Source organism: Triticum urartu, chromosome 7A, assembly GCF_056163025.1.
Source record: "Triticum urartu cultivar PI428250 chromosome 7A, HENAU_Tu73, whole genome shotgun sequence".
In the NCBI taxonomy this organism is placed as follows: domain Eukaryota; kingdom Viridiplantae; phylum Streptophyta; class Magnoliopsida; order Poales; family Poaceae; genus Triticum; species Triticum urartu.
Window position 1 is genome coordinate 571,403,593 of NC_141879.1, and position 72,089 is coordinate 571,475,681.

The following is a 72,089-nucleotide window of genomic DNA, read 5'->3' on the forward strand; positions in this document are numbered from 1 at the left end:
TTGAAGTTCTTCACCATTAAGCTCAATTATTCATTGAAGTCTTGTTTCTCACTTGATGATGTAGGGGCTTCACATGAGGCTTTATAGGCACCACTTGATTTGTTGTGAAGTTCCTCTTTATCCTTAAGTGACATCTCATGAGCAACAATTCTTCCAATCACCTCCGTTGGCTTGAGATCTTTGTAATTGGGCATCATTTGGATCAATGTGCACACGGTATCATATTTTCCATCCAAGGCTCTTAGAATCTTCTTGATGATGAATCTGTCGGTCATCTCTTCACTTCCTAAGCCGGCAATCTCATTTGTGATGAGAGCAAGCCTAGAGTACATTTCAGCGACACCTTCACCATCCTTCATCTTGAACTTGTGAAGTTGGCTTTGAAGCACATCCAACTTGGATTCCTTGACAGAGTCGGTACCTTCATGCATATCAATCAAAGTGTCCCAAATTTCCTTCGCATTCTCAAGATGGCTGATTTTGTTGAATTCTTCGGGGCACAATCCATTGAAGAGAATATCACAAGCTTGAGCATTGTATTGCAACATCTTCAAGTCATCCGCGGTAGCTTCACGGTTTGGTTCTCTCCCATCAAAGAAGTCACCTTGCAAACCAACACACACAATAGCCCAAACGGCGGGGTTATGTCCAAGAATATGCATTTTCATTTTATGCTTCCAACTAGCAAAATTAGTACCATCAATGTAGGGACCTCTACGGTGGTAATTTCCCTCGCTAGACGCCATACTCTCCTAGGTTGTGAAACCAAGGCTATGACCACCAAAGCTATGGAGATCAAAGCAAATGGAGACCAAAGCTTTGATACCACTTGTAGGATCGAAAGTATGTCTAGAGGGGGGTGATTAGACTACTTGACCAAATAAAAACTTAACCTTTTCCCAATTTTAGTTCTTGGCAGATTTTAGCTATTTTAGGACAAGTCAAGCAATCATCACACAGTTCAAGCAAGCATGCAAAGAGTATATTGGCAGCGAAAAGTAAAGCATGCAACTTGCAAGAATGTAAAGGGAAGGGTTTGGAGAATTCAAACGCAATTGGAGACACGGATGTTTTTCCCGTGGTTCGGATAGGTGGTGCTATCCTACATCCACATTGATGGAGACTTCAACCCACAAAGGGTAACGGTTGCGCGAGTCCACACAGGGCTCCACCCACAAAGGGTAACGGTTGCGAGAGTCCACACAGGGCTCCACCCACGAAGGGTCCACGAAGAAGCAACCACCCACAAAGGGTCCACGAAGAAGCAACCTTGTCTATCCCACCATGGCCATCGCCCACACAGGACTTGCCTCACTAGCGGTAGATCTTCACGAAGTAGGCGATCTCCTTGCCCTTACAAACTCCTTGGTTCAACTCCACAATCTTGTCGGAGGCTCCCAAGTGACACCTAGCCAATCTAGGAGACACCACTCTCCAAGAAGTAACAAATGGTGTGTAGGTAATGAACTCCTTGCTCTTGTGCTTCAAATGATAGTCTCCCCAACACTCAACTCTCTCTCATAGGATTTGGATTTGGTGGAAAGAAGATTTGAGTGGAAAGCAACTTGGGAAGGCTAGAGATCAAGATTCATATGGTAGGAATGGAATATCTTGGTCTCAACACATGAGTAGGTGGTTCTCTCTCAGAACATACGAGTTGGAATGGTGTATGTGTTCTGATGGCTCTCTCTTCGAATGAAGAGGAGGTGGAGGGGTATATATAGCCTCCACACAAAATCCAACCTTTACACAGTTTTCCAATCTCGGTGGGACCGAATCAACAAACTCGGTCGGACCGAAAATGTAAAGCTAGTGACCGTTAGAGATTTTCGGTGGGACTGACATGCAACTCGGTAGGACCGATATGGTTAGGGTTTGGGCATAACGTAATCTCGGTGAGACCGATTACACAAACTCGGTGAGACCGAATTTGGTAATTAGCTAACCAGAGAGTTGGTCAGGCAACCTCGGTGGGACCGATTTTCTCTTTCAGTGAGACCGAAAAGTTACAAAGGGGAAACACTAAATTTACATTGCAATCTCGGTGGGACCGATTCGCTCTTTCGGTGAGACTGAAAAGTTACGAAAGGGAAACAGAGAGTTTGCAATCCCATCTCGGTGAGACCGAGATCCCTATCGGTAGAACCGAATTGCTAGGGTTTGGCAGTGGCTAATGACAAGTGAAACTCGGTGGCGCCGGATAGGAAGAATCGGTAGGACCGAGTTTGGCTTAGGGTTTAGGTCATATGTGGATATGGGAAAGTAGTTGAGGGTTTTTGGAGCATATCACTAAGCACATGAAGCAAGAGGCTCATTATGCAACACCTCATCCCTCCTTGATAGTATTGGATTTTCCTAAAGACTCAATGTGATCTTGGATCACTAAAATATAAAATGAAGAGTCTTGAGCTTTTGAGCTTGAGCCAATCCTTTTTCCTTAGCATTTTGAGGGTTCCACTTTCACATCCATGCCATGCCAATCATTGAGCTTTCCTGAAATAATCATCTTGGAATAGCATTAGCTCAATGAGCTATATGTTGTTATGAATTACCAAAACCACCTAGGGATAGTTGCACTTTCAGTTTTCTTCTGAAATCTGAATTCCTTTGCCAAGGCAATTGCACCAGTATTGTCACAAAATATTTTCATTGGACCCGATGCACTAGGTATGACACCTAGATCGGATATGAACTCCTTCATCCAGACTCCTTCATTTGCTGCTTCCGAAGCAGCTATGTACTCCGCTTCACATGTAGATCCCGCTACAACGCTTTGTTTAGAACTGCACCAACTGACAGCTCCACCGTTTAATGTAAACACGTATCTGGTTTGCGATTTAGAATCGTCCGGATCAGTGTCAAAGCTTGCATCAACGTAACCTTTTACGATGACCTCTTTGTCACCTCCATATATGAGAAACATATCCTTAGTCCTTTTCAGGTATTTCACGATGTTCTTGACCGCTGTCCAGTGACCCACTCCTGGATTACTTTGGTACCTCCCTGCTAGACTTATAGCAAGGCACACATCAGGTCTGGTACACAGCATTGCATACATGATAGATCCTATGGCTGATGCATAGGGAACATCTTTCATATTCTCTCTATCTTCTGCAGTGGTCGGGCATTGAGTCTTACTCAAGTTCACACCTTGTAACACAGGCAAGAACCCTTTCTTTGCTTGATCCATTTTGAACTTCTTCAAAACTTTGTCAAGGTATGTGGTTTGTGAAAGTCCAATTAAGCGTTTTGATCTATCTCTATAGATCTTAATGCCTAATATGTAAGCAGCTTCACCGAGGTCTTTCATTGAGAAACTCTTATTCAAGTATCCCTTTATGCCATCCAGAAATTCTATATCATTTCCAATTAGTAATATGTCATCTACATATAATATCAGAAATGCTAAAGAGCTCCCACTCACTTTCTTGTAAATACAGGCTTCTCCAAAAGTCTGTATAAAACCAAATGCTTTGATCACACTATCAAAGCGTTTATTGCAACTCCGAGAGGCTTGCACCAGTCCATAAATGGATCGCTGGAGCTTGCATACTTTGTTAGCTCCCTTTGGATCGACAAAACCTTTTGGTTGCATCATATACAACTCTTCTTCCAGAAATCCATTCAGGAATGCAGTTTTGACATCCATCTGCCAAATTTCATAATCATAAAATGCGGCAATTGCTAACATGATTCGGACAGACTTAAGCATCGCTACGGGTGAGAAGGTCTCATCGTAGTCAATCCCTTGAACTTGCCGAAAACCTTTTGCGACAAGTCGAGCTTTGTAGACAGTAATATTACCGTCAGCGTCAGTCTTCTTCTTGAAGATCCATTTATTCTCAATTGCTTGCCGATCATCGGGCAAGTCAACCAAAGTCCATACTTTGTTCTCATACATGGATCCCATCTCAGATTTCATGGCTTCAATCCACTTTGCGGAATCTGGGCTCACCATCGCTTCTTCATAGTTCGTAGGTTCATCATGATCTAGTAGCATGAATTCCAGAACAGGATTACCGTACCACTCTGGTGCGGATCTTACTCTGGTTGATCTACGAGGTTTAGTAGTATCTTGTTCTGAAGTTTCATGATCATCATCATTAGCTTCCTCACTAACTGGTGTAGGTGTCACAGAAACAGTTTTCTGTGATGCACTACTTTCCAATAAGGGAGCAGGTACAGTTACCTCGTCAAGTTCTACTTTCCTCCCACTCACTTCTTTCGAGAGAAACTCCTTCTCCAGAAAGTTTCTGAATTTAGCAACAAAAGTCTTGCCTCCGGATCTGTGATAGAAGGTGTATCCAATAGTTTCCTTTGGATATCCTATGAAGACACATTTCTCCGATTTGGGTTCGAGCTTATCAGGTTGAAGCTTTTTCACATAAGAATCGCAGCCCCAAACTTTCAGAAACGACAACTTTGGTTTCTTGCCAAACCACAGTTCATAAGGCGTCGTCTCAACGGATTTTGATGGTGCCCTATTTAACGTGAATGCGGCCGTCTCTAGAGCGTATCCCCAAAACGATAGCGGTAAATCAGTAAGAGACATCATAGATCGCACCCTATCCAGTAAAGTATGATTACGACGTTCAGACACACCATTACGCTGTGGTGTTCCTGGTGGCGTGAGTTGCGAAACTATTCCACAATTTTTCAAATGTACACCAAACTCGTAACTCAAATATTCTCCTCCACGATCAGATCGTAGAAACTTTATTTTCTTGTTACGATGATTTTCAACTTCACTCTGAAATTCCTTGAACTTTTCAAACGTTTCAGACTTATGTTTCATTAAGTAGATATACCCATATCTGCTTAAATCATCTGTGAAGGTGAGAAAATAACGATATCCGCCACGAGCCTCAATATTCATCGGACCACATACATCTGTATGTATGATTTCCAACAAATCTGTTGCTCTCTCCATAGTACCGGAGAACGGCGTTTTAGTCATCTTGCCCATGAGGCACGGTTCGCAAGTACCAAGTGATTCATAATCAAGTGGTTCCAAAAGTCCATCAGCATGGAGTTTCTTCATGCGCTTTACACCGATATGACCTAAACGGCAGTGCCACAAATAAGTTGCACTATCATTATCAACTCTGCATCTTTTGGCTTCAACATTATGAATATGTGTATTACTACTATCGAGATTTAACAAGAATAGACCACTCTTCAAGGGTGCATGACCATAAAAGATATTACTCATATAAATAGAACAACCATTATTCTCTGATTTAAATGAATAACCATCTCGCATCAAACAAGATCCACATATAATGTTCATGCTTAACGCTGGCACCAAATAACAATTATTTAGGTCTAATATTAATCCCGAAGGTAGATGTAGAGGTAGCGTGCCGACTGCGATCACATCGACTTTGGAACCGTTTCCCACGTGCATCGTCACCTCGTCCTTAGCCAATCTTCGCTTAATCCGTAGTCCCTGTTTCGAGTTGCAAATATTAGCAACATAACCAGTATCAAATACCCAGGTGCTACTGCGAGCATTAGTAAGGTACACATCAATAACATGTATATCACATATACCTTTGTTCACCTTGCCATCCTTCTTATCCGCCAAATACTTGGGGCGGTTCCGCTTCTAGTGACCAGTCTGCTTGCAATAGAAGCACTCAGTTTCAGGCTTAGGTCCAGGTTTGGGTTTCTTCTCTTGATTAGCAACTTGCTTGCCGTTCTTTTTGAAGTTCCCCTTCTTCTTCCCTTTGCCCTTTTTCTTGAAACTAGTGGTCTTGTTGACCATCAACACTTGATGCTCCTTCTTGATTTCTACCTCCGCAGCTTTCAGCATCGCGAAGAGCTCGGGAATAGTCTTATTCATCCCTTGCATATTATAGTTCATCACGAAGCTCTTGTAGCTTGGTGGCAGTGATTGGAGAATTCTGTCAATGACGCAGTCATCTGGAAGATTAACTCCCAACTGAATCAAGTGATTATTATACCCAGACATTTTGAGTATATGCTCACTGACAGAACTGTTCTCCTCCATCTTGCAGCTATAGAACTTATTGGAGACTTCGTATCTCTCAATCCAGGCATTTGCTTGAAATATTAACTTCAACTCCTGGAACATCTCATATGCTCCATGACGTTCAAAACCTCGTTGAAGTCCCGATTCTAAGCCGTAAAGCATGGCACACTGAACTATTGAGTAGTCATCAGCTTTGCTCTGCCAGACGTTCATAACATCCGGCGTTACTCTTGCAGCAGGCCTGGCACCCGGCGGTGCTTTCCAGGACGTAATTCTTCTGTGCAGCAATGAGGATAATCCTCAAGTTACGGACCCAGTCCGTGTAATTGCTACCATCATCTTTCAACTTTGCTTTCTCAAGGAACGCATTAAAATTCAACGGAACAACAGCACGAGCCATCTATCTACAATCAAACATAAACAAGCAAGATACTAATCAGGTACTAAGTATCATGATAAATTTAAGTTCAGTTAATTTACTTAAAGAACTCCCACTTAGATAGACATCCCTCTAATCTTCTAAGTGATTACGTGATCCAAATCAACTAAACCATATCCGATCATCACGTGAGATGGAGTAGTTTCATTGGTGAACATCTTTATGTTGATCATATCTACTATATGATTCACGCTCGACCTGTCGGTCTCCGTGTTCCGAGGCCATATCTGTATATGCTTGGCTCGTCAAGTTTAACCTGAGTATTCCGCGTGTGCAACTGTTTTGCACCCATTGTATTTGAACATAGAGCCTATCACACCCGATCATCACGTGGTGTCTCAGCATGAAGAACTTTCGCAACGGTGCATACTCAGGGAGAACACTACTTGATAATTTAGTGAGAGATCATCTTATAATGCTACCGTCCATCAAAGCAAGATAAGATGCATAAAAGATAAACATCACATGCAATCAATATAAGTGATATGATATGGCCATCATCATCTTGTGCTTGTGATCTCCATCTCCGAAGCACCGTCGTGATCATCATCGTCACCGGCGCGACACCTTGATCTCCATCGTAGCATCGTTGTCGTCTCGCTGAGCTTGTGCTTCCACGACTATCGCTACCGTTTAGTGATAAAGTAAAGCATTACAGCGCGATTGCATTGCATACAATAAAGCGACAACCATATGGCTCCTGCCAGTTGCCGATAACTCGGTTACAAAACATGATCATCTCATACAATAAAATTTAGCATCATGTCTTGACCATATCACATCACAACATGCCCTGCAAAAACAAGTTAGACGTCCTCTACTTTGTTGTTGCAAGTTTTTACGTGGCTGCTACAGGCTTAAGCAAGAACCAATCTTACCTACGCATCAAAACCACAACGATAGTTTGTCAAGTTGGTGCTGTTTTAACCTTCGCAAGGACCGGGCATAGCCACACTCGATTCAACTAAAGTTGGAGAAACTGTCACCCGCAAGCCACCTACGTGCAAAGCACGTCGGGAGAACCGGTCTCGCGTAAGCGTACGCGTAATGTCGGTCCGGGCCGCTTCGTCCAACAATACTGCCGAACCAAAGTATGACATGCTGGTAAGCAGTATGACTTATATCGCCCACAACTCACTTGTGTTCTACTCGTGCATATAACATCAACAAATAAAACCTAGGCTCTGATACCACTGTTGGGTTTCATAGTAATTTCAAAAAAATTCCTACGCACACGCAAGATCATGGTGATGCATAGCAACGAGAGGGGGAGTATGATCTACATACCTAGTAGATCGACAACGGAAGCGTTTGGTTGATGTAGTCGTACATCTTCACGATCCGACCGATCAAGCACCGAAACTACGGCACCTCCGAGTTCTAGCACACGTTCAGCTCGATGACGATCCCCGGACTCCGATCCAGCAAAGTGTCGGGGAAGAGTTCCGTCAGCACGACGGCGTGGTGACGATCTTGACGTACTACTGCTGCAGGGCTTCGCCTAAGCACCGCTACAATATTATTGAGGACTATGGTGGCTGGGGCGCCGCACACGGCTAAGGAATAGATCACATGGATCAACTTGTGTGTCTCTGGGGTGCCCCTGCCTCCATATATAAAGGACTAAAGGGGGGGAGGCAGCCGGCCAAGGAGGGCGCGCCAGGAGAGTCCTACTCCCTCTGGGAGTAGGATTCCCCCCCCCCAATCCTAGTTGGAATAGGATTCGCGGACGGGGGAAAAGAGAGAGAGGGACCCCCTCTCCTTGTCCTATTCGGACCAAGGGAGGGGAGGGGCGCGCGGCCCATGTAGGGCTGCCTCTTCTCTTTTCCACTAAGGCCCATCATGGCCCATTTAGCTCCCGGGGGGGTTCCGGTAACCTCCCGGTACTCCGGTAAAATCCCGATTTCACCCGGAACACTTCCGGTATCCAAACATAGGCTTCCAATATATCAATCTTTATGTCTCGACCATTTCGAGACTCCTCATCATGTCCGTGATCACATCCGGGACTCCGAACAAACTTCGGTACATCAAAATGTATAAACTCATAATATAACTGTCATCGTAACCTTAAGCGTGCGGACCCTACGGGTTCGAGAACAATGTAGACATGACCGAGACATGTCTCCGGTCAATAACCAATAGCGGAACCTGGATGCTCATATTGGCTCCTACATATTCTACGATGATCTTTATCGGTCAGACCGCATAACAACATACGTTGTTCCCTTTGTCATCGGTATGTTACTTGCCCGAGATTCGATCATCGGTATTCCAAATACCTAGTTCAATCTCGTTACCGGCAAGTCTCTTTACTCGTTCTGTAATACATCATCCCGCAACTAACTCATTGGTTGCAGTGCTTGCAAGGCTTAAGTGATGTGCATTACCGAGAGGGCCCAGAGATACCTCTCCGACAATCGGAGTGACAAATCCTAATCTCGAAATACGCCAACCCAACATGTACCTTTGGAGACACCTATAGAGCTCCTTTATAATCACCCAGTTACATTGTGACGTTTGGTAGCACACAAAGTGTTCCTCTGGTAAACGGGAGTTGCATAATCTCATAGTCATAGGAACATGTATAAGTCATGAAGAAAGCAATAGCAACATACTAAACGATCGGGTGCTAAGCTAGTGGAATGGGTCATGTCAATCAGATCATTCACTTAATGATGTGATCCCGTTAATCAAATAACAACTACTTGTTTATGGTTAGGAAACATAACCATCTTTGATTAACGAGCTAGTCAAGTAGAGGCATACTAGTGACACTTTGTTTGTCTATGTATTCACACATGTATTATGTTTCCGGTTAATACAATTCTAGCATGAATAATAAACATTTATCATGATATAAGGAAATAAATAATAGCTTTATTATTGCCTCTAGGGCATATTTCCTTCATAGCCGGACTAGCGAGTTTGCCCATTTAGAACGGCAGTTGGATGCGGCAGACGCCGACATCGAGCTTGTTAACAAAAGGCTTGACGAGGCATAGGGTAAGTGTCATTATCTGATAAACGCCACAATAGGAAGAGCAGTATGATGCCAGCATCTTAAATATGTTGTGACTGTAGATGGAGCTGCCACTGTTGAAGCCTTGCGGGCAGAATTTGCCCGAGCCAAGGAACACGCGAGGTTGGGTAATGCGGCTGCTTTGAAGGCGGCCGAAGAGTTGCAAGCCGAGAAGGCCGCACATGGCGAGAGCCGAGACAAGATGGCCAAGATGGCCAAAGAATTAAAAGCCACCGCCGACCGTTGCCGGGTTCTTGAAAAGGAAAACCAGGTGAATGCATTGGACCTTGAGAAGGCTGCTGCGACGAGAAAAGACCACCGCTCTGCTATGAGGGCAAAGAAGGAGGAGCTGCGGGAAGCCGGGGATATTATAGCTAGGAAATCCTTTATGTTGCAGAGGAGATTCGGAGATCCACGGTATGCCCCTCTGGATCGGCTGTGGAGTTCGGAGGATGTGTATATGGATTTGGCGGCGAGCGCTGCCGATGCGGCCAAGTACTTCCAGGGTCAGACGGACCGTGAAGTAGATCAGCTGTTTTGGAGACAATTCCATTCTCCCGAGCGTCCGCTGTCATTGACTGACCAATTAGCCGAATGGGCCGAACTAAATAGGTTGTCCGGACTCTCCATGAGGTCTGTTGTGGATCAGTTATGGCCGGAAGGGTCAAAACCGAACAGCTATTTCAGCTTGGTGCAGCAGTTACTTGATGTGGTGCCGCGCATTGATGCGATGAAGAGGTCGGCGTGCATAGAGGGCGCACGGATGGCCTTTGCCCGTGTCAAGGCATACTGGGCGGAGATGGATGCTACCAATGTTGCAGCGCGGGATTCGGCCATAGGTCGAAAGGCTGCTGTGCACTATGAAGAAGTTCTTGAGGGTGCCCGTTTGGTAGAGGCCCAGTGCTCAAAAAATATTATGTTTGAGTGATATGTAATCTCATTGTAAGCGAAATGCTTTTATAGAGTTTGATAAGGCTATTTTTATACTTTTGCCTGAAAGTAATATGATGCCTCCTGGGCGGCCGTTTTTGTATACGTGTGTATAACCTGAAAGATTGCAGTCGTCGGCTTCAACCCCCACGCATATAATGCGGAGGTGCTAGCAAAAACACACGTTCACACTTAACCCAACGTCTTGGTCCTATTAAGGAGGTGATAGCGGAGCGAGCGAGGCAACCGGACTATAATGCTTTAACACTTTCACTTAGCCATAGGAGTTTGACAGTGGGGCTACTAGATAGCCCATGGTGGCTCTGCACTCTCCCGATCTCGGGGTGCATACATGCCTGGCCGGAAAACGGCCCTTCATTTAGGCGGAGGAATTCTAGCATTCCCATAGGTCATCGAGTGGTTGACCAGTCTCACGCTATATCATGACAGTCAGTTTTCGGCTTTCTCTACTGAGGTGCTCGTCCGGATGAACCAGGGCACAATCGCAGTAGTTCTCCTGGTGCTACCTTAGCCGGTCAAGCGGAACATAAGGCACCAAAACACAGGAGCCGGGCAAACCCAACATTTGACCAAAGACAATGATTCGGAGCTGATGCATATAGGGCCAAACTCGCAATGCCGAACACTCCCTAGGGTATTCGGTCTTTGTGGTATAAACCGGGCCTAAATAATGGCCTTTGTAAGAAGCCCCTTGTGTCCAGGTACGTGCATTGTTCTGGCGTGGCCACATGCCAAGACGTCAGCATCCTTCACAACGGTGGATATGTATCAACAAGAGACAGTAAAAAAGGTTTACGCAGGGTCTTAATCTAAAAAGAATCCTTTGAACGGGTCCCTGCTGCACGTCTGCACCTGTGTCTCCGTTGTGCTGTATCCTGGATGGGTGTAGCACGATGATCGTCTGTAAAAGAGAGGAAGTTAAGTGAGAAAGTTGTCGTGCAAAAAGGTGGTTTTTAAAGAAACCATGTATAATTGAAGATGATAAGAAATTGCCACTTGTCTGCGTGCGTTGAGCCCCTTGTATTGACAAATAGGGGTGTGGTCACTTATTCGGTGTAAATAGCGGCGCCGGACTCGATCGCTGGTCCGGACGCCTTTAATGTTCGGCTGCCAAGGCAGCCTCACTCTCTTCGGCGCACAGAGAGCGCTTGATATCTCCGTGCACTGTAATGATGCCATGTGGACCGGGCATCTTGAGTGTGAGGGAGGCATAGTGTGGTATTGCATTAAAGCGAGAAAAAGCTTCGTGTCCGAGCAGTGCTTGATAGCCACTTTGAAACGGAGCGATGTGGAAAGTTAAATGCTCGCGACGGAAGTTATCCGGGGAGCCGAATGTAACTTGTAATGAGAGGGAGCCCGTACAATGGGTCCCTGGGCCTGGTGTTACTCCTTTAAAGGTAGTATTGCTATGGCAAATTTGTGTTGGATCTAACCCCATCCCGCGGATTGTATCCTAATATATTAGGTTTAGGCTACTGCCACCGTCCATCAAGACTCGTGTGAAGTGATATCCGGCAATTACTCGGTCTAATACCAGGGCAGCCCATCCTGCGTGTCGGATACTTGCTGAGTAATCGCGATGGTCGAAAGTGATCGTTTGAGACGACCAGTGGCAGGACTTTGCAGTGACAGGCACTTGGGTATATGTTCCTGAGAGTGCCGCGTTGTTTTTTCCCTTGATCACGTGTAACACATTTACTGTTTTGACTTCTGGTGGAAATTTCTTTTGCTCCGCCGCGTCTTGTTTGGGAGGCTCGTCCTCGTCTTCACTTGGTGTATCCTCCCCCTTGTGTACGGCGTTGAGCTTGCCGGACTGCTTGAAGACCCAACATTCTCTGTGGGTATGATTAGCGGGTTTACCAGGCGTACTATGGATCTGACATACTTGGTCCAGAATTTTGTTGAGGCTGGACAGTTCATCCCTGGTGCCTTTAGGGGGCGGCTTTTGACCTGGCCGAGAGCCTTTGAATCCGGCATTTACTGCCGTGCCCTTCATGATGTCTTCTTTAATCCGGCGCTTGTTATTGCTGTTGCGCCGGGATTTCCCGTTTCCATCTCTAACTTCAGATGTACTGGGGTCGCTGGTGCTGCATCTGGCTAGCCAGCTGTCCTCACCCGCGCAAAAGCGGGTCATGAGGTTTGTTAATGCGGCCATCGTTCTCCGCTTATTTTGGCCGAGGTGTCTGGCGAGCCATTCGTCATGGACGCTATGCTTGAAAGCTGCCAAGGCTTCGGCGTCCGGACAGTCGACAATCTGGTTCTTTTTAGTAAGAAACCTGTTCCAAAGCTTTCGGGCTGACTCTCCGGGCTGTTGAGTTATATGACTCAAATCGTCTGCATCCGGAGGTCGAACATAAGTCCCTTGAAAATTTGCCCGAAAGGCGTCTTCTAGCTCTTCCCAACTTCCAATGGAGTTTTCGGGGAGGCCTTTGAGCCAGTGACGAGCTAGCCCTTTGAGCTTGAGGGGTAGATACTTGATGGCGTGGAGATCATCTCCTCGAGCCATATGGATATGAAGGATGTAGTCCTCAATCCAGACCGCAGGGTCTGTTGTTCCGTCATATGCCTCTATGTTTACGGGCTTGAATCCCTCTGGAAATTCATGGTCCAGCACCTCATCGGCGAAACATAGGGGGTGTGCGGCACCCCTGTAGCTGGGTGTACCACGTTGTTCGAGTGTTTGTTGTGTTGCATTGTATGCTGGGGCGCGCTTGCGTGGTCCATAGATGGATCTTGTTGCGCCATCCTTTGGGTGCAGCCCTCGTATGGGTTGCGTATTGTATTGTGAGTGGCGTTGTATGCCGCTCTGTGTTGGTAGAGGGGTTGTCTATCCGACCAGGTGGCTGCTTATTTGGTTGTGGGGGGTCTGAGGCCTCCTCATTGAATTCGGGTAGCAGCTTCCGCTTTGGGTAGCTCTTGGAGGGGCGATTGTCGCCATACCTTGCTGCTGTGTTGAGTATTTTGCTCCATCTAATGTGGAGTGTGTCTTGCGTAGCCTTGAGCCTTTGCTTCTGCTTTTTCAGACTCCTCGCGGTGGCAACAAGCCTTTTAAGGGCAGTCTGCTGCTCCGGGTGTCTGTCCGGCGTTATGTCGTCCGGACCATTATCCTTGATAGGATTTGTTTGTTCGGTTTGATTATCCGGATTACCGTTGTCCGGCAGCGGTTCGCCCTGCTCCAACGCTGGGTCTGCGTGATCGCTATTTCTGTCGAGGCGGGATTTGGGGCGACGCTTGCGTCGCCGCTTTGACTGCTTTTCGAGGGAACAAGCCTTCGGTGCATCCTTCCGCTCCTCGTCGTCATCTTTTGGCGCGTCCACCATGTATACGTCATATGACGAGGTGGCGTTCTAGGGCCCAATAGGCGCTGGTTCTTCCTTGTCTCCTTCATGGGCGTCCATACCGTCGATGTCTTCAGAGTCGAAGTCGAGCATGTCGGTTAAATCGTCGACAGTGGCAACAAAGTGGGTGGTGGGTGGGCTTTGAATTTCTTCATTGTCCGCATCCCAATCTTGCTGACCGTAGTCTGGCCAGGGCTCTCCTGATAAAGAGAGAGACTTTAGTGTCTTCAGAATATCGCCAAAAGGCGAGTGCTGAAAGATGTCCGTGGCAGCAAACTCCATGAACGGCGCCCAATTGGATTTGATTGGTTGGGGCGCGGAGGGTTCGGAGTCCGGAGAGGAGTCCGGATCCTTGGAGTCACGAGTCTCGTGGAGTGCAGGGCTGGTGTTCAGCTCAATCACCATGGGGATCACAGCCCCTGAGGCGGCGTCCAACCGCCCATCCTTGATCGGCGCAGTTGGCTCCGAATTAAGGATCGGAGCCGATGTGGGTGCGGCCTCCAGGGCACTGTTCGGCGGCAGAGCTAGATCATGCTCGTCGGGACAGTGCGGCGCGCTCGGCACTGGCTCGAATCCGTCGAAGATCAAGTCCCCGCGGATGTCAGCCGTGTAGTTTAAACTTCCAAATCTGACCTGACGGCCAGGGGCGTAGCTTTCAATCTGCTCTAGACGGCCAAGTGAATCGGCCCGCAGTGCGAAGCCGTCGAAGACGAAGATCTGTCCGGGGAGGAAGGTCTCACCCTAGACTGCATCGCCATTGATGATCGTTGGAGCCATCGAGCCTGACGGCGACGACACAGAGGAACTCTCAATGAAAGCACCAATGTCGGTGTCAAAACCGGCGGATCTCGGGTAGGGGGTCCCGAACTGTGCGTCAAGGCCGGATGGTAACAGGAGGCAGGGGACACGAAGTTTTACCCAAGTTCGGGCCCTCTCGATGGAGGTAAAACCCTACGTCCTGCTTGATTAATATTGATGGTATGGGTATTACAAGAGTTGATCTACCACGAGATCAGAGTGGCTAAACCCTAGAATCTAGCCTATGGTATGATTGTTGATGTGTATGTTGTCCTACGGACTAAAACCCTCCGGTTTATATAGACACCGGATAGGGTTAGGGTTACATAGAGTCGGTTACAATGGTAGGAGATCTGAATATCCGTATCGCCAAGCTTGCCTTCCACGCCAAGGAAAGTCCCTTCCGGACACGGGACGAAGTCTTCAATCTTGTATCTTCATAGTCCTGGAGTCCGGCTGAAGGTATAGTCCGGCCATCCGGACACCCCCTAATCCAGGACTCCCTCACCCGCTCTCCTTTGGAGGGATTAGGGGCATTCTCTGCTTGCTCTCCGCCGTTGTAGACGGCAAGACCGGCTCGAACCGGGACCATATAGGCCGGGGGGAGAAATCCCTTGGTCTGGAGTGTCACTAGCTCGCTATGCGGGATGGAACATCTCTCCTAATATCCATGCTTAGGGCTGGAAGGGCGAGGGGAGGAGTTGCGATGGCTGGCCATGGTGGAATGGACCTTTGTCGGATGTGCTCTGATGAACACTCGCGGAGGGGAGAGGGTGTGGATTGGATCTAAATCCTCATCCCCTTAAATAGGGAAGCTCATTTACGTGGCTAGGGGTGTGAATGTAAAAACACTCAGACTTTTCATATTCGTTTGACACATGGGGAGCGGCCATTATTGGGCGTAGAAGCCAAGGAGCGCAACATCTACAAGAAACCGGACTTTATTCAAACAGGTACACGGAATTTGGAGGAGAACCCACCTTGCAATGCCGAAGACAATCTGCGCGCCGGACTCATCGTCATTGAAGCCTGGTTCAGGGGCTACTAAGGGAGTCCTGGATTAGGGGGTCTCCGGACGGCCGGACTATATCCTTTGGCCGGACTGTTGGACTGTGAAGATACAAGATTGAAGACTCCGTCCCGTGTCCGGAAGGGACTTTCCTTGGCGTGGAAGGCAAGCTTGGCGATACGGATATGAAGATCTCCTACCATTGTAACTGACTCTATGTAACCCTAACCCCATCCGGTGTCTATATAAACCAGAGGGTTTTAGTCCGTAGGACAACGTACACATCAACAATCATACCATAGGCTAGCTTCTAGGGTTTAGCCTCCTCGATCTCGTGGTAGATCTACTCTTGTACTACCCATATCATCAATATTAATCAAGCAGGACGTAGGGTTTTACCTCCATAAAGAGGGCCCGAACCTGGGTAAAACTTCGTGTCCCTTGCCTCCTGTTACCATCCGGCCTAGACGCACAGTTCGGGACCCCCTACCCGAGATCCGCCAGTTTTGACACCGACACATGCCCTAATGATTGCATCCTCTACCGCGGTGAGTACGAGGATTTGAACGCTTGCCCGGTATGCGGTGCATTGCGCTATAAGATCAGCCGCGATGACCCTGGTGATGTCGAGGGCGAGCGCCCCAGGAAGAAGATTCCTGTCAAGGTGATGTGGTATGCTCCTATAATACCACGGTTGGAACGTTTGTTCCAAAACAAAGAGCATGCCAAGGCGATGCAATGGCACAGAGAAGACCGTAAGAAAGAGGGAAAGTTGAGAGTACCCGCTGACGGGTCGCAGTGGAGAAAAATCGAAAGAAAGTACGGGAAGGAGTTTGAAGATGACGCAAGGAACATATGGTTTGGTCTAAGCGCAGATGGCATTAATCCTTTTGGGGAGCAGAGCAGCAACCATAGCACCTGGCCTGTGACTCTATGTTTGTATAACCTTCCTCCTTGGTTGTGCATGAAGCGGAAGTTCATTATGATGCCAGTGCTCATCCAAGGCCCTAAGCAACCCGGCAACGACATTGATGTGTACCTAAGGCCATTAGTTGAAGAACTCTTACAACTGTGGAATGGAACATGTGTACATGCGTGGGATGAGCACATGGGGGAAGAATTTGACCTAAAGGCGTTGCTGTTCGTGACCATCAATGATTGGCCTGCTCTCAGTAACCTTTCAGGACAGACAAACAAGGGATACCGCGCATGCACGCACTGTTTGGACGATACCGACATTATATATTTGGCTAATTGTAAGAAGAATCTGTACCTGGGACATCGTCGATTTCTTCCGAGCAGGCATCCCGTAAGAAAGAAAGGCAAGCATTTCAAAGGTGAGGCGGATCACCGGACGAAGCCTCGCCACCGTATTGGTGCTGATGTACATGATATGGTCAAGGATTTGAAGGTGGTCTTTGGAAAGGGTCCTGGTGGACAACCTGTTCCGAATGACGCTGACGGACGCGCACCCATGTGGAAGAAGAAATCTATATTTTGGGACCTGCCCTATTGGAAAGACCTAGAGGTCCGCTCCGCAATCGATGTGATACACGTGACGAAGAATCTTTGTGTGACCCTGCTTGGCTTCTTGGGCGTGTATGGGAAGACAAAAGATACACCTGAGGCACGGGAGGACCAGCAACGTATGCACGGAAAAGACAGCATACATCAGGGTCATGCAAGCTACGCTCTTACCAAAGAAGAGAAGGAAATCTTCTTTGAATGCCTGCTTAGTATTAAGGTACCGTCTGGCTTCTCGTCGAATATAAAGGGAATAATAAACATGGCAGAGAAAAAGTTCAAGAACCTAAAGTCTCATGACTGCCACGTGATTATGACGCAACTACTTCCGGTTGCATTGAGGGGGCTTCTACCGGAAAACGTTTGATTAGCCATTGTGAAGCTATGTGCATTTCTCAATGCAATCTCTCAGAAGGTAATCGATCCAGAAATCATACCAAGGTTAGAGAATGATTTGGTGCAATGTCTTGTCAGTTTCGAGTTGGTGTTCCCACCATCCTTCTTCAACATCATGACGCACGTCCTAGTTCACCTATGTGAAGAGATTAACGTTTTGGGTCCTGTATTTCTACACAATATGTTTCCCTTTGAGAGGTTCATGGGAGTCTTAAAGAAATATGTTCATAACCGTGCTAGGCCAGAAGGAAGCATCTCCAAGGGCCATGAAAATGAGGAGGTCATTGAGTTTTGTATTGACTTTATTCCTGACCTTAAGCCGATTGGTATTCCTGAATTGCGGCATAAGGGCAGACGGATGGAAAAGGCACGCTAGGAGGGGAACAAATAATATGTATGGACGAACATTCTCTCACTGAAGCACACTACACAGTTCTACAGAATTCCGCCTTGGTGGATCCGTATATGGATGAACACAAGAATTTTCTACGCTCCAAACACCCGAAGCGGTCTGATGACTGGATTGCACGTGCACAAACCAGGAGTTTCGCCAACTGGTTGCAGACATGTACCATGCATGACACCTCTATTGAAGATGACCTGTACTTGCTGTCCCAGTTACCATCTTCGAATATAATGACTTTCAAAGGGTACGAGATAAATGGTAATACATTTTACACGATCGCCCAAGATAAGAAGAGCACCAACCAAAACAGTGGTGTCCGCTTTGATGCAGAAACCAGGACAGGAAAGGAAACATATTATGGTTATATACAGGACATATGGGAACTTGACTGTCGACGTGGTTTGAAGGTCCCTTTGTTTCGGTGCAAATGGGTCAATATAACACGAGGCGGGGTAACGGAAGACCCGCAGTACGGAATGACAATAGTGGATCTCAACAATCTTGCGTATGCAGATGAATCATTCGTCCTAGACAATGATGTGGCACAGGTTTTCTATGTGAAGGACATGTCTACCAAGCCAAGAAAAAGAAAAGATAAGGAAGCGAATGCATCGTACGATGAGCCAAAGCGGCACATAGTTCTTTCTGGGAAGAGAAACATCGTGGGAGTGGATGACAAGACAGACATGTCAGAAGATTATGAAAAGTTTGATGAAATTGCTCCATTCACAGTGAATATTGACCCGAGCATCCCATTAAATGATGAAGATTTTCCATGGTTACAGCGCTAAGGGACACACGCGAAGAAAAAGTTTCACGCCCAAAGATCTGGGATGTGATCGGCTTCACTATCATCACTTTCTTCTGTGTTTCACACCCAGGAGGGAATCTCTGTAATGGTTAGGGTAGTTATGTGTTTTGGCATTTGAAACGCGAAGAAATTTTATGTGCAAACAAATTCTTTCATGCCTTTACTAATTTTTAAAGTTAAGTTATTCACAAACTAGTGATTCACACTAATTTCAAATAATTCAAAATTTAAACTATTCAAATTTGAAAACTACGGGCACTAACAGAAAGTTTGTAATTTTTGTACCTAAAGCAAAAATATTCACAAAGAAACTCTAAATACACAAAAAACAACTCAAAAATAAATAAAGCAAAAAAAAAAGCCCGCCTACTGGGCCAGCGCGGCCTGCATACGACTAGAAACCCAACCTGTTGTTGGGCCAGGATGTAGGCCCGCAAAGGCCCAGTAGGCCCACAGGGCAGCACAGAACATGTAGGCCCAATAGGCCTGCTTTGGAGAGGAGCTCGAGGGAGCTACCGCACGGGGGTTTATAAACCAGTGCGGACGCCCCTCGGCTAGCGAGGTGGGACTAAACTTGCCGCACAACACCTTGCCAGCGCACCCCCTTTAGTACCGGTTGGAGCCACCACCCGGTACTAAAGGGTGTGCGGTTCCCGCCGCTTGGCCTGGCCAAAACAGGCCTTTAGTACCGGTTGGTGGCTCCAACCGGTACTAAAGGTCCATCATATATAACTAAACACTTCAAAAATTTCAGTTTCTCATATGCTTCTTCTCCTCTGCCCCGTCGTCCGCCGCCCCCGTCTCCATATCCCTCGTCGCCGCCCCCGTCGTCGCCCCGTCCCCGTCGTCGCCGCCCCGTCGTCCCCGTCCCCGTCGTCCCCGTCGTCACCGCCGCGCCGTCCCGGCTCATCCCGCGTCGTCCCCGTCCCCGTCATCGCCGCCCCGTCCCCGTCGTCGCCGCCCCGGCCCGTCCCCGTCGTCGCCGCCCCATCCCTGTCCCCGTCGTCGCCATCCCCGTCGTCGCCGCGCCCGTCGCCACCCCCCGTCGCCTCTCGCCTCGCCGGTGAGCACACACACACACATACATTTTTTTAGTTTTTTAGTTATAGAAATAGTTATAAAAATGTTAGAAATTTTTCTTTTTTTAGTTATAGAAATAGTTAGTTATATAGCATTGTTAGAAATGTTATAGAAAAGTTAGAATTGTTAGAATTTTTTCTGTTTTTTAGTTATAGAAATAGTTATAAAAAAGTTAGAAATTTTTCTTTTTAGTTATAGAAATATTAGAAATGTTATACAAATGTTAGTTATATATATAGAAATGTTATAATTTTTTTTCTATTTTTTAGTTATAGAAATATTAGAAATGTTATAGAAATGTTAGTTATATAGCATTGTTAGAAATGTTATAGTAATGTTAGTTATATAGAAATGTTAGAAATTTTAGTTATCAAAATCCAATCATTAAAAAAATGTTACTTTTTGCGGGCATATAGCTAGTATTTGTTCTCGACGATGCCCGGCCCGCATCCTCGTCGTCGACCCGTCCGCGACGACGTCCGGCTGACCCATGTTCGGGACTGGGCTCCGCCGGGCTGGCACTGGGAGGTGCTGCCTGGAGGGGCGCGCCGCTTGATGAGGAACCCGGCCCCGGTCGTCGACCCTGATCTCGTTTGGTGGCGTTCGCGTGGGCCAGTTTCGGTGCGGAGGGAGCCGGCCCCGCCGGAGGTGGTACGTCGCCGTGTCAGGGAGGAGGACGAACACGTCCATCGCTACATGGTTGCGTTAGAGGGCGGCAGGTTCTCCAATACCTGGCAGTTTCTTCAGGGATCTCACTTCAGCTATGATCCTGTGAGGGTTCCTTCTCTTTGGGTGTCCACCGCCCGCGCCGCATGATCCGACGATGTATTCGAGATTATATCTATTATTCGAGACAATGTATTCGAGATTATATCTATTATTCGAGACGATGTATTCGAGATTATATCTATTATTCGAGACGACGTATTCGAGATTATATTTGATGATGCTTATTATGTACTATGATTGATTCAGTTTTTCCTTATTAATTGATTGCATCCATGCATTGTAATTTGAATATATTTCTTTTGGATTAGTTAAACAAAAACTATGGCGGACAATGCCGGCAAAGAGGGAGAAGAGGCCCTGTTCAATATCATACGCAATCCTCGCGGGCCAGATGATGATCAGAATGAAGAAGATTATGACGGCTCCGAATATCTAAACAACACTGGGGAGGGTGATATGATATTCGATCGCGACGACCGAATTGATGAAGTCATGAACTATGAACATGACGAAGAAAATGTTGATCTTGAAACAACAAATACCGGCGAGGTATATATATTTATATAAGCACGCATCTGGTGATCATCACATGTTTTAAATGACTTGAAGATATATTAACGAATCGATCTTTCTTCTTTCAGCCATCCGGATCGAGCAAATCTTCAGGCAACAGGACGAAACGAGGCCCGAACAAAAAGTTGAAGGAGGGCGTAAAGTACAATATCGAGGCAATTAGACCTAATGGCGAACCATTCGCGCCTAAGAAGATTGCGGACAAGTTTGTTCGTCAGTGCGGAGTTCTTGTGAAGGACCAACTCCCGATCTCCCTTCAAGAATGGAGAGAGCCAGCAAAGCCATGTCCAGGAGTTACTTTTGTCGATGACAGACAAAAACATTTGCTTTGGGAAACGCTCATGGAACATTTCACCCTACCAGATCATTTCACAGATGCAGATGTGGAGAAAGTCAAGGACGCTGCTCTTAGGAAGATGGCGGTTTTATTCAAGAACCACAAGATTCGTGGATGGGCCAAGTATGTCAACGGAGGAAGGAAGACTCCAGTATTCGAGGGAACACTAGAGAACCAAAGTGCTCATTGGGACGATTTCGTGAAATTCAAGGATTTAGAATTATCTAAGGAACAGTCGAGAATAAACAAGGCCAATGCCGCAAAAAAGGATAAGTTCCATAAGCTGGGGCCAGGTGGCTATGCGGTGGGAATGCCTAAGTAGGATAAGTCTGAAAAAGAGATGCTGGATGCAGGTGTCACTCCAGAAACATTGAGCTGGCCCCCCAGGTGCAGGACTTGGTTCTATGCGCATGGGGGGCAGTTGGACCCGAAGACAGGCAAAGTTTCGAAGAAGGCATGTCTGGACGGAGCCGAAGATAAGCTACTTGTTGCAATACAAGAGGCTCAATCCGGGTTGTTCGAGCCCAACAGAGAGAACGACAAGCTTACGCGTGCCCTGGGAAATCCTGAACACTCGGGAAGAACACGAGGCATGGGCGCTATTCCGTGGTATGAAGGGTTTTCGGACTGTAACGCTGACTACAGAACCCGTGCGAGAAAGAAGATTGCGGAGGAGAAGAAGAGGAATATGGAGGAGGAGCAGAGGAAGCTAGACTATGAATGCCTTCAAGGCCTAGAATCAGCGCACGCGGACTTGGCAATCAAATTCCAGCGGCAGCAGGAGCAGATCGACTCACTTAGCCAGCAAAGGGGGTCTCAGCAGCTAGCGGATGATCCACCAATGGATAGCATCGTCCCATCCATGCTGAGAAGCAGCATGGGTTCCACCTCGGGCGATGCATTGCTGGATAGCTACCCAGTGGATGACATCATGGAGAACACTAACTGCGAGCTACACTTCAAAATGAAGAACATATCCATGAAGGTGGCGGACGCCCTTACTTTTACAAATCCCCCCGAGGCAACCTTCCATTGCAACTCGATTCCAGCGGGCTATGCTCGTGTCTTGGTTGATGAGGTGGTGGACCAATATTCGGGGCTAGAGCTTGACATTCCTGGAGGTGACGATGAGCACACACTAGGAGAGGCCAACCATCGTATCATTCTATGGATAAAGGATTGCATCATCTTTCGAAGGCCACCGACACCGCGTCATCCGACTCCTCGTCGCAGTCCGCCACCGAGTCAGCAGACTCCCGCTCCTCCAAGTCCACCAACGCGTCAGGCCACTCCTCCTCCAAGTCCGGCACAGCTTCTGGCCACTCCTCCTCCAAGTCCGGCAAAGCGTCAGGCCACTCCTCCTCCAAGTCCGGCACAGCTTCAGGCCACTCCTCCTCCAAGTCCGGCACAGCTTCAGGCCACTCCTCCTCCTCCAACTCAGCCACGTCAGCCGTCTTTGCCGCCTCAGCAATCACGGAAGAGAGCCACCTCAGCTATGGTGCGTAGCGGTACAAGTCGAGGTAGTACTGCAGGTACAGGCGGAGGCAAGCGATTTCAATATGGTCCAAGCCTCGTGCCTCTTCAGCAGAGGCCTTACGACAAGTCCGAGGAGGAAAATGTAGCCATATCAAAGGCCGAGGTGGAAGCCCATTTTGCACCGAAACTGCCACCGCCGCCAAGGGAGAAAGTGCCTGTGGAAAAGATTGGCCACTTAATTCGTATGGCTAGACCACCAGCTCCCAAGCCTGTTGACACAGACTATGAGCGCCACCTCAGGAAGTTAAATCGAGCACGTCTACAGAAAGAGGCGAGCTCGAGCTCGAGCAAATCAGCTGGCAAAAGGAGCGGTAAAACCGTTCCCCATCTGGGAGAACAGGCGACGCAATCAATCCCCCCGCTTGTTGTGCCAACAACACATGAGAGTAGGCGCGCCCAATATTATTGTGGGCAAACCGTTAACGTTCCCGGGGTGGGCGATGTGGTAATAACCGAGGAGCATATTGCGCAGGCTGAATCGATCGGGATCACTGTTGGACAACTCCTCGATATCGAGCCCATGTCTCCGACTAGAGAGAAGGAAATAAAACGGAAATATGCCCGGGGCCAACCTTTGGTCGAGCCAGAGGAGGTCAATAAGCTCCCAACGAGAATGCATGAATTGCATCAATGGTACATGGACATTACCAAGATTTCCAATCGAGAGTCCCTCATGGTGAATGTCAACGAGGAGCATTACTACCATAAGAAAGTTGTGACCGTTGAGTATTCAAAACTATTTCAGCTATACAATAAAGACGCACTCGATAAATCTATCATCAGTTGCTATTGTCTGTAAGTGATTTCTTTCTATAATTTAAGTCTCAAGCTAGCTATAGTGATCATTTTGATCAATCATTACCTGTAATTATCCTCACTATATTCTTTTCTGTGGTATTATACAGGATGAAGATTTATGAAATGAAAAAAGGTGGACGCTATGGCATTGGGTTCGTTGACCCAAATACCATTAAAGAATACACATGGAAAATAGATCCATATCACGAAAAATGTGTAGAGGAAAGCATGCTACAGTTCTTCAAGGAACTCAAATACAATGAAGATATACTACTTCCTTACAATTTCCAGTGAGTTACACTGTCTTGTACTATAAATTCTGTTTTTCCTTACTAGTTATAGCTACATGTTTTTGCTTGCATATGCCCGCTTAATTAAGACATGCAAACATGTGTGCATGCAGATTTCACTGGATCTTGTTAATCATTAAAATTGATGAAGGAACAGTTGAAGTACTAGACTCGCTACTTAAGAAAGTAAGTGACTACACCATCGTGAAGGGGATAGTCAACAGGTAATTTCAATCATTATTAACTATATCTCGGCCTATTTAATTAGTTTGTCATTTCCTGATAACAACTATTTAATAACCCATTTATTCATTTTCTTTGTCGGCGGGCAGGGCTTGGGCAAAGTTCATCAGGGTCACTCCAGGCCCATGGAAACAAAGTCTGAAATGGTATCGACCCAAGGTAAGTAATTAAGTAGTACTAGCTAGCTGCCATCTCTTTAATTATCATGCTTGATTAATTATTATCTGATCAAATTCCATTCTCGTAAAGGCCCTGAAGCAGGCGCCGGGGAATGATCTATGTGCATACTACGTTTGCGAGAACATTCGCATGATGGCGTCCGAAAGGAGCAAATCTCAAAGACATGAGTGGGTACGATATCGATTGTCAGAACACTATTCACAATTTTTACACCATTATCGATATCTAGTCACACAACTAATACAAATGCATATTGATCTCCTTCTTAACAGTTCAAAGAGGTGCGGGACAAGCTCCTAGCACAGGACCGCATAGAAGCAATTCAAGAGGAAATAGCGGGATTTTTGCTCGACCAGGTCATAGATCCCAAAGAAGAATACTATTACCCGCTACCGCCCCCATGAACCACTTCCAATTGTTATCGTGCTCCGAAGGCACCAATTAGCTAGGCTAATGCCACTGGTTTCGGAGGCACCAATTAGGAGAAATTGTATATATATACATGTGTGTATATATGTGTGAATTAATTAATGGTGGTTGTGAGACATTCGATTATATATATATTATGATCGGTTCTACTAGAAATTCTATTTATATATATGCATAACGTGTACAATATGTAGTATCGTAAAATACCAGCAAACGAAAAATAATTAAATGGAAAGCACAAAATTAAATGAAAAAGAAATCATAAACCCACCCCCAACATTTTAATACCGGTTGGTGACACCAACCGGTACTAAAGGGCTCCCTGCCCCCGAAGCTGGCTCGTGCCACGTGGTTGCCCTTTAGCACCGGTTCGTGCTGAACCGGTACTAAAGGGGGGGGGGGCTTTAGTGCCTATATTTTAGCGCCGGTTATCAAACCGGCACTAAAGGGCCTTACGAACCGGTGCTATTGCCCGGTTCTGCACTAGTGAGGAAAGGAGAGCGAGGGGAAGAGGGGGCAGCCCTCGGCCCGATCATCCAATTCTACGGCCTTTTTTTAAGTCGAGTCGTAAGGAAAGATCGATAGGATTTGGTCCATTCGGTGTCCTTCCAGACGAAGAAGTGAGAACCCTTTCTGCTTTGACCGCTTGCCCTCCTGGCACAGATGTGGAAAAGGTCTCAGTTGCGGAATCAAATATGAATGAAGTTAGAACACCGGCCTGGGCCAGGCCCGGGTCTAGGTTTTTTATCTCGGGCTTGGCTAGGCCCGGCCCGATGCCCGGCCCGGCCCGAGGTTTGGCCAGGTATATGCCCGAGTGATGGTCATGCAAGTACGAATGTCTGGTGATTAGGCCCACAATTAATCCATCACTTAAAGTCACACGGTGGTGCACCAACCGGGCCCGTAGACATGGCCCACAAGTATCATGAATCAGGAGCAGCAGGATTTCTCTAATCAAAATAAAAATGGAAATTTCGCTCAAAGCGAAAACCAAAACCAATCAATCGATTGGTCCGGGAAGGGAAGGAAAAGGGGAAAGGCGAGGGAAGTAGAGAAGAGAAAGCAAACCCGTCCCCTCCACCCCGACGGAGGCCATCCGGTTCGCCGCCGGCCCGCTCCTCCTCCTCCTCGCCGGCGTTCGCAAGGTACGCCCCCCACTCCCGATCCCCCCAGCTACGCCCCGCGCGAATCCGCGCGATTGCTATTTCGCGCGGTCAAATTCGGCGGCAGATCCATCTGCGCCCGAAATCAGAATGTTTTCCCCGAGTGACGAGCGCAATCTGCTCCCCCGAATTTCAGAGGTCCCATGGAGGAGGACGGCCCTAGCCAGAGCGGCCTGCCGCCGGTCGGGGAGTGCGAATGGAGGGAGGAGCTGAGGCAGCAGCAGTCCCAGGTCGAGGCGCTGCGCGACCGGCTCGTGGAGGTCAAGGTCGGGATGCGGCGCTCCGAGGACGATTCCGGCCGGGAGCTCGAGCACCTGTGCCGCAGGGTCAAGACCATCGCCACCCTGCTGGCCTACCTCAAATCCAAGGCCAGGATCATGGCGATACCGCACCTCGCGCACACGTCCTGCGGGATCAGGAACCAGGACGGCGTGGGGTTCGTCGACAGGCATGGGGTGCCCCTGGCCGATTGGTCCAAGGCCACTGACTCCGCTTCCTGTGGGGGAGGTTCGGATGACAGGACGGCGGCAGAGGGTAGCGGCGTTCAGAAAAATGGCGATGCCGTTGAGGGGGATGGAGATGTCGATGATATTCTCAAGTCCATCCGCGTGGTGACCGATGTCATGGAGTCTCTTGTCAAGAGAGTGATTGTGGCTGAGTCCGAAACTGCGAATGAGAAAGAAAAGGTGAGGATTGGGTTGGAAGAGATCAGGAGGAAGACCATTCAGGTCGAGTCCATGTCGGTCAAAGTCGAGGAGATGGAGAAGTTTGCGGTGGGTACGAATGGTATGCTGAACGAGATGAGGCAGCGGGTTGAAGATATGGTGCTGGAGACTACACGGCAGAGGCAGCGCGCCGCTGAAAATGAGCAGGAGCTTAGTCGTGTGAAGAACGACTTTGAGTCGCTCAGAACTTATGTCAGCACACTTGTTAGTGTCAGAGAAACTCTTCTTTCATCGGAGAAGCAATTCGAGACAATGGAAAAGCTTTTTGACAGGTACTTCCGCAAGTCTCGTGTTGTTTCTAGTAATTATATTCTGTCTAAATGTATAACCATGTGTTAATTTCCCTGGCAAAACTTGTATAGCTTGGTACAGAAAACTTAAAAAAAAAATGGCGGAGGAAGGAAGAGTAGAAATAGTTAATTTCAACCTCCTGATTTTGAACAAAGCAGCAGCATGAACCAATTATTTCATAAATTCTGGCATGACCGTGTTTTGATATGCTTCTACCACCACCACCACCAACAACAACAAACCCTTTCAGTCCCAAACAAGTTGGGGTAGGCTAGGGTTGAAACCCATAAGATCTTTAAACAAAAGTGTGGTGGTTGGACTCGAACCCAGCACCTCCCATTACTTTCATCTCCCTCCTTCCAATGGAGCATGCAATGATTTCTTTGATAGGCATTTACCGTTGCATAATTTTACTTTGTTGCCAGTGGCGGAGCCAGAACTTTTGTGAAGCCTGGGCAAGCTTGAGCCTAAGTGTCTAATCTGGAAATTAAAATCGAGTGTTCGGATACACAACATATAACATAGCCCCAAACATAGTAGTCATGCAATTTTAGTTTTAAAGTGAACTAATATATGATATATCAATATCCAGTTTTGTAGACCAAAATAAAGTTGAGACTTGACAACATAAGTCATAGAACCGCGCATCCATAGAACCAAACTTGCCATGTTGCCAGTAAAAGTATAGCTATCCAAACATCCTAGAAGACACTACAAGATTAAAAAAATGGATTCTAATTCACATAAATTAAGTGCTGTGATTTGTGAACATATTCAAATTAGAGAGCTTGCATGAATAGAGATAGTCAGATAGAACATACCACTAGTGTGCTGTAGAAAATCACAGAGCATGCAAGTGCCGTCATGGCGAACAGGGCTGTGACTGCTCGTGTTCCTGTCGAGTAGTTGTTTTGGAAGAAGGGAAGTTAGCAGCTCATGACTGCAACATTACGCTTGGTCAGGGGACTGCGCTTGGTAGGCCTAGTTAATTAACCAATTAGTCAAATATTAGTCGATTCTTGGTAGGAGCCCATTGTTTATCACATATGTACATTGACTGCTGCCCGTGTAAACCATGTCACGCAGTAGAATTTGCCCCATTGTTTATCACGTATGTACGCTGTCCTGTGGCCAGCGAGCCCGGGCGCTGGCTCCGGCCCTGTTTTATGCATTATTGAATGTGAAGCCATGGTAGACTTGTAGTTACCATGATTACCATCTTAACAATATATTCAATCAGCTATGCATTGAACTAGTTTGTAACATGGTCAGCATTATAAACTCATTGGCACATCTTAACAAAATATTCAATCAGCTATGCATTGAACTTGTAACATGGTCAGCATTATGGACTCATTGGCATATCTTAACAATATATTCAATCAGCTATGCATTGAACTAGTTTATAAGCCAAAAAGACGTGTATCTTCGAGATGCAAAACAAAATTAGTCTTTGTGCAGGTATGCTAATGCTGTTTTAGTACTATATGTTTGATCTTCTGTTAGCAATTCCATTTTTTTTATCAAAAGGGGTTCCCCTCTGCCCCATTTTTATTAAAACAAGGCATTAGCAATTCCATCTTTGCAACTAAATGGGTCCTACCTTTTCTTTGAACCTCAGGCCACACAACATATCTGTTTTGTTATAAATTAGCACTTAAAATGCTATGCCTAGACTTCTCTGTGTATCACATATTGTCATCAGTTTGATCACCCACTTCATCGTATATGAGGGGATTTGGTGAGACTGAGAAGTCTGCTGATATCTTCTTACAATTATGTTAACTATACATCATGCAACCATTGGTTGACACAGTTACTACTCTTCTATCACACCTTGACATCTGATAGAGAGTTGCCATCTAATTTGTTAAGTTGGTTCCATATACTGCTCTCCTGAATGCAGCAGTTCTGTGCCTCAATCGTGTCCCAAATGTTTATTGATATTTAGTGGTCAAGAAGATGCAGATAGACTTGGGTAAGCCTGAAAATCTGGTTTTCTGCCGGTCCGCATTTGGTCCAAAATTGCAGTTCTTGCTCTTTTCTGACCTTCTAGATGTTTCGATTAAGAATTGACATTTTGGATCATTGATCTTTCTACCGCTTGCATGACATTGGCTAAATCGTATGCATTGTCCATTGCCTTCTTCCTACTTTCTTCTTCTGCTCTCTGGTTGATACTAGTCAGCATATCCTAGTCATGGAATTTTACACTGAGGTCTCCTGGTGAACAGGTTGGTCATTTAGCTTGACAAGAGACCAACCTTAGATCTTTTGCTATGCAGACAAGCAGTGCAATTGAGGGCGAGTAGTTGCTTTTGCTTGTTAGGTTCTAGGCTTCGTTCCCTTCAATACAGGTCCGCTCTGTAAATATTAACCACTCTCTGTTTACTGAATAGGCAGTTCTCCTGCCCCCTTTGCTTCAGAAAAGGAAAAATCTGTTCTAAAAAAAAGGATCTTATCCTTCCCCGCCTCCCTTCCACAGAAAATAAGTCCCTGACTGGTGCGTAGGAATGATCAAATTTGTAGATATAACAGAGATAATGCACTCGCATTGCTGACAGTTCCTTTCCTTGTACAGCAAGTAATGTAGGCTTAAAAATCAGGCCACTCTAGCATGTACTGTTAAGTAAGCATTGAGTCGGTTATCTATAACCAATACTGTACTGAGCCTCGTATGCTTGTGAACAGGCTAGTCGCAAGGACCAACCAGCTCGAGACCGAGAAAGCACAGAAAGAAGCCGAAGTCCAGAAGGTGATGGAGGAAAATGTGAGGCTACGTGCCATGGTCGACAAGAAGGATGCACAGCTCCAGGCGATGAGTGAGCAGTGCAAGTTCATGGCTCTGAACCGTCCAAACTAGCGGAAGACAGATACACCAGATAAGAAACCTGCTCTTGTCCAACTGATGTCACTTACAGTTACATTGCCGCGGCAGTGAAAAGAAAAAGAAGTTATATCCCTGGGGGTCCCGAATAACCGACGATGATGCCATGTTCCTGGGTCCGTGATTCGTGGTGCAAACCCAATCGTGAATTGTTGTTACCTTAGATGTGGTGTGTCGAAATTGCAGCCATGACAGACATTTGTTGTATCTTGATTGTGTGTGTAAAGGCTGGGCGCATTTGCCTGGTTTTCGTGAATCATAGAGATGTATAACTGCAGTTCCATTCATCCTTATGCCTGAACCATATAGTTCAGCCGCTGTTTTAACTGTGGTGCTGTTAAAAATAACTGAAATGTTCCCGTGAAAAAATAGCTGAAATATTTTCCTTATAGATAGACTGGTTATATTCGCATCAACTCTCTTTAAGCCCTGCTTTGCATAGCTGTGGGTCCACTACTTGGATCATAGTTAAGCAGATGGTCTCCTTGCATGCTTCTTAACTCGCCCTTAGAATCGGAGCTGCAATGTCGTCAATGTGGGTGGTTGATTGCTTGGCTTGGATCTTCATGCGGCATTTCGCGGCCTTTGAGTTTTGTCGGTGGTCATTTACGGTGAAGTCAGAGTCGCTTGCTCAATGGCAGTGTTGTTGGTGGTCATTTTGTGGTGAAGTCAGAGTCACTTGCTCAATGACGGTGAAATCGAGTCGCTTGCTCACGGAGAAGCGATGACGATGAGGACAACATTTTCTTTGCAGCATTCCTTTGCGCCTTAAGATCGATCTGTGTAGACATTTGTTTGCTACACAGCAACACTGCTACTCCTTTGCGCCTTAAGATTGATCTGTGTAGACAATAGCTCATGTGTCTCTAAACTTCATGACTAGAACGCCGGACCACCCCGCGGCACGGAACGCTGCCGCCTCTGCGAGGCCACCGCCGTTGCAGCTGCCGTAGGCCATCGCCGCCGCCGCACTGTTGAACGTGATATATTTGTATTGCTATTCCTATCTCCTCTAGTGATGTGACCCATGTGTTGCCAGTACTGATCTTGTTAATAAGGTAGGAAGACAGGAGAAGTATATTGTACCTGCACTGCGTCAACAAGTTAAAATGACGAGATTGTCAGATTGTACAACATCGGCGCAGCAACAAGAAAATAATATTTACAAAAGAAGCAACAAAATGTCTGTGTTTCATGACATGGTTGCAGGGAGAAGAGGACACGGAGGTTGGACAGCACGAAGCGCGCAGTGCATGACCCAGTTCAAGAATGATTTTTGCTCGTTCACACAGTCATCGACACGTAACATGCAGAGAGGATCACCTGGCCTCGGTCCGTACGTTAGCTGGGTCCAAAAGCCTGTATGCTAATTTCTACCGAGAGAAAGCTACATGCATGTAACGTGTGCGTCCAAGCAAGGACTCCAGCATGTACACGTTTTTCTTAGGAAAGGTTAATTGGCCTGCGTGCGTAATTGCCCTGCCTAATTGGCCGGTTGTAATTAAACAACAGTTAGTTCGGTTAGGATTTTTAGGAGGTAGTAAGTCGGTTCCGATCTACTTTAGGCTGGACTAGTATTTATAGCTATCACATCGCATCATTGTGGGGGGGGGGGGGGGGGGGGGGGGGGGGGGCTGGGGTATCTCCCGGCAGCGAGCTAATTCGTGTGTTTCTGTCGAGGAGCTTAAGTTATTGCTTTGTGTTTTTGGCGAGGGATTAGAGACACCATCTCTTGTTTGCCGCTGATCCGTGGAGGATCGTCCACGTACTTTGATGTGTGTGCTGTTTTTGTGATGATTGCAGCTACAAGATCGCGAGCGCCACATCGTTCTTGGTGACATTGTACCGTGAAAGATTGAGAAAATTATTTGCACCGTCGTTTTTCTGTCGAAGTTCGCATCATCTAGCCTTGTATAGTTGACTCCTAGAGATATGGTAGGATTAGTTTTCTTGTCACGCAAGACATCCTGTGTATATATTGTGACCGACTTCTTGGAATACAATTGAGTTGCACCAAATATTCTCTCTACATGGTATCAGTTTTACCGCGATCTTCTCTCGCTTCCGCACCCCGCAGCCGCCGCACCTTCTCATAGCCGCCGCTGCCGCCAACTCCAAAACCTACCGCCGCCACCGTCACTACCTCTCCCGTAGCCACCGTCACCGCCTACCTCCTCCCCAAACCCCTCAAGCCGCTGTCACCTCTCCCGTAGCCGCCGCCGCTTCCCTTCTTCTTACTGATTGCCACCACCTTCTCCCCAAAACCCTAAAGCCGCCGCCGCTACCATCTTTCTCATGTAGTCGCGTTCCTCCCTCCAACACCACCCAAACCCTAACCACCCGACGCCATCATGACCAAGGCCGACGCCTCCGACGCCGGTTCTTTTACCGGTGCCATGTTCACCTCCGACCGCCTCAAAGAGCTTCACATCAAAGACCACGTACCCGTCATCCTCGACCTTGACTCGCCATCCTACAACGCATGGCGCGCCTACTTCACGCTGTTGTTTCGCTCTTACCGTCTCATCGAGCATGTTGACGGGAGCGTTGACTTCCACGACATGAAGGACGACGACGAGTGGCTTGCTGTGGACGCTTGCATCGTCAAGTGGCTCTTCCTCACCATCTCTGGCGGCCTCTTCAACATGGTGAACGGCCATGACCCGTCGGCGTATGCTATGTGGACGCGCCTGTGTGATCTCTTCCTCGACAATCAACTCCAACGCCGCATCTTTCTTCAAGGGGAGTTCTTCACTATGCAGCAAAACGATCTTTCGATCGATGAGTACTGCACGCGGCTGAAGGTCCTCGCCGACGAGCTGCGCGATGTCGGTATGACCATCGATGACTCTGTCCTCCTCACCAACCTCCTCCGCGGCCTCCACCCCGACCTTGGCCAGTCCGTCGTCAACCTCTCCCTCGTCACGCCGACGTACGCGAAGGCGGTCACATACGTTCGCATGGAGGAGAAGCGTCTTCGTCACACCGCCCGGCAGGCGACCCACTCCGCCCTCTACGTTGGCCTCGCCGCTGGCCACGGCGCTCCGCCAACTCTGCCAGCGCCGCTCGTGCCTCCTCCGACCCTACCACCCGCGCCCGCTGGTGGCCACAAGCAGAAGGGTCGCGGGGGTCGGGGCCGCAACGCCAACACGACGCAGTGCCCTCCCGCGGCAACCACGGCCGCTCCTCCTCCGTCGTGGCTCTCGGGGTACAATCCCTGGACGGGCGTTATGCATGCTTACTCCATGCCCGTTCCCCGTCCTCCCGCTCCAGGCATCCTCGGGGCACGGCCGTCTTCTCGTGAGGCCCTGCTGACCGCGTCGCTCCCGCGGCGTACGGCAACGCCGCGGCCTACAGTGGCTCCTCGGCCTACGGCGGTCCCCCAGGCTACGGCGCATATGGTGGCGCCCCTCCGGTCTATGACCCGGTGCTCCTCTCCGCCCTTCATGCTGCACCCTCGTCGAGCACCTACAATGGAGGCGGCGATTGGTACATGGACACCGGCGCCGCTGCTCACATGGCCTCCAACCCCGGTATCCTCTCCCATGCCTCTCCCTATCCCTTCAACTCTCGCATCGTGGTGGGTGATGGCTCATCTCTTCCCATCACTCATCACGGTTCATCCTCTCTTCCATTTCCCTCTTCGTCTCTTACTCTCAATAATGTGCTTGTTTCACCGTCCTTAATCAAAAACCTATGCTCTGTTAAAACCCTTACTCGTGAAAATCATGTCACTGTTGAGTTTGACGCTCTTGGTTTCTCTGTCAAGGATGCTCGTTCCCGGAGGGTTCTGCACTGATGTGATTCCCCCGATGATCTCTACCCATGTGGTCCTACGATGAGTGGCGGCCCGGTTGCTCTTCATGCCGATGTCTCGCTTTGGCACGCTCGACTTGGTCATCCCGGCGCCGACGCTCTTCACAAAATTTTGAGCACCTTTTATTTTTCATGTAATAAATCGGCGGCTCATACATGTCATGCTTGCCGCATAGGAAAACACGTGCGCTTGCCATTTCCTTCGTCTACATCAATAGCCACTTTTCCTTTTGATGTTATTCATTGTGATGTTTGGACATCTCTAGTGCCTAGTAATTCGGGCTTATCATATTATCTTGTGATTTTAGATGATTTTTCTCACTTCACTTGGACTTTTCCGATACGCCGTAAATACGACGTCGCCTCCACTCTCCACTACTTTTATGCTTAAGTCCACACCCACTTCCATCGCACCATTGCTCACCTTCAAACGGATAACAGAAAAGAATTTGATAATCTCGCCATTCGACATCTTCTATCCACTCATGGCACTGTTTTCCGCCTTAGATGTCCATACACCTCCCAACAAAACAGTCGTGCCGAGCGTGTTCTTCGCACCCTCAATGAGAGTGTTCGTGCGCAGCTTTTCCATGCACATATGCCTGCCCGGTTTTGGCCCGATGCTCTTGCCACCGCCATTCTACTTCTCAATATCCGGCCATGCAAACCGCGATGGAGTTATACACCTCATCATCTTCTGTTCGGGTCTCCCCCTTCCTATGATGATCTTCATGTCTTTGGTTGTTTGTGTTACCCCAACATCACCGCCACCGCCCCACATAAGCTTGCACCTCGGTCTCTGATGTCTATTACACAACCTTCTTCTTGTAGACGTTGTTCGGCCTCCAAGTGCAGAGGTTTGTAGGACAGTAGCAAATTTCCCTCAAGTGGATGACCTAAGGTTTATCAATCCGTGGGAGGCGTAGGATGAAGATGGTCTCTCTCAAGCAACTCTGCAACCAAATAACAAAGAGTCTCTTGTGTCCCCAACACACTCAATACAATGGTAAATTGTATAGGTGCACTAGTTCGGCGAAGGGATGGTGATACAAGTGCAATATGGATAGTAGATAATGGTTTTTGTAATCTGAAAATATAAAAACAGCAAGGTAACTAATGATAAAAGTGAGCACAAACGGTATTGCAATGCGTTGAAATAAGGCCTAGGGTTCATACTTTCACTAGTGCAAGTTCCCTCAACAATAATAACATAGTTGGATCATAAAACTATCCCTCAACATGCAACAAAGAGTCACTCCAAAGTCACTAATAGCGGAGAACAAACGAAGAGATTATGGTAGGGTACGAAACCACCTCAAAGTTATCCTTTCTAATTGATCTATTCAAGAGTCGGTAGTAAAATAACATGAAGCTATTCTTTCCGTTCGATCTATCATAGAGTTCGTACTAGAATAACACCTTAAGACACAAATCAACCAAAACCCTAATGTCACCTAGATACTCCAATGTCACCTCAAGTATCCGTGGGTATGATTATACGATATGCATCACACAATCTCAGATTCATCTATTCAACCAACACAAAGAACTTCAAAGAGTGCCCCAAAGTTTCTGCCGGAGATTCAAGACGAAAACGTGTGCTAACCCCTATGCATAAGTTCACGAGGTCACGGAATCCGCAAGTTGATCACCAAAACATACATCAAGTGGATCACGTGATATCACATTGTCACCACAGATAAGCACATGCAATACATACATCAAGTGTTCTCAAATCCTTAAAGACTCAATCCGATAAGATAACTTCAAAGGGAAAATTCAATCCATTACAAGAGAGTAGAGGGGGAGAAACATCATAAGATCCAAAAATAATAGCAAAGCTCGCGATACATCAAGATCGTGCCAACTCAAGAACACGAGAGAGAGAGAGAAAGATCAAACACATAGCTACCGGAACATACCCTCAGCCCTGAGGGTGAACTACTCTCTCCTCGTCATGAAGAGCGCCGTGATGATGAAGATGGCCACCGGAGAGGGATTCCCCCCCTCCGGCAGGATGCCGAAACGGGTCTAGATTGGTTTTCGGTGGCTACGGAGGCTTCTGGCGGAGGAACTCCCGATCTATTCTGCTCTCCGATGTTTTTAGGGTATATGGACATATATAGGCGAAAGAAGTTGGTCAGGGGAGCCACGAGGGGCTCACGAGGGTGGGGGGCGCGCCCAGGGGGGCAGGCGTGCCTCCCTTCCTCATGGCCACCTCGAAACTTCCTTGAATTCAACTCCAAGTCTCCTCGATCACGTTCGTTCCAAAAATCACGCTCCCGAAGGTTTCATTCCGTTTGGACTCCGCTTGATATTCCTTTTCTACGAAACACTGGAACAAGGGAAAAAACAGGAACTGGCACTGGGCTCTGGGTTAATAGGTTAGTCCCAAAAATAATATAAAGTGCATAATAAAGCCCATAAACATCCAAAACAGATAATATAATAGCATGGAACAATAAAAAATTATAGATACGTTGGAGACGTATCAGCATCCCCAAGCTTAATTCCTGCTCGTCCTCGAGTAGGTAAATGATAAAAACAGAATTTTTGATGTGGAATGCTACCCAACATATTTCTCTAAGTAATTCTCTTTATTGTGGCATGAATGTTCAGATCCATAAGATTCAAGGCAAAAGTTTAATATTGACATAAAAATAATAATACTTCAAGCATACTAATAAAGCAATCATGTCTCCTCAAAATAAGATGGCCAAAGCAAGCTATCCCTACAAAATCATATAGTCTGGCTATGCTCCATCTTCACCACACAAAGTATTTAAATCATGCACAACCCCGATGACAAGCCAAGCAATTGTTTCATACTTTTGGTGTTCTCAAACTTTTTCAATCTTCACGCAATACATGAGCGTGAGCCATGGATATAGCACTATAGGTGGAATAGAATGGTGGTTGTGGAGAAGACAAAAAGGAGAAGATAGTCTCACATCAAATAGGCATATCAACGGGCTATGGAGATGCCCATTAATAGATATCAATGTGAGTGAGTAGGGATTGCCATGCAACGGATGCACTAGAGCTATAAGTGTATGAAAGATCAAAAAGAAACTAAGTGGGTGTGCATCCAACTTGCTTGCTCACAAAGACCTAGGGCATTTTGAGGAAGCCCATCATTGGATATACAAGCCAAGTTCTATAATGAAAGATTCCCACTAGTATATGAAAGTGACAACATAGGAGACTCTCTATCATGAAGATCATGGTGCTACTTTGAAGCACAAGTGTGGTAAAAGGATAGTAGCATTGCCCCTTCTCTCTTTTTCTCTCATTTTTTTGTTTTTTGGGGCCTTTCTCTTTCCCCCTTTTTTTGGCCTCTCTTTTTTTCTTTCTCTTTTTTTTTAATTTTTCGTCCGGAGTCTCATCGCGACTTGTGGGGGAATCATAGTCTCCATCATCCTTTCCTCACTGGGACAATGCTCTAATAATGATGATGATTACACTTTTATTTACTTACAACTCAAGAATTACAACTCGATACTTAGAACAAGATATGACTCTATATGAATGCCTCCGGCGGTGTACCGGGATGTGTAATGACTCAGGAGTGACATGTATGAAAGAATTATGAATGGTGGCTTTGCCACAAATACAATGTCAACTACATGATCATGCAAAGCAATATGACAATGACGAAGCATGTCATAATAAACAGAACGGTGGAAAGTTGCATGGCAATATATCTCGGAATGGCTACGGAAATGCCATAATAGGTAGGTATTGTGGCTGTTTTGATAAAGATAAATGATGGGTTTATGGTACCGGCAAAAGTTGCGCGGTACTAGAGAGGCTAGCAATGGTGGAAGGGTGAGAGTGTGTATAATCCATGGACTCAACATTAGTCATAAAGAACTCACATACTTATTGCAAAAATCTATTAGTTATCATAACAAAGTACTACGCGCATGCTCCTAGGGGGATAGATTGGTAGGAAAATACCATCGCTCGTCCCCGACTGCCACTCATAAGGAAGACAATCAATAAATAAATCATGCTCCGACTTCATCACATAACGGTTCACCATACGTGCATGCTATGGGAATCACAAACTTTAACACAAGTATTTCTCAAATTCACAACTACTCAACTAGCATGACTCTAATATCACCATCTTCATATCTCAAAACAATCATAAGGAATCAAACTTCTCATAGTATTCAATGCACTTTATATGAAAGTTTTTATTATATCCCTCTTGGATGCCCATCATATTAGGACTAAATTCATAACCAAAGCAAACTACCATGTTGTTTAGAGACTCTCAAAATGATATAAGTGAAGCATGAGATTCCATCTATTTCTTCAAAATAAAACCACCGTCGTGCTCTAAAAGGATATAAGTGAAGTAATAGAGCAAATGACAAACTACTCCGAAAGATATAAGTGAAGATCAATGAGTAGTCGAATAATTATGCAACTATATGAAGACTGAAAGATCGTGGATGTCGCCTAGAGGGGGGTGAATAGGCGTTTTAAAATAATTATGATTTAGGCTTGAACAAATGCGGAATAAACCTAGCGGTTAATTTGTCAAGCATAAAACCTAAAACAATTAGGCTCACCTATGTGCACCAACAACTTATGCTAATCAAGATAAGCAACTATGTGATAGCAAGATATATGACAAGAAACAATATGGCTATCACAAAGTAAAGTGCATAAGTAAAGAGCTCGGGTAAGAGATAACTGAGGCACGCGGAGACGATGATGTATCCCGAAGTTCACACCCTTGTGGATGCTAATCTCCGTTTGGAGCGGCGTGGAGGCACAATGCTCCCCAAGAAGCCACTAGGGCCACCGTAATCTCCTCACGCCCTCGCACAATGCAAGATGCCGTGATTCCACTAAGGGACCCTTGATGGTGGTCACCGAACCCGTACAAATGGCAACCCTTGGGGGCGGTCACCGAACCCGTACACTTTGGCAACCCTTGGGGGCGGTCATCGGTACCCGTCAAATTGCTCGGGGTGATCTCCACAACCTAATTGGAGACCCCGACGCTTGCCCGGAGCTTTACACCACAATGATTGAGCTCCAAACAACACCAACCGTCTAGGGCGCCAAGGCACCCAAGAGGAACAAGCTCTAGGGTGCCCAAACACCCAAGAGTAATAAGCTTCTCAAACTTCACTTCCACGTATCACCGTGGAGAACTCAAACCGATGCACCAAATGCAATGGCAAGGGCACACGGAGTGCCCAAGTCCTTCTCTCTCAAATCCCACCGGAGCAACTGATGCTAGGGAGGAAAATGAGAGGAAGAACAAGAAGGAGAACACCAAGAACTCCAAGATCTAGATCCAAGGGGTTCCCCTCACATAGAGGAGAAAGTGATTGGTGGAAATGTGGATCTAGATCTCCTCTCTCTTTTCCCTCAAAAACTAGCAAGAATCCATGGAGGGATTGAGAGTTAGCAAGCTCAAAGAAGGTCAACAATGGGGGCAAAAACGAGCTCAAGAGATAGGGAACCATTGGGGAAGAAGACCCCCTTAAATAGGTCCCCACGAATCTGCCCGTTATGTACAGAACAACATAGGAGCGGTACAACCTCTATGAGCACCAGTACAACCGGTAACAGGCAATAAGCGGTACAACCGGCCCACAACCGCCCAACAACTGCACCACAACAGAGGCCAGTCCGGTGGTAGAGTGGTACATGACCGGTACAACCTCCGGACCAATTCTGGAGCGGTACAACCTCTATGAGCACCGGTACAACCGGTAACAGGAAATAAGCGGTACAACCGGCCCACAACCGCCCAACAACCGCACCACAACAGAGGCCAGTCCGGTGGTAGAGCGGTACATGACCGGTACAACCTCCGGACCAATTCTGGAGCGGTACAACCGCTCCAAACACCGATTGTACCGGTCAAGCGGTACAACCTCTCCATGGGGCGGTACAACCTCTCTGTGTAGAACAGGCAATATCAAAACAGCCACAACTTTCGCATACGAGCTCCGAATTCGACGAAATCAAGTTTGTTGGAGAGCTAACGACAAGGGCTAACACAATCTTGAGAGAAAAAAACAATAAGAAGCAAATGAGAAAAGGACCATAATAAAATGGTGAAAACCCTTCCTCGGATAAGACCGGTAAAACCTCCAACACCGAAAACATCACAGAAGATGCATGCGAACTCCGTTTTCGATGAACTCAAGCTTGTCATAAAGATGACCATAAGCTCTAAGACTCACAAATGGAACCAAACAAGAACCAAGAAAGATGATGCAAGGATGCAATGGTTTGAGCTCTCGACTAATGATACGATCAAGCTACTCCCTAGAGAGCCCCCCTTGATAGTACGACAATCGATCCTACAACCCGGTCTCCCAACTACCACTATGAGACCGGTAAAATAGAAAACCTATCAAGGGCAAACCTTTGCCTTGCACATAGTCCACTTGAGCTAGATGATGACGATCTTGACTTACTCAAGTTGGACCACCTTTCTTGATTGTGTTGGCTCGATGAAGACTAGTTGATTGCTCCCCCATACTCCACTATGGGTGAGCCACTCTTTGGCACATCTTCACAATTCCATTGAAACCACAATGGACAGCAAGCTTCAAGCTTGATTGCTCCCCCATAATCCATTATGGTTGAGCCACTCTTCGAGTTGCTCCAGTTGAACTTGCACACTGCAAACTTGATGACGATCACCACTTGATGTCATCCTCCATGGGTTGTATGAGATCTTCCTCTTGACGCAAGACCATGGAAACATACCTAACCCCACAAAGAACTCTCACGTAGACCATGTACACAAAGCGTAATGGACAATGCTTACCGTACCATGGGATCACTTGATCCCTCTCGGTACTTCTTCTATGCTTTGTGATTTGATCAACTTGATTCACTATTGACTTAGTCTTGATCAACATTGAATCTTTCCAACTCTCATTTGGATGATGTCTTGAAGGTAACCATTAATGATCACACAATCTTCTTCTTCAAGACATGCTTGCAATAAGCTCAACTCACACATGACCAAACTTTGGATAATTCCTTGAAAAGCACTTTGGCCATCTCAACTCACACATGACCAATCTTTGGATAATTCCTTGAAAAGAACTTTGGCCATCTCATAAACTCCTTGAAACCAACACATGGACTTCAAGACAATCCTATGGACAAATCCTTCAAATATAACTCAAGGCAACCGTTAGTCCATAGAGATTGTCATCAATTACCAAAACCACACATGGGGGCACCGCATGTCCTTTCAAAGACTCTCTAACATTTAAGAATTTTAGATCTTGGTATTTTATTCAAACAGCAAGCAAAACAAAATAAAATAAAATGACGCTCCAAGCAAAACACATATCATGTGGTGAATAAAAATATAGCTCCAAGTAAAGTTACCGATGAACGAAGATGAAAGAGGGGATGCCTTCAGGGGCATCCCCAAGCTTAGGCTTTTTGGTGTCCTTGGATTTTACCTTGGGGTGCCTTGGGAATCCCCAAGGCTCTTGCCACTCCTTATTCCTTACTCCATCGAATCTTCACCCAAAACTTGAAAACTTCACCACACAAAACTTAACAGAAAACCCGTAAGCTCCGTTAGTATAAGAAAATAAATCACCACTTAAGTACTGTTCTGAACTCATTATAAATTCATATTGGTGTAATATCTACTGTATTCCAACTTCTCTATGGTTCATACCCTCCGATACTACTCATAGATTCATCAAAATAAGCAAACAACACATAGAGAACAGAATCTGTCAAAAACAGAACAGTCTGCAGTAATCTGTAGGTTTCGAATACTTCTGTAACTCCAAAAATCCTGAGAAATTAGGAAGTCCTAGGAAATTTGTTTATTAATCTACTGCAGGTGGAATTGGTATTTTATCGCTCTCTGGTAAAAAATTAAAATTATTCTCGTGAGCGCATACTTTCTGTTTTTTATAGCAAGATCAAATAACAATCACCCAAGAAGATCCTAAAGGCTTTACTTGGCACAAACACTAATTAAAACATAAAAAACACAATCATAACAGAGGATAGATGATTAATTTATTACTAAACAGGAACAAAAATCAAGGAGCAAAAATAAAATTGGGTTGCCTCCCAACAAGCGCTATCGTTTAACACCCCTAGCTAGGCATGATGATTTCAATGATGCTCACATAAAAGATAAGAATTGTAACATAAAGAGAGCATCATGAAGAATATTACTAGCACATTTAAGTCTAACCCACTTCCTATGCATAGGGATTTTGTGATTAAACAACTTATGGTAACAATAATCAACTAGCATAGGAGGGCAAAACAAGCATAACTTTAAAACTTTATGCACATAGAGAGGAAACTTGATATTATTGCAAGTCATACAAGCATATATTCCTCCCTCATAATAATTTTCAGTAGCATCATGAATTAATTAAACAATATAACCATCACATAGAGCATTATTTTCATGATCTACAAGCATAGAATTTTTATTACGCTCCACATAAGCAAATTTCTTCTCATGAATAGTAGTGGGAGCAAACTCAAGAAAAATAACTATCATGAGATTGAAAATTGAAATCATGATGAAAAGTTTCATGGTTATCATTATTCTTTATAGCATACATGTCATCACAATAATCATCATAGATAGGAGGCATGCTTTCATCATAATAAATTTGCACATCAAAACTTGGGGGAGACAAAGTATCATCTTCATCAAACATAGCATCCCCAAGCTTGTGGCTTTGCATATAATTAGCATCATGGGTATTCAAAGAATTCATACTAAAAACTTTCAATCATGCTCATCATTCAAAGATTTAGTACCAAACATTTTAATACACTCTTCTTCTAACACTTTGGCACAATTATCGGAATCCTTATTTTCACGAAAGACATTAAAAAGATGAAGCATATGAGGCAACCTTAATTCCATGTTTTGTAGTTTTATTTTATAGACTAAACTACTGATAAAACAAGAAACTAAAAGATTCGATTGCAGGATCTAAAGATATACCTTCAAGCGCTAACCTCCCCGGCAACGGCGCCAGAAAAGAGCTTGATGTCTACTACACAACCTTCTTCTTGTAGACGTTGTTGGGCCTCCAAGTGCAGAGGTTTGTAGGACAGTAGCAAATTTCCCTCAAGTGGATGACCTAAGGTTTATCAATCCGTGGGAGGCGTAGGATGAAGATGGTCTCTCTCAAGCAACCCTGCAACCAAATAACATAGAGTCTCTTGTGTCCCCTACACACCCAATACAATGGTAAATTGTATAGGTGCACTAGTTCGGCGAAGGGATGGTGATACAAGTGCAATATGGATAGTAGATAATGGTTTTTGTAATCTGAAAATATAAAAACAGCAAGGTAACTAAGGATAAAAGTGAGCACTAATGGTATTGCAATGCGTTGAAATAAGGCCTAGGGTTCATACTTTCACTAGTACAAGTTCCCTCAACAATAATAACATAGTTGGATCATAAAACTATCCTCAACATGCAACAAAGAGTCACTCCAAAGTCACTAATAGCGGAGAACAAACGAATATATTATGGTAGGGTACGAAACCACCTCAAAGTTATCATTTCTAATCGATCTATTCAAGAGTCCGTAGTAAAATAACATGAAGCTATTCTTTCCGTTCGATCTATCATAGAGTTCGTACTAGAATAACACCATAAGACACAAATCAACCAAAACACTAATGTCACCTAGATACTCCAATGTCACCTCAAGTATCCATGGGTATGATTATATGATATGCATCACACAATCTCAAATTCATCTATTCAACCAACACAAAGAACTTCAAAGAGTACCCCAAAGTTTCTACCGGAGAGTCAAGACGAAAACATGTGCCAACCCCTATGCATAAGTTCACGAGGTCACGGAACCCGCAAGTTGATCACCAAAACATACATCAAGTGGATCACGTGATATCCCATTGTCACCACAGATAAGCACATGCGAGACATACATCAAGTGCTCTCAAATCCTTAAAGACTCAATCCGATAAGATAACTTCAAAGGGAAAACTCAATCCATTACAAGAGAGTAGAGGGGGAGAAACATCATAAGATCAAAATATAATAGCAAAGCTCGCGATACATCAAGATCGTGCCAACTCAAGAACACGAGAGAGAGAGAGAGAGAGAGATCAAACACATAGCTACTGGTACATACCCTCAGCCCTGAGGGTGAACTACTCCCTCCTCATCATGGAGAGCGTCGGGATGATGAAGATGGCCACCGGAGAGGGATTCCCCTCCTCCGGCAGGGTGCCGGAATGGGTCTAGATTAGTTTTCGGTGGCTACGGAGGCTTCTGGCGGCGGAACTCCCGATCTATTCTGCTCTCCGATGTTTTTAGGGTATATGGACATATATAGGCGAAAGAAGTCGGTCAGGGGAGCCACGAGGGCCCCACGAGGGTGGGGGCGCGCCTCCCTGCCTAGTGGCCACCTCGAAGCTTCCTTGACTTCAACTCCAAGTCTCCCGGATCACGTTCATTCCAAAAATCACGCTCCCGAAGGTTTCATTCCGTTTGGACTCCGTTTGATATTCCTTTTCTATGAAACACTGAAACAAGGGAAAAAACAAAAACTGGTACCGGGCTCAGGGTTAATAGGTTAGTCCCAAAAATAATATAAAAGTGCATAATAAAGCCCATAAACATCTAAAACAGATAATATAATAGCATGGAACAATAAAAAATTATAGATATGTTGGAGACGTATCACTCTCTCACTTCTGTCTTTCTCGGCTATCAACCAAATACCAAAGGATTACGCTGTTATGACCCGGTTTCTCGTTGTGTGTTTGTCTCGCGGCATGTTTACTTTGATGAGGTTGTTTTTTTCCTTTGAGCAGGCTACACCGACAACAGCTCCGTCTTCGGATGTTCTCCCTCGACGGCCTCGTGGAGCCCTTGCGCTTCCTCTGCCACGATCCCGTGCATCTCTGACGGGTCCTTCCGCGGGGCCTCCCTTGCCGGCTCAGACGGAGCTGGCCTCGCCCATCCAGCCTTCGCCTCCCCTGGCTTCGGCTCCCGCTCCAACTGGTCTGGTCGGCTCAGGCAGAGCTGACCTTGCTCCTCCGGGTTTCGGCGCCAGCCCTTGCTACCGCTTGAGCACTGCGTTGGTTTTCACTTGAAGATGAAAGGGTGATGCAGCAAAGTAGCGTAAGTATTTCCCTCAGTTTTTGAGAACCAAGGTATCAATCCAGTAGGAGATCACGCTCGAGTCCCACGCACATACACAAACAAATAAGAACCTCGCAACCAACGCGATAAAGGGGTTGTCAATCCCTTCACGGTCACTTACAAGAGTGAGATCTGATAGATATGATAAGATAATATTTTTGGTATTTTTATGATAAAGAGAAATAAAGATGCAAAGTAAAATAAACGGCAATAGAAATAGCTAAGTGTTGGAAGATTAATATGATGGAAGATAGACCCGGGGGCCATAGGTTTCACTAGTGGCTTCTCTCAAGAGCATAAGTATTACGGTGGGTAAACGAATTACCGCCGAGCAATTGATAGAATTGAGCATAGTTATGAGAATATCTAGGTATGATCATGTATATAGGCATCACGTCCGTGACAAGTAGACCGAAACGATTCTGCATCTACTACTATTACTCCACACATCGACCGCTATCCAGCATGCATCTAGAGTATTAAGTTCATAAGAACAGAGTAATGCTTTAAGTAAGATGACATGATGTAGAGGGATAAACTCATGCAATATGATATAAACCCCATCTCTTTATCCTTGATTGCAACAATACAATATGTGCCTTGCTGCCCCTACTGTCACTGGGAAAGGACACCGCAAGATTGAACACAAAGCTAAGCACTTCTCCCATTGCAAGAAAGATCAATCTAGTAGGACAAACCAAACTGATAATTCAAAGAGACTTGCGAAGATAAACCAATCATATATAAAAGAATTTAGAGGAGATTCAAGTGTTGTTCATAGATAAACTTGATCATAAACCCACAATTCATCGGATCTCGACAAACACACCACAAAAGAAGATTACATTGAATAGATCTCTAAGAAGATCGAGGAGAACTTTGTATTGAGATCCAAAGAGAGAGAAGAAGCCATCTAGCTAATAACTATAGACCCGAAGGTCTAAAGTAAACTACTCACACATCACCAGAGTGGCCATGGAGTTGATGTAGAGGCCCTACGTGATCAATGCCCCCTCCGGAGGAGCTCCGAAAAAGGCCCCAAGATGGGATCTCTCGGGTACAGAAGGTTGCGGCGGTGGAATTAGGTTTTCGTGGTGCTCCTGGATGTTTGGGGGGTACGTGGATATATATAGGAGGAAGAAGTAGGTCAGGGGAGCAACGAGGGGCGTACATCAAGGACGATTGTGGTAAACTAAAAAGCAAAGACTCAAATCATACAAGACGCTCCAAGAAAAACACATATCATGTGGTGAATAAAAATATAGCTCCAAGTAAAGTTACCGATAGACGAAGACGAAAGAGGGGATGCCTTCTGGGGCATCCCCAAACTTAGGCTTTTTGGTGTCCTTGAATTTTACCTTGGGGTGCCATGGGCATCGCCAAGCTTAGGCTCTTGCCACTCCTTGTTCCATAATCCATCAAATCTTTACCCAAAACTTGAAAACTTCACAACACAAAACTCAAAATAGAAAATCTCGTGAGCTCCGTTAGCGAAAGAAAAGAAAACACCATTTCAAGTTACTGTAATGAACTCATTCTTGATTTATATTAGTGTTAAACCTACTGTATTACAACTTCTCTATGGTTTATAAACTCTTTTACTAGCCATAGATTCATCAAAATAAGCAAACAACACACGAAAAACAGAATCTGTCAAAAACAGAACAATCTGTAGTAATCTGTAGGTTTCGACCACTTCTGTAACCCCAAAAATTCTAAAATAAATTGTTGGACGTGAGGAATTTATCTATTAATCATTTGCCAAAATAATTAACTAAGTATTATTTTTCAAATAAAAATGGCAGCAATTCTTGTGAGCGCTAAAGTTTTTGTTTTTTACAGCTAGATCAAAAAGACTTTCCCCAAGTCTTCCCAACGGTTCTACTTGGCACAAACACTAAATAAACACAAGAAACACAACCAAAACAGAGTTTAGATAAATTGGGTTGCCTCCCAACAAGCGCTATCGTTTAACGCCCCTAGCTAGGCATAAAAGCAATGATAGATCTAGGTATTGCCATCTTTGGTAGGCAATCCATAAGTGGCTCTCATAATAGATTCATATGGTAATTTAATTTTCTTTCTAGGGTAGTGTTCCATGCCTTTATTTAACGGAAATTGGAATCTAATATTCCCTTCCTTCATATCAATAATTGCACCAATCGTTCTAAGGAAAGGTCTACCAAGAATAATAGGACATGAAGGATTGCAATCTATATCAAGAACAATGAAATCTATGGGCACATAGTTCCTATTTGCAACAATAAGAACATCATTAATTCTTCCCATAGGTTTCTTAATAGTGGAATCCGCAAGGTGCAAGTTTAAAGAACAATCATCAAAATCACGGAAACCTAGCAAATCACACAAAGTTTTTGGAATCGTGGAAACACTAGCACCCAAATCACACAAAGCATAGCATTCATGATCTTTAATCTTAATTTTAATAATAGGTTCCCACTCATCATAAAGTTTTCTAGGGATAGAAACTTCCAACTCAAGTTTTTCTTCATAATATTGCATCAGAGCATCAACGATATGTTTAGTAAAAGCTTTATTTTGACTATAAGCATGAGGAGAATTTAGCACGGATTGCAACAAGGAAATACAATCTATCAAAGAGCAATTATCATAATTAAATTCCTTGAAATCCAATATATTGGGTTCATTGCTATTTAAAGTTTTAACCTCTTCAATCCCACTTTTAACAATTTTTGCATCAAGATCTAAAAACTCTGAATCATTGGAACGCCTTTTAAAAGTTGACTCATCTCTAGTCCCATCATTATCAAGATTCATATTGCAAAACAAAGATTTAATAGGGACACATCAATCACTTTTAGATCTTCATCCTTATTATCATGAAAACTAGAAGAACATGCTTTCACAAAGAAATATTTCTTAGCACGCATCCTAGCGGTTCTTTCTTTGCACTCATCAATGGAAATTCTCATGGCTTTGAGAGACTCATTGATATCATGCTTAGGTGGAACATATCTAAGTTTCAAAGAATCAACATCAAGAGAAATTATATCCACGTTCCTAGCCAACTCATCAACCTTAAGAATTTTTTCTTCAAGCAAAGCATTGAAATTCTTTTGCGAATTCATAAACTCCTTAACACTAGTCTCAAATTCAGAGGGCATCTTATTAACATTTCCATAATAATTATTGTAGGAATTACCATAATTATTAGAGGAATTACTAGGAAACGGCCTAGAATTAAAATTACCTCTATACGCGTTATTACCAAAATTGTTCCTACCAACAAAATTCACATCCATAGATTCATTATTATTCTCAATCAAGGTAGACAAAAGCACACCATTAGGATCAGAGGAAACACTCTTATTAGCAAACAATTTCATAAGTTCATCCATCTTTCCACTCAAAACATTAATTTCTTCTATCGCATGCACTTTTTTACTAGTAGATCTTTCGGTGTGCCATTGAGAATAATTAACCATAATATTGCCTAGGAGTTTAGTAGCTTCTCCTAAAGTGATTTCCATAAAAGTGCCTCCCATGGCCGAATCTAAAAGATTTCTAGAAGCAAAATTCAACCCGGCATAAATTTTTTGTATAATCATCCAAAGATTCAAACCATGTGTAGGGCAATTACGTATCATTAATTTCACCCTCTCCCAAGATTGTGCAACACGTTTGAGGGAGTCCTGGATTGGGGGGTCTCCGGACAGCCGGACTATCTCCATTGGCCGGACTGTTAGACTATAAAGATACAAGATTGAAGACTTTGTCTCGTGTCCGGATGAGACTCTACTTGGCGTGGAAGGCAAGCTAGGCAATACGAATATGGATATCTCCTCCTTTGTAACCGACCTTGTGTAACCCTAACCCTCTCCGGTGTCTATATAAACCGAAGGGTTTTAGTCCGTAGGACAACAATCACAACATACAATCATACCATGGGCTAGCTTCTAGGGTTTAGCCTCTCTGATCTCGTGGTAGATCTACTCTTGTACTAGCCATATCATCAATATTAGTCAAGCAGGACATATGGTTTTACCTCCATCAAGAGGGCCCGAACCTGGGTAAAACTTCGTGTCCCATGCCTCATGTTACCATCCGGCCTAGACGCACAGTTCGGGACCCCCTACCTGAGATCCGCCGGGTTTGACACCGACATTGGTGCTTTCATTGAGAGTTCCGCTGTGCCGTCGCCACCAGGAAGGATGTCTCATCTCGTCTTTAAAGACGGCACTAACGCTGAGGGAGCTTTGGCTATCGGCCAAACTCTCCGGCTAGGTGGTTTTCTTACGACCGCCTGTTCGGCCGCTGCGCCGACGATGACTTCTCGGGTCATCGAAAGCAATCTTCACGTCAACTCGGAACTCGCCGAGCAGTTAGATCCAATGGAGCTCTCTTCCCTGAACGAGCTCTTGGATCGCATCGCCGCCCTGGGAGTCGCTACAGACTACGATCAGATTGGGCCTAAACCCGATCCGAGAGAGATTAACTCTCCCCAGGTCACCCATCACGTTGCACTGGTGGAGGAACAATGCGGCAACACTTCATCTATCTTAAGGACTAGCTATGTCCGGATTCCCGATCCCTCCAAGCCGGATACCCGCGGAGGGGAGGACGTCACTCAAGGCCTGAACCTAGAATCAGGCAACGGGCTAGATTTATCAGAAAACATCCAAGAATCCAAACTTTCGAGTTCGGAAACTCCTTGGCCCCTTAGTCTCAGATCGGGTGAGGATTCGGATTCAATTCCACCCACCCACCCAAACATACGCGATCTATCCCAAATTAGGCAAGAGCCCGAAGAAACAGTACACCATTACTGGGCCAGATTCCTCCTAGTCATGAACAGGATAAAGGACTGCCGCGAGGAAGACGCAATTTCATTCTTTTGCAATAATTGCACGGACAAGGGAGTCCTCAATGCCATAAGTCACCGTGAAATTACACGCTTTGCCGACTTGGTGTCCATAGTACGAAAGTACTATGCGATGGAAAGCGCCTGGAAAACCGAAATAAAATTTTGGGATAATCCGGCCCTGAATACAAACCCAGTCCGAAATAAAAGGGTGCATTATCACAATACACCTAGGTTAACTACCAAAAAGCAAAAGCCCTCAACGGGGCAAGGAACCGTACTGGAGGGATGGCTCAACGAACCCTGCAAAATTCATAGTACATCGGATGCAATACCAACGCACAGCCTTAGAGCATGTTGGATACTCCGGCAGGTGGCCAAAAGTGGTGAGGATCTACTCCTCCCAAAAACCACAGAGCACCATCCCGTGGACAACAATACGGTGTTAACGGTCTTTGAGACCTTCGCATCAAATAATAGACGCAAGCGAGCACTCCGCAGCATGGCCGAAATCTGCCACATAGCAGAAATAAATCCTTGGAGTGACACGACTATTACCTTCAATGCCAGTGCCGAACCCAAATTCCGAACAGCCCGAGCACCAGCCGCACTGGTCCTCAGTCCAATCGTGGACGGCTTTCGACTCACCAAGGTACTCATGGACGGCGGCAGCGGATTAAACCTCATCTATGAGGAAACTCTTCAAAAGATGGAAATAGACTGGAGCCGCATTGAGCACAGTAGCACAACCTTTCGAGGAATCATCCCCAGTCGGGAAGCATGCTGTGCCGGGAAAATCACACTAGATGTGGTATTCGGCACGCCGGATAATTACAGGTCCGAAGAAATTACATTCCAAGTGGCCCCGTTCAGCAGCAGATACCACGCTCTACTAGGGCGGGAGGCGTTTACAACCTTCCAAACCATACCCCAGTACGGGTACATGAAGCTCAAAATGCCCGGGCCCAACGGAATCATCACTCTTGCTAGTGATCCGGACATAGCACTCCGCGCCAAAAATAAGACAGCCGCACTGGCCCTCGAGGCACTATCTGAAGCCCTAGCGGCCGAGGAACTAATTGCGCTGCGCTCCATGGTGAATAGGAATGATGTGATACTCGATAAAAGATCCAAGTCCACCTCCTTTAAACCGGAGGACGAAATAGTCAAATTCCAAGTCCATCCAACGGACCCTACAAAAACAGCTTCCATCGGGGCACAATTAAACCCTGATGTCGACGCCGCACTGCGAGAGTTCCTATGCGAGAACTGGGACATTTTCGCCTGGCACCCTTCAGACATGCCAGGAATCCCACGCAGGCTGGCTGAGCACAGCCTAAATATCCTAAAAGGATTCAAGCCAGTCAAACAGGCTCTTCGACGTTTCTCCAAGCCTAAGAGACAAGCCATGGGAGAGGAACTAGCCAAGCTATTGGAGGCCGGATTCATCAGAGACATAAAACATCCGTACTGGCTAGCAAACCTGGTGATGGTACCAAAGAAGGACAAATCCTGGCGCTTGTGCGTCGATTTTAAGGACCTTAACAAGGCCTGCCCAAAGGATCCCTTCCCCCTCCCCCGCATCGATCAAATCATAGATGCTACCGCAGGACACGATTCATTGTGTTTCCTCGTCGCATACTCCGGCTACCATCAAATTAAAATGGCGGAGCCAGACCAAGCCGCAACAGCATTCATCACACCATACGGCCCATTCTGCTTCAACACAATGCTCTTCGGGCTCAAAAACGTTGGCGCAACATATCAGCGCATGATTCAGACATGTCTGGCAAACTAGATCGACAAAACGGTGGAGGCATACGTGGACGATGTGGTCGTTAAAACCAAGCATGTCGAAACTCTAGTAGACGACTTGAGGCTCACATTCGACAACCTCCGAACATATGACATCAAGCTCAATCCGGAAAAATGCGTTTTCGGTGTACCAGCCGGAAAGCTCCTGGGATTCATTGTCTCTAGTAGAGGTATTGATGCTAATCTGGCCAAAATCCGAGCGTTGTCACAGTTGGCTACCCCAATAGACCTCAAACAAATACAAAAATTGACTGGATGCGTGGCGGCTCTAAGCCGCTTTATCTCCCGCTTGGGAGAAAAGGCATTACCCCTTTATCGCCTCCTCCGACGCACCGAACACTTTGAGTGGACGGATGCCGCCTCGGCCGGACTCAACGAAATAAAAGCCATATTGGCAACAAACCCAGTCCTGGACGTGCCAAACATTGGCGAACCAATGCTATTATACACTGCAACAACTCATCAAGTAGTAAGCATAGTGCTCGTCGTCGAGCGAGAAGCGGACGGACACAAATTCCCCCTTCAAAAGCCGGTTTACTATGTGTCCACTGTCCTTACTCCGTGCAAATCACGGTACCCGCATTATCAAAAAATAGCGTACGCGGTATTTATGGCATCCCGAAAGCTGTGACACTACTTTCAAGAGTGTTCGATAACGGTAGCCTCGGAAGTACCACTTAACAATATTATAAACAACCGCGACGCGACGGGCCGGATTGCCAAATGGGCCATTGAGCTCCTCCCATTCGACATAACCTACAAGCCATGGCGAGCTATCAAGTCACAAGTTTTGGCCGACTTCGTCGCTGAGTGGACGGAAGCCGAACTCCCTAAAGAGTACGACACATACTCAAACTGGATCATGCACTTTGATGGCTCCAAAATGTTGGCTGGTCTGGGGGCTGGCATCGTTTTGACGTCCCCAACAGGAGATACCGTCCAATACATACTACAGATAATGTATACGGACTCCAACAACGCGGCCGAATATGAGGCCCTCCTACATGGTCTCCGGATGGCAGTATCTATGTGCATTCAACGCCTAGAGGTGCGCGGGGATTCGAACCTCGCGATATCTCAAATAAATGGAGACTTCGATGCCAAGGATCCGAAAATGGCAGCTTATCTCAATGTCGTCCTAAAAATGTCAGCTCGGTTCAAGGGGCTCGAATTTCACCATGTGGCTCGGGAAAACAATCAGGCGACGGATATCCTCGCCCGCATCGGCGCGAAGCGACGCGGTCCCTCCCAACATATTTCTGGAACGGCTATTCAAGCCATCCGTAGCATGGGAAGGGGACACTGGCAACAACAGTCCGGACCCGGCCAAAATACCCGATACCGAACTCTCTGACACAATCGGAGGCTCTGCCACCGAAATAACACAATCAGCCCACGAAATAATGGACATTATTGCCCCGTGGGCAGAACCATTCCTGGCCTACCTAACTAGACAGGAACTTCCGGAGGACCAAAATGAGGCACGCTGCATAGTGCGGCGATCCAAGGCCTACAGGGTCCATGAGGGAGAATTGTAACAAAAAAGTGCTACCAGAGTCCTTCAAAGGTGCATCTCCGAAGAGGAAGGGCGGAACCTTTTGGCAGAAATTCACGCCGGACTCGGCGGTCACCACGCCGCAGCCGGGGCTCTTGTAAGCAAGGCCTTCCGTACAGGATTCTATTGGCCAACGACCCGGGCAGATGCACAGGACTTGGTCCAACGTTGCGCCGGCTGCCAGCTCTTTGCAAATCAAAGCCACATGCCACCCACCGCCCTCCGGACAATCCCCATTACATGGCCCTTCGCAGTCTGGGGGCTTGACATGGTTGGACCCCTTAAAGGGGGAACCCACAAGAAAAAATACTTATTGGTCATGGTGGACAAATTCACCAAATGGATAGAGGCTAAACCGGTTAAAACAGCCGAATCCGGACCGGTGATAGATTTCATATCCGGGGTTGTACACCGTTACGGCGTCCCCCACAGCATCATCACTGATAACGGCACGAATTTCACGGCCGACGAGGTAAAACTCTGGTGCAGCAAAATGGGCATCAAGCTCGATTACGCTTCAGTCTATCACCCACAAACCAATGGCCAAGTCGAATGAGCAAATGGTCTTATAATGAGCGGCATTAAACCCAGATTAGTGCGCTCCTTAACGGAGTCTAACACGCACTGGGTAGAGGAGCTCGACTTCGTACTCTGGGGGCTGCGGACCATGCCGAATCGTAGTACTAGATATACACCATTTTTTATGGTGTACGGTGCAGAGGCAGTCCTGCCCTGTGACATAATTCATGACTCACCTCGAGTGCGCATGTACGAAGAAAGAGAAGTCGAGCTCGATCGGCAGGACAGTCTGGACACTCTGGAGGAAGAGCGCGACATAGCCAAAGCCCGTTCCGCATTTTACCAGCAACAGGCTCGCAGATACCAAAGCAGAGAAGTATGGGCCAAAACTTATAACATTGGCGAACTAGTTCTACGGTTGCCGGATAAGAAAAAGAACAAGCTCGAGCCCAAATGGGAAGGTCCCTTCATTATCGACCAAGTTCTGACCGGTGGAGCGTACCGACTGCGGGATGCATCGGCTAGTCGACTCGAGCCGAACCCATGGAACGCAGCCAGGCTTCGAAGATTCTACGCTTAGCACCGGACTCTATGTTAGTCCCCTCCCTTTGTCCATTTTCTGCATATGCATCATCTGTCTTGTTTCCCTTTACTTTCTTTTATTTCTCTAGGCCTTCAAGGGTCACCTTGTGCCTCACTCATACATTACAGATGCGCTAACCGCACTCTTCATACCTGGGGGCTTCTTTCACAGAAGCTTAAATTATTTACCTGGGCCTCACGCCCAACACATGTGTTATACTTCCGCATGTACCTTTTTTCACCATTATATGCATCGATATGACTTAAGTTTTGGCCAAGCTGGGTTGCCTGGCTCTTGTATTTATGCCCTACGTTCCCGTTAATTCGGCTAGGGCATAAGGGGAGCACCTCTGCGATTGTTACCGCCGGGTCAGCCGGACATGTAACTCAGACTGGGTGAAGCCGAAAGCTAGCGTTCTTAAGAGAATATTTGGTCGGTGAACAAAAGATGACTTTTATTTATTATCCATATCTGCCCCCAGATGTTTTTTCTGTGCTTCTTGTCGCAGTCCGGACATGCACTTTAGGGCATGCCTACCCAGGGAAAGGAACCCTTAACAGAACTATTCTCTCTGGAAGATGTTTCTTACTACCCATGTAATATAACATAACTAGTTGGGCACTTGTCTTATAAAGCACTAATGACCCCTATGCCTGGTCTCCACGCATGCCCCAGTTCTTACATAACCGAGAGGGTATTCGGATACACTCCGGACTGTCGGGTCCCGAGGTTGAAGCGAAAAGGTCCGCCACGACAAACGATCTACAATCCGGCTAGAAGGCATCATACATGTCACTTTAAAATTACATAGTCAATTTGACTGGTTGAATTCCTCTTCAATGCCATCCAATAGGCTGTCTAGTCTACAGTCCTGTTGGGAATACTTTGCGGCCAATTCTACTTGGCCGTACACTAAACTCACAGGGATCTCCCTGCCATCAGGCCCCACAGGTCCGACTTCGGCCATGTGGTTTGGGTCAGCCTTCGTGTACCATGTCTTCACCATTGCCCAGGCTTCCCTGGCGCCCTGACGGCAGGGCGATATCTTCCATAAACGAAAGCGCCGCCGTGCTCCCTTCAGCTTTTCTGCAAGCTCTCCAAGGCCTTCGGGTATGGAGACGGACGGCCACAAGGCCTGGGCGACGCCTTGCATCACCTGCTGAACTCGTTCGTGCAACTGTGCGAGCTCAGGAAGAAGATCACCCGTTGAACCAGGCATCTCCTTGGCAGGACAACCTGTTAGCATACCTACAGACATAACTCTGTCAGCCAGTTTCCTCGCTGAACTCTTTTTCAAAGTTCGTTCAAGCACTTACTAAATATGCCGCGTCGAAGCCGCTGATTCTCCTTAACAGAGTCCGACAGTTGGGCATGAACATCTTTTAGTTCCACGCCCAGCTTGGTGTTGGCATCTTGGAGATCATTCTTCTCCTGCCTCACCCTCATAAGCACGCTCTCACCAGCCTTCAGCTGGCGTATGAGCTGTTGCTTATCCGGATTCACTCCAGCGTCATCTGCAATTTTATCGTCAGATCGGCATATACGCCGCATTCTCATATGATACTTATCATTCGAAGGATATGTTACCAGAGGGGGTCTCTTTGGGCTCCCCTGCTGCGGTCAGTGCGGCCTGAAGTTGGGCTTTGCACTCTTCTAGCTCCTGGGACAGTTGAGTATTCTTTTCTGTAAGAACCTGCATAACAAATGATCCTTAAATCAGTTATCCTAACTGTTTCAAGTCTCAGGGGCTACTGATATATATAATCATCAAATTTTCTCACCCGTATGTCTTTTACATACTGCTCCGTGGCTCTGGCTAGACCATTTTGAGCGGCACGGAGGTGCACGTCTCCCGAGTTGAAGGCATCCAATGCCTCTTGGGAGAAACAAGCGTCACGAAGGACAGTCCGGCGACGCCTGTGGTTCATGGCACTTTCCACCTCGGAATGGGTGGCGGACAGTTTATCCGCATCCTTTGTCGGAGGAGCACCTGACGCACGCCCTGTATTCGTTCCCGCCTCTGAATCCAGCCTTGGAGCCTGGCTTGTGGAGGCGCCATTGGTAGCCTCTCCGGGTATAGTCCGGCGAGCGCTCTTTTTCCTGGAAAAAAGGCATGGGCGTTAATATGCCTCTCAAAATAATATCTTGTAATAAATACGGCTCGCCGTACCGTTGCGCTGGTGTCTCAATCCGGACTGCGGGTCTTTTCAGCCTGCCTGGCCTCGCGGCCCCTTGTTGGCTAGTTGCCACAGGCTCGGCCTTCTGCCCCGAGGACCTCCCCTGCAAAACACGGCTATTATACGACAATCAAAAAAGCGCAAGGACGAATCCCTTTTTAAATGCTGGGACTTCGGTCTCAGTCACCTGTGAGGCTGGAACTAGCCCGGGGTAATCGGCCGTAATGGCCACCAAGGCGTTGTCATTACTCCATTGGTAAAATACCCCGTCAATCAGCTCCACAGATATGTCCGGATCCTCCTGGGAGGCCGGGTCAAGGGACCGTCCAGGGTCCTCGGGTTGTGGAGGAGGGCTATTTATCTCCTTTACTGCCTGGCGCAGTTCCTGCGAGGAAATCGCTAGAATGAATACTTAACTACGGGAATACGAAATGGATGGGTGATAAAAAGTCTCCGCTTACCCAGCTCAAAGGATTGTACATAGAAAATCCGCCTTGCGGGTTGACACGAAGGAATTCCTCCTCTTCTCCCTTGTATAAAGTGGATAAGATCTTTATTAGATCGACAGCCGATCCCGGCCCTTTGCGGCCGTGGCAGGTGGTGTCATCCTCCCCGTTGAAATCCCACATGGGGTGGCCCTTATACTGAAGCGGCTTCACCCCCCGCATGATGCATGTGGCCATGACCTCGATCATGGTCAATCCGGATCGAGCAAAAAAACTTATCCGGCTCATCAGGTAAAGAATGTCCCTGTCATCCTCCTCCATGGAGCTCCGTGGATGCCAGCTCCGGTGCTTCTTAAAAGGGGTGTTGTCAAACTCCGGAAGGCCGATCCGAATAGGGTCCGGGAGGGGGACATCTTCTATATAAAACCATTCTGAAGGCCAGTCTTTGGATGTCTTCTTCGGGGTCCCGGACAGGTATCCGGTCCCGGCAATACGCCACACTTCGTCTCCGCCCACTTGATATATTGATCCCTTCTTAGAATGGGGCACAAGGCAGAACAGCTTCTTCCACAGAGCGAAATGAGCCTCACAGCCCAAAAACAACTCGCAAAGGGCTACGAATCCCGCGATATGCAGCAGGGAGGCAGGCGTAAGGTTGTGCAACTGGAGGCCGTAGAACTCCAGAAGCCCCCGGAGAAACGGATGAATTGGGAATCTGAGCCCTCTTACCAAATAAGGGACAAGGCATACCCGCTCTCCATTAGAGGGATTGGGACGACTCTCCGCTTGCTCTCCGCCATTGTAGGTGGCAAGCCCGGCTCGAACCAGGACCAGGTACGCTGGGGGAAGAAAATCCCTTGGACTGAAGCATCATCAATTTGCTGTGCGGGATGGAACATCTCTCCCAATCTCCTGGCTTGGAGCTAGGGGTGCGAGAGGAGCTGCGTCGACCGGCCATGATGGAATGGATCTCTGTCGGGTGCGCTCCGATGAAGGCTCACCGAGGGGGGATGGTGTGATTTGGATCTGAATCCTCGTCTTTTTAAATAGGCGGCTCGTTCACACAGCTAGGGGGTAAATATGAAAACACCCTGGCTCTTCACATTCGCTCGACACGTGGAAAGTGGCCATTATTGGGCGTGGAAGCCGAGGAGTACAAACATTCACAAGAAACCAGAAATTATTTCGACAGGTACACAGAATTTGGAGAGGAACCCGCCTTGCAATGCCGAAGACAATACTGCACGCCGGACTCATCATCATTGAAGCCTGGTTCGGGGGCTACTGAGGGAGTCCTGGATTGGGGGGTCTCCGGCCAGCCGGACTATCTCCATTGGCCGGACTGTTAGACTATGAAGATACAAGATTGAAGACTTCGTCTCGTGTCCGGATGAGACTCTACTTGGCGTGGAAGGCAAGCTAGGCAATACGAATATGGATATCTCCTCCTTTGTAACAGACCTTGTGTAACCCTAACCCTCTCCGGTGTCTATATAAACCGAAGGGTTTTAGTCCGTAGGACAACAATCACAACATACAATCATACCATAGGCTAGCTTCTAGGGTTTAGCCTCTCTGATCTCGTGGTAGATCTACTCTTGTACTACCCATATCATCAATATTAATCAAGAAGGACGTAGGGTTTTACCTCCATCAAGAGGGCCCGAACCTTGGTAAAACTTCGTGTCCCCTGCCACCTATTACCATCCGGCCTAGACGCACAGTTCGGGACCCCCTACCCGAGATCCGCCGGTTTTAACACCAACAACGTTCATGATCAAGTTTCTTAAAATTCATAATATCGTTTCTAAGAGAGATGATCTTAGAGGGAGGAAAATACTTAGAGATAAAAGCATCTTTGCACTTATTCCATTAATCAATACTATTTTTAGGCAAAGACGAAAACCAAGCTTTAGCACGATCTCTAAGGGAAAAAGGAAATAGCTTCAATTTAACAATATCATTGTACACATCTTTCTTCTTTTGCATATCACACAAATCAACAAAGTTATTTAGATGGGTAGCGGCATCTTCACTAGGAAGGCCGGCGAATTGATATTTCATGACAAGATTCAACAAAGCAGCATTAATTTCACAAGATTCAGCATCGGTAAGAGGAGCAATCGGAGTGCTAAGAAAGTCATTGTTGTTGGTATTGGTAAAGTCACACAATTTAGTATTATCTTGAGCCATCATGACAAACAAGCAATCCAACACACAAGCAAACAAGAAACAAGCGAAAAAGAGGCGAATGGAAAGAGAGCGCGAGAGGAAAACAGGGCGAATAAAACGGCAAGGGTGAAGTGGGGGAGAGGAAAACGAGAGGCAAATGGCAAATAATGTAATGCGAGGGATAAGAGTTTGTGATGGGTACTTGGTATGTCTTGACTTGTGCGTAGACTCCCCGGCAACGGCACCAGAAATGGCTCGTTGTCGGGAGTCAAATCTTGACTTGACTTGGCGCGAATATCCCCGACAACGGCGCCAGAAATCCTTCTCGCTACCTCTTGAGCATTGCGTTGGTTTTCCCTTAAAGAGGAAAGGGTGATGCAGCAAAGTAGCGTAAGTATTTCCCTTAGTTTTTGAGAACAAAGGTATCAATCCAGTAGGAGATCATGCTCGAGTCACACGCACCTACACAAACAAATAAGAACTTCGCAACCAACGCGATAAAGGAGTTGTCAATCCCTTCACAGTCACATACGAGAGTGAGATCTGATAGATATGATAAGATAATATTTTTGGTATTTTTATGATAAAGAGAAATAAAGATGCAAAGTAAAATAAACGGCAATAGAAATAGCTAAGTGTTAGAAGATTAATATGATGGAAGATAGACCTGGGGGCCATAGGTTTCACTAGTGGCTTCTCTCAAGAGCATAAGTATTACGGTGGGTGAACGAATTACTGTCGAGCAATTGATAGAATTGAGCATAGTTATGAGAATATCTAGGTATGATCATGTATATAGGCATCACGTCCGCGATAAGTAGACCGAAACGATTCTGCATCTACTACTATTACTCCACACATCGACCGCTATCTAGCATGCATCTAGAGTATTACGTTCATAAGAACAGAGTAATGCTTTAAGTAAGATGACATGATGTAGAGGGATAAACTCATGCAATATGATATAAACCCCATATTTTTATCCTCGGTGGCAACAATACAATACGTGCCTTGCTGCCCCTGCTGTCACTGGGAAAGGACACAGCAAGATTGAACCCAAATCTAAGCACTTATCCCATTGCAAGAAAGATCAATCTAGTAGGCCAAACCAAACTGATAATTGATACGTCTCCAACGTATCTATAATTTTTGATTGTTCCATGCTATTATATTATCAACCTTGGATGTTTCATATGCATTTATATGCTATTTTATATGATTTTTGGGACTAACATATTAACCTAGAGCCCAGTGCCAGTTTCTGTTTTTTCCTTGTTTTAGAGTATCACAAAAAAGGAAAATCAAATGGAGTCCAGTTGACCTGAAACTTCACGGAACTTATTTTTGGAACGGAAGCAATCCAGGAGAGTTGGAGTAGACGTCACGGAAGCTTTGAGGGAGGCACGAGGCAGGGAGGCGCGCCCCCACCCTTGTGGGCCCCTCGTGGCTCCCCTGACCAACTTCTTTCGCCTATATATGTCCATATACCCTAAAAACATCTGGGAACAGGATAGATCGGGAGTTTCGCCGCCAGAAGCCTCCGTAGCCACCGAAAACCAATCTAGACCCGTTCCGGCACCCTGCCGGAGGGGGGGAATCCCTCTCCGGTGGCCATCTTCATCATCCCGGTGCTCTCCATGACAAGGAGGGAGTAGTTCTCCCTCGAGGGCTGAGGTTATGTACCAGTAGCTATGTGTTTGATCTCTCTCTCTCTCCCGTGTTCTTGAGGTGATACGATCTTGATGTATCGCGAGCTTTGCTATTAAAGTTGGATCTTATGATGTTTCTCCCCCTCTACTCTCTTGTAATGGATTGAGTTTTCCCTTTCAAGTTATCTTATCGGATTGAGTCTTTAAGGATTTGAGAATACTTGATCTATGTCTTGCATGTGCTTATCTGTGGTGACAATGGGATATCATGTGATCCACTTGATGTATGTTTTGGTGATCAACTTGCGAGTTCCGTGACCTCGTGAACTTATGCATAGGGGTTGGCACACGTTTTCTTCTTGACTCTCCGGTAGAAACTTTGGGGCACTCTTTGAAGTTCTTGTGTTGGTTGAATAGATGAATCTGAGATTGTGTGATGCATATCCTATAATCATACCCACGGATACTTGAGGTGACATTGGAGTATCTAGGTAACATTAGGGCTTTGGTTGATTTGTGTCTTTAGGTGTTATTCTTGTACGAACTCTATGATAGATTGAACGGAAAGAATAACTTCGTGTTATTTTACTATGGACTCTTGAATAGATCGATCAGAAAGGATAACTTTGAGGTGGTTTCGTACCCTACAATAATCTCTTCGTTTGTTCTCCACTATTAGTGACTTTGGAGTAACTCTTTGTTGCATGTTGAGGGATAGTTATATGATCCAACTATGTTATTATTGTTGAGAGAACTTGCACTAGTGAAAGTATGAACCCTAGGCCTTGTTTCCTAGCATTGCAATACCGTTTACGCTCACTTTTATTACTTGTTACCTTGCTGTTTTTATAATTTCAGATTACAAAAACCATTATCTACTATCCATATTGCACTTGTATCACCATCTCTTCGCCGAACTAGTGCACCTATACAATTTACTATTGTATTGGGTGTGTTGGGGACACAAGAGACTCTTTGTTATTTGGTTGCAGGGTTGCTTGAGAGAGACCATCTTCATCCTATGCCTCCTACGGATTGATAAACCTTAGGTCATCCACTTGAGGGAAATTTGCTACTGTCTTACAAACCTCTGCACTTGGAGGCCCAACAACGTCTACAAGAGGAAGGTTGTGTAGTAGACATCAAGCTCTTTTCTGGCGCCGTTGCCGGGGAGGTTAGCGCTTGAAGGTATATCTTTAGATCTTGCAATCGAATCTTTTAGTTTCATGTTTTATCACTAGTTTAGTTTATAAAAAAACTACAAAAAATGTAATTAAGGATGCCTCATATGCTTCATCTTTTTAATGTCTTTCGTGAGAATAAAGATTCCGATAATTGTGCCCAAGTGCTAGAAGAAGAATGCATTAGAATGTTTGGCACTAAATATTTGAATGATGAGCATGATTGCAATGTTATTAGTATGAACTCTTTGGATATCCATGATTCTAATGATATGCAAAGCCACAAGCTTGGGGATGCTATGTTTGATGAAGATGATATTTTTTGTCCCCCAAGTTTTGATGAGAAAATTTATTATGATGAGAGTATGCCCCCTATTTATGATGATTATTGTGATAAATTGTATGCTATAAAGAATAATTATATCCATGAAACTTGTCATCATGATTTTAACTTTTAATTGGATTATGCCTCACATGATAGTTATGTTGTTAAGTTTGCTCCCAAGACTATTCATGAGAAGAAATTTGCTTACGCGGAGAGTAATAAAAATTCTATGCTTGTAGATCATGAAAAGAATGCTTTATGTGATAGTTATATTGTTAAATTCATTCATGATGCTACTGAAAATAATTATGAGGGAGTAATATATGCTTGTAGGAGTTGCAATAATATCAAGGTTCCTCTCTATGTGCTTAAAGTTTTGAAGTTATGCTTGTTTTGCCTTCCTATGCTAGTTGATTATTGTTCCCATAAGTTGTTTGCTCACAAAATCCCTATGCATAGAAACTGGGTTAGGCTTAAATGTTCTATTTATATTCTTCATGATGCTCTCTTTATGTTACAATTCTTATCTTTTATGTGAGCATCATTGAAATCATCATGCCCAGCTAGGGGCGTTAAACGATAGTGTTTGTTGAGAGGCAACCCAATTTTATTTTTGCTAGTTGATTTTTGTTCCTTTTTAGTAATAAATTAATCATCTATCCTCTGTTATGATTGTGTTTTTTTTATGTTTTAATTAGTGTTTGTGCCAAGTAAAGCCTGTAGGATCTTCTTGGGTGATTGTTATTTGATCTTGCTATAAAAAACAGAAAGTATGCGCTCACGAGAATAATTTTAATTTTTTACGAGAGAGCGATAAAATACGAATTTCACTTGCATTAGATTAATAAACAAATTTCCTAGGACTTCCTAATTTCTCAGGATTTTTGGAGTTACATAAGTATTCGAAACCTACAGATTACTACAGACTGTTCTGTTTTTGACAGATTCTGTTTTCTATGTGTTGTTTGCTTATTTTGATGAATCTATGAGTAGTATCGGAGGGTTTGAACCATAGAGAAGTTGGAATACAGTAGATATTACACCAATATGAATTTAGAATGAGTTCACAACAGTACCTAAGTGGTGATTTGTTTTCTTATACTAGCAGAGCTTACGAGTTTTCTGTTAGGTTTTGTGTTGTGAAGTTTTCAAGTTTTGGGTGAAGATTCGATGGACTATGCAATAAGGAGTGGCAATAGCCTAAGCTTGGGGATGCCCAGGCACCGTAGGGTAATATTCAAGGATAACAAAAAGCCTAAGCTTGGGGATGCCCCGGAAGGCATCCCCTTTTTCGTCTTCGTTCATCGGTAACTTTTCTTGGAGCTATATTTTTATTTACCACATGATATGTGTTTTCCTTGGAGCATCATTTATTTTATTTAGTTTTGCCTGCTGTTTGAATAAAATACTAAGATCTGAAATTCTTAGATGTTAGAGAGTCTTCACATAGTTACATAATTATTCAATTACTCATTGTTCTTCACTTATATCTTTCGGAGTAGTTTGTCATTTGCTCTAGTGCTTCACTTATATCTTTCTAGAGCACGGTGGTGGTTCTATTTTATAGAGATAGATGAACTCTTATGCTTCACTTATATTATTTTGAGAGTCCTAAACAGCATGGTAATTTGCTTTGGTTATGAATTTAGTCCTAATATGATGGGCATCCAAGAGGGATATAATAAAAAAATTCATATAAAGTGCATTGAATACTATGAGAAGTTTGATACTTGATGATTGTTTTGAGATATGAAGATGGTGATGTTAGAGTCATGCTAGTTGAGTAGTTGTGAATTTGAGAAATACTTGTGTTAAAGTTTGTGATTCCAGTAGCATGCACGTATGGTGAACCGTTATGTGATGAAGTCGGAGCATGATTTATTTATTGATTGTCTTCCTTATGAGTGGCGGTCGGGGACGAGCGATGGTCTTTTCCTACCAATCTATCCCCCTAGGAGCATGCGTGTAGTACTTTGTTTCGATAACTAATAGATTTTTGCAATAAGTATGTGAGTTCTTTATGAATAATGTTGAGTCCATGGATTATACGCACTCTCACCCTTCCACCATTGCTAGCCTCTCTAGTACCGAGCAACTTTCGCCGGTACCATAAACCCACCATATACCTTCCTCAAAACAGCCACCATACCTACCTATTATGGCATTTCCATAGCCATTCCGAGATATATTGCCATGCAACTTTCCACCATTCCGTTACTATGACACGTTTCATCATTGTCATATTGCTATGCATGATCATGTAGTTGACATCGTATTTGTGGCAAAGCCGCCGCTCGTAATTCTTTCATACATGTCACTCATGAGTCATTGCACATCCCGGTACACCGTCGGAGGCATTCATATAGTCATATTTTGTTCTAAGTATTGAGTTGTAATTCTTGAGTTGTAAGTAAATTAAAGTGTGATGATCATCATTATTAGAGCATTGTCCCAGTGAGGAAAGGATGATGGAGACTATGATTCCCCCACAAGTCAGGATGAGACTCCGGACGAAAAAAAGAGGCCATAAAAAAGAGAAAAGGCCCAAATAAAAAAATAAAAAATAAAAAATGAGAGAAAAAGAGAGAAGGGGCAATGCTACTATCCTTTTACCACATTTGTGCTTCAATGTAGCACCATGATCTTCATGATAGAGAGTCTCCTATGTTGTCACTTTCATAAACTACTGGGAATTTTACATTATAGAACTTGGCTTGTATATTCCAATGATGGGCTTCCTCAAAATGCCCTAGGTCTTTGTGAGCAAGTGAGTTGGATGCACACCCTTGATAATCCCCAAGTGCAAGGAATCATCGTAGCAATTTCCAAAGGTGGAAGTGATAAGTATGGAGTGTCGAACCCACAAGGAGCTAAAGGTAAGATCAATATTCTCTCAAGCCCTATCTGCCACTGATACGACTCTACGTACACCGAACGTTTGCTTCCAACTAGCAACGAGAAATAAAACTACGTTGTGGGTATGGAGTAGATAACTTTGTATGATATGGGAGAGCTAAAATATGAAAGTAGGTGTTGTTATCATAAAGTTAGAATATATTACTAAATATTATAAATAGCGAGTGTGGAATAATGGTGGATTGGTGTGCGGAATTGTCCTTGGCAATTGTTAACAAGACCGGTAATCACTATTGCAGTTTCATATGAGGGAGAGGCATAAGCTAACATACTTTCTCTACTTGGATCATATGCACTTATGATTGGAACTCTAGCAAGCATCTGCAACTACTAAAGATCATTAAGGTAAAACCCAACCATAGCATTAAAGCATCAAGTCCTCTTTATCCCATACGCAACAACCCCCTTACTCGGGTTTGTGTTTCAGTCACTCACGCAACCCACTATAAGCGAATCATAAACGTATTGCAACACCCTACAGCGGGAATCCCTCATGCTTGCATGACATGGAGGGCACCATAGGGTAGCACCAAAGTAAAACATACAACTCATACCAATCTAGATCATCAGTCAACCCAAAGACAAAAGGATAGCTACTCAAAACATCATAGGATGGAAACACATCATTGGATCATAATATGTGGCATAAAGCACCATGTTCAAGTAGGGATTACAGCGGGGTGCGGGTGAGTGGACCACGTAAAAGAGATGAGGATGGTGATTATGATGTTGATGTTGATGAAGACGATCACTGAGGCGATGATTCCCCTCTCGATGGCACTCCGGTGCCACCAAGAGAGAGGAGGAGAGGTTCTCCCCCTTGTGCTTCCTCCTCCATGGGCTCCCCCTGGATGGGGAGAGGTTCCCCCTCTGGTCCTTGTCCTTCATGGTGATGATGGCCCCTCCGGGATCCTCCTCCATGCCCTCCGGTGATGATGGCCCCCTCCGGCAGGGTGCCAGAGAGGGCCTAGATTGGTTTTCGGTGGCTACGAAGGCTTCTAGTGGCAGAACTCCCGATCTAGGTTAATTTTCCGAGGATTCTGTATTTATAGGAATTTTTGGCGTCGGTCTCATGTCAAGGAGGTGCCCGAGGCGTCCACGAGGTAGGCCCACGCACCTGGGGGGTGGGCATGCCCCCACCCTCGTGGACGCCCCGGGACTCTCCTGGCCCAACTCTTTTACTCCGGGGTCTTCTTTTGGTCCATAAAAAATCGTCAAAAATTGGCACATCAATTGGACTCCGTTTGATATACCTTTTCTGTAAAACTCAAAAACAAGGAAAAAATAGAAACTGGCACCGGGCTCTAGGTTAATTGGTTAGTCCCAAAAACCATATAAAATAGCATATAAATGCATATAGAACATCCAAGGTTGATAATATAATAGCATGAATACTTCATAAATTATAGATACGTTGGAGACGTATCAACCCACTTAGTTTCTTTTTGAGCTCTCATACACTTATAGCTCTAGTGCATCCGTAGCATGGCAATCCCCACTCACTCACATTGATATCTATTGATGGGTGCTACCTCTTGAGCACTGCGTTGGTTTTCCCTTGAAGACGAAAGGGTGATGCAGCAAAGTAGCGTAAGTATTTCCCTCAGTTTTTGAGAACCAAGGTATCAATCCAGTAGGAGATCACGCTCGAGTCCCACGCACCTACACAAACAAATAAGAACCTCGCAACCAACGCGATAAAGCGCTTGTCAATCCCTTCATGGTCACTTATGAGAGTGAGATCTCATAGTTATGATAAGATAATATTTTTGGTATTTTTATGATAAAGAGAAATAAAGATGCAAATTAAAATAAACGGCAAAGGAAATAACTAAGTGTTGGAAGATTAATATGATGGAAGATAGACCCGGGGGCCATAGGTTTCACTAGTGGCTTCTCTCAAGAGCATAAGTATTACGGTGGGTGAACGAATTACTGTCAAGCAATTGATAGAATTGAGCATAGTGATGAGAATATCTAGGTATGATCATGTATATAGGCATCACATCCGCGACAAGTAGACCGAAACGATTCTGCATCTACAACTATTACTCCACACATCGACCGCTATCCAGCATGCATCTAGAGTATTAAATTCATAAGAACAGAGTAATGCTTTAAGTAAGATGACATGATGTAGAGGGATAAACTCATGCAATATGATATAAACCCCATCTGTTTATCCTCGATGGCAACAATACAATACGTGCCTTGCTTCCCCTGCTGTCACTAGGAAAGGACACCGCAAGATTGAACCCAAAGCTAAGCACTTATCCCATTGCAAGAAAGGTCAATCTAGTAGGCCAAACCAAACTGATAATTCGAAGAGACTTGCAAAGATAAACCAATCATACATAAAAGAATTCAGAGGAGATTCAAATATTATTCATAGATAAACTGGATCATGAACCCACAATTCATCGGATCTCGAAAAACACACCGCAAAAGAAGATTACATCGAATAGATCTCCAAGAGAATCGAGGAGAACTTTGTATTGAGATCCAAAGAGAGAGAAGAAGCCATCTAGCTAATAACTATGGACCCGTAGGTCTGAAGTAAACTACTCACACATCACTGGAGAGGCCATGGAGTTGATGTAGAGGCCCTCCGTGATCAATGCCCCCTCCGGCGGAGCTCCGGAAAAGGCCCCGAGATGGGATCTCTCGGGTACAGAAGGTTGAGGCCGTGGAATTAGGTTTGCGTGGTGCTCCTGGATGTTTGGGGGGTACATGGATATATATAGGAGGAAGAAGTACGTCGTGGAGCAATGAGGGGCCCATGAGGGTGGAGGGCGCACCCAGGGGGGTAGGCGTGCCCCCTGCCTCGTGCCCTCCTCGATCGTTTCTTGACGCCCACTCCAAGTCTCTTGGATCACGTTTGTTGAGAAAATCACGTTCCCGAAGGTTTCATTCCGTTTGGACTCCGTTTGATATTCCTTTTCTTCGAAACCCTAAAATAGGCAAAAAAAACAGCAATTTGGGTTGGGCCTCCGGTTAGTAGGTTAGTCCCAAAAATGATATAGAAGTGTAAAATAAAGCCCATTAACATCCAAAATAGATAATATAATAGCATGGAGCAATAAAAAATTATAGATACGTTGGAGACGTATCAAACATCCCCAAGCTTAATTCCTGCTCGTCCTCGAGTAGGTAAATGATAAAAGAAGAATTTTGATGTGGAATGCTTTCTAACATATTTCTCAATGTAATTTTTTCTTTATTATGGCATGAATGTTCAGATCCGAAAGATTCAAGATAAAAGTTTAATATTGACATAGAAATAATAATACTTCAAGCATACTAACTAAGAATTATGTCTTCTCAAAATAACATGGCCAAAGAAACTTATCCCTACAAAATCATATAGTCTGGCTATGCTCTATCTTCACCACACAAAATATTTAAATCATGCACAACCCCGGTGACAAGCCAATCAATTGTTTTATACTTTTGATGTTCTCAAAATTTTGCAATCTTCACACAATACATGAGCGTGAGCCATGGACATAGCACTATAGGTGGAATAGAATGGTGGTTGTGGAGAAGACAAAAAAGGAGAAGATAGTCTCACATCAACTAGGCATATCAACGGGCTATGGAGATGCCCATCAATAGATATCAATGTGAGTGAGTAGGGATTGCCATGCAACGGATGCACTAGAGCTATAAGTATATGAAAGCTCAACAAAAGAAACTAAGTGGGTGTGCATCCAACTCGCTTTCTCATGAAGACCTAGGGAATTTTGAGGAAGCCCATCATTGGAATATACAAGCCAAGTTCTATAATGAAAAATTCCCACTAGTATATGAAAGTGATACCATAGGAGACTCTCTATCATGAAGATCATGGTGCTACTTTGAAGCACAAGTGTGGAAAAAGGATAGTAGCATTGTCCCTTCTCTCTTTTTCTCTCATTTTGGGCCTTTTTTATGGCCTTTCTCTTTTCTTTTTTTTCGTCCGGAGTCTCATCCCGACTTGTGGGGGAATCATAGTCTCCATCATCCTTTCCTCACTTGGGACAATGATCTAATAATGATGATCATCACACTTCATTTACTTACAACTCAGGAATTACAACTCGATACTTAGAATAAAATATGACTATGTGAATGTCTTCGGCGGTGTACCGGGATGTGCAATGATGCATGAGTGACATGTATGAAGAATTACGAACGGTGGCTTTGCCACAAATATGATGTCAACTACATGATCATGCAAGCAATATGACAATGATGAAGCGTGTCATAATAACGGAACAGTGGAAAGTTGCATGGCAATATATCTCGGAATGGCTATGGAAATGCCATAATAGGTAGGTACGGTGGCTGTTTTGAGGAAGGTATATGGTGGGTTTAAGGTACCGGCGAAAGTTGTGCGATACTAGAGAGGCTAGCAATGGTGGAAGCGTGAGAGTGTGTATAATCCATGGACTCAACATTAGTCATAAAGAACTCACATACTTATTGCAAAAATCTATTAGTTATCGAAACAAAGTATTACACGCATGCTCCTAGGGGGATAGATTGGTAGGAAAAGACCATCGCTCGTCCCCGACCGCCACTCATAAGGAAGACAATCAATAAATAAATCATGCTCCGACTTCATCACATAACGGTTCACCATACGTGCATGCTACGGGAATCACAAACTTCAACACAAGTATTTCTCAAATTCACAACTACTCAACTAGCATGACTCTCATATCAGCATCTCCATATCTCAAAACAATTATCAAGTATCAAACTTCTCATAGTATTCAATGCACTTCTACGAAAGTTTTTATATTATAGAAAATTTCCATGTTGTTCTAAAGGACTCTCAAAATAATATAAGTGAAGCATGAGAGATAAATTATTTCTATAAAATAAAACCACCACCGTGCTCTAAAAGATATAAGTGAAGCACTAGAGCAAAAACTATATAGCTCAAAAGATATAAGTGAAGCACATAGAGTATTCTAATAAATTTCAAATCATGTGAGTCTCTCTCAAAAGGTGTGTACAGCAAGGATGATTGTGGTAAACTAAAAATCAAATACTCAAATCATACAAGACGCTCAAAGCAAATCACATATCATGTGGTGAATAAAAATATAGCTCCAAGTAAAGTTACCGATAGACGAAGACTAAAGAGGGGATGCCTTCCGGGGCATCCCCAAGCTTAGGATTTTTTGTGTCCTTGAATTTTACCTTTGGGTGCCATGGGCATCCCCAAGCTTAGGCTCTTGCCACTCCTTGTTCCATAATCCATCAAGACTTTTACCCAAAACTTGAAAACTTCACAACACGAAACTCAAAATAGAAAATCTCGTGAGCTCCGTTAGCGAAAGAAAACAAAACACCGCTTCAAGGTACTGTAATGAACTCATTCTTTATTTATATTGGTTTTAAACCTACTGTATTCCAACTTCTCTATGGTTTATAAACTCTTTTACTAGCCATAGATTCATCAAAATAAGCAAACAACACACGAAAAACAGAATCTGTCAAAAACAGAACAGTCTGTAGTAATCTGTAGCTAACGCAAACTTATGGAACACCAAAAATTCTAAAATAAATTGCTGGAAGTGAGGAATTTGTCTATTAATCATCTGCAAAAATAATTAACTAAATATCATTCTCCAAATAAAAATGGCAGCAATTCTCCTGAGCGCTAAAGTTTCTGTTTTTTACAGCAAGATCAAAAAGACTTTTCCCAAGTCTTCCGAACGGTTCTACTTGGCACAAACACTAATTAAAAACAAAAACAGAACCAAAACAGTGGCTAGATAAATTATTTATTACTAAACAGGAGCAAAAATCAATAAATAAAAATAAAATTGGGTTGCCTTCGAACAAGCGATATCGTTTAACGCCCCTAGCTAGGCATAAAAGCGAAGATAGATCTAGGTATTGCCATCTTTGGTACGCAATCCATAAGTGGTTCTCATAATAGATTCATATGGTAATTTAATTTTCTTTCTAGGAAAGTGTTCCATGCCTTTCTTTAATGTAAATTGGAATTTTATATTCCCTTCCTTCATATCAATAATTGCACCAATCGTTCTAAGGAAAGGTCTACCAAGAATAATAGGACATGAAGGATTGCAATCTATATCAAGAACAATGAAATCTATGGGCACATAGTTCCTATTTGAAACAATAAGAACATCATTAATTCTTCCCATATGTTTCTTAATAGTGGAATCCACAAGGTGAAGTTTAAAGAACAATCATCAAAATCACGGAAACCTAGCAAATCACACAAAGTTTTCGGAATCGTGGAAACACTAGCACCCAAATCACACAAAGCATAACACTCATGATCTTTAATTTTAATTTTTATTGTAGGTTCCCACTCATCAGAAAGTTTTCTAGGGATAGAAACTTCCAACTCAAGTTTTTCTTCATAAGATTGCATCAAAGCATCAACGATATGTTTAGTAAAAGCTTTATTTTGACTATAATCATGAGGAGAATTTAGCATGGATTGCAACAAGGAAATACAATCTAACAAAGAGCAATTATCATAATTAAATTCCTTGAAATCCAAAATAGTGGGTTCATTGCTATTTAAAGTTTTGACCTCTTCAATCCCACTTTTATCAATTTTTTCATCAAGATCTAAAAACTCCGAATTTTTGGAACGCCTTCTAGGTAAAGGTGACTCATCTTCAGTCCCATCATTATCAAGATTCATATTTCAAAACAAAGATTTAATAGGGGACACATCAATCACTTTTAGATCTTCATCCTTATTATCATGAAAACTAGAAGAACATGCTTTCACAAAGCAATCTTTCTTAGCACGCATCCTAGCGGTACTTTCTTTGCACTCATCAATGGAAATTATCATGGCTTTGAGAGACTCATTGATATCATTCTTAGTTGGAATAGATCTAAGTTTTAAAGAATCAACATCAAGAGAAATTCTATCAATGTTCCTAGCCAACTCATCAATCTTAAGCAATTTTTCTTCAAGCA

General features: G+C 45.0%; 1 protein-coding gene across 1 annotated transcript; it reads left to right on the forward strand.

Annotated features, from left to right (window-relative positions):
- Positions 1–25,863: 25,863 nt before the first annotated feature.
- Positions 25,864–30,276, forward strand: LOC125520099 (polyamine-modulated factor 1-binding protein). The gene is made up of 3 exons (XM_048684923.2): positions 25,864–26,029; positions 26,184–27,044; positions 29,755–30,276. Exons 2-3 carry the CDS (start codon positions 26,191–26,193, stop codon positions 29,924–29,926), a joined length of 1,026 nt encoding a protein of 341 aa, XP_048540880.2. The 5' UTR covers positions 25,864–26,029; positions 26,184–26,190; the 3' UTR covers positions 29,927–30,276.
- Positions 30,277–72,089: the final 41,813 nt, after the last annotated feature.

What these genes read in the sequence shown, in the direction of transcription:
- LOC125520099 (XM_048684923.2), top strand. Translation starts at nt 26,191, where the DNA reads ATGGAGGAGGACGGCCCTAGCCAGAGCGGCCTGCCGCCGGTCGGGGAG. An exon ending in ATGGAAAAGCTTTTTGACAG is followed by an intron (nt 27,045 to 29,754) that starts GTACTTCCGCAA and finishes GCTTGTGAACAG; the next exon opens with GCTAGTCGCAAGGACCAACC.